The sequence below is a fragment of the Diceros bicornis genome, chromosome 19 (genome assembly GCF_020826845.1).
Source record: "Diceros bicornis minor isolate mBicDic1 chromosome 19, mDicBic1.mat.cur, whole genome shotgun sequence".
Classification (NCBI taxonomy): domain Eukaryota; kingdom Metazoa; phylum Chordata; class Mammalia; order Perissodactyla; family Rhinocerotidae; genus Diceros; species Diceros bicornis.
Window position 1 is genome coordinate 48,577,716 of NC_080758.1, and position 72,089 is coordinate 48,649,804.

Here is a 72,089-nt window from a genome sequence, read left to right on the forward strand (position 1 = left end):
ACTGCACCTGTGTTCCATGAGGTAGGTTTCTTCCCATACCCATGAGTGATTGAGCCATGTCCAGAGGCTTGACAGCCAAAACAGGGCAAAGTGTTTCCAAATATAACCTTCCACTGAACAAATCAGTTCTATTCTGTCTACACAGTGGTGTCACTGGCAGCCAGTCTCTCCAGACCTCAGCTAATATACTGCTGTGGTGGGCAGTCAGGTCAGGTTCAGCCAACTCAAAAGCCTGGCCGAGGTTTCTGTGCTTCTTGAACACCAGCAGGAAGGAGCTGTTCATTTGGGATTTGCTCATTAGTTGAGAAAACAAATGTTTTGTTTTCTAGCGTGAGTTGGGTGCCAATTCCAGGCTACTGATTTATATTTAAGACTCACATGACACTTGCATCTTCTTTTATAAATGATTTGAACAGTGGTCAGAAGAGCTGTTTGGAACTCCAGTCCCCAGAAAATAGAGGCCCAGTGGTCGATCTGGGGAGATAAAAAACTGAACAGCAAATTATTTAAGCAGAATATTCGTCCCAATACACAAAGTATTTTAAGCACTTTTATCCTTCATAAATCCTTTTAGCACACCTGCGAAATTGATAGAAAGTATAAGCCATTTTGCTTTCCATGGAAAATTTAGGAAAAATAAAAAGGGGAGATACACAATCATTGACTTTGGCACAGCTGAAAATAGCTATTTTCTCCTAGGGTGGTTTTCACAAACTTTTCTGTGCATTAGGGATATGGGGGGCTTTTAAATATCTCCAGGCCAAGGCCACACCCAAGACCAATTAAGTCACAATCTCAATAATTTGAACCTCCGCAGGCAGATGCAATGGGTGGCCACGTCTGAGAACCAGGGTTCTGTTAACCTTTCAGGTGAACGTATGTGAGTGAGTGGAGAGGATGTCACTACAAGTGGCATCTGACTTGGGGCTTGGATGAAGAGCGGGAAGCTGGCGAGTGGAGAAGGGCATGATTCCATTCCAGCCCAGCAAGGCACAGCAGCATGGGCACAGGAACCCGAGTTCCACTTGGCCACAGCCATCCTGTGCTCCAGCAACTCCAAAATATTTGAAGACCATTCTAGGAGCCCCTCATGATTCTGCTCATGCCATGTTATGGCGGAAGTCTCTAGACTGCTCCAGGTGCCAATGGACATGCCCTATATTTGGTCACGTCTCTCTCTTCCAACCACTCCCACTCCCTAGAGATTTCTATAGGGGCAAGGACTATATCTTTTATTTTCATGTTCTTCTATAACTCCTGGATTAGATATGTATTAGGATCTGCTAAATATTTTTAAGAAAGTGGGTAGATGAATTAATCAATCAATATAAATATTCATTTGGCTTTTTATCAATTCATTTCAATTCAACAAATATTTATTAAGTGCCTCCTATGGATTAGAAGGTGTAGGTGTAGGTCTGGGGCTATAATTCTAAATTAGAGAGAGCCCTAGAAATCAATGATACCCCACAGTTTTCCCTGAGGACCCCTCCACGGTGGGGCTCCTCATCTGTCCTGTAACACACATGTTAATTTCCCATTCTTTCTTCACTTTTTCTCACACACACTCACTTTGTCTCTGACTCGCTTCTCCATTGAAGGCTTTGGATACAGAAAAGTCTGTTTAAGAATGAACCGGCTCCTGTGAATGAGCGCTGAAAGGTCTGCTTATTTTAGCACGGATTTTACACCAGGGCTGCCTTTAGGAGTCTCTCTCCAACTGGCTGAGAGGGAAGTACTCATTCAGAGAGGAATAGAATTTAACATAAACATTCTTTGCCCTTACTCCCCACTCACCCCAAAAAATTAACTGACACTGAAGGCAAAAGCCTGGTCTCAGATTGTCTATAAAACTAGCTGTTCCAATATCTTAACTCACAGAATTGCCCTCCAGTTAATTTGGAGAACAGATTGAATACATGTTCAAAGTCTTGCCCTAAATCAGTCAGCCAGCAGGTATTTCTGTGCCCCTCATATAGGCCTGGCACAGTACATTTAGGTTTTCTTTCTCTGGAGCTAAAAAAATAAGGTGAAATCCACAAAAATTGATCCATGGGTTACAACAAAATGCACAGACTGGTGTGGTTTCTTCCCAGTGTAGACATGGTGCACCTTCTCCTGCAGGATACATGTATTCTCTTTCCTTAACAGAACTTTGCCTCAGTTCTGCACGTGCTTTCTTTGGCAATAGAGGGATTCTTATTTGAGGGAGAATTTCCAAAAGGTCTTGACACAGAGCTGCTATGCGAAGCCCAGTGCAAGTCAAAGATTCTCCTGACCATGACTTTGAAGGAAATACCTGTGTCTGAAGTCTTCGAGTATTATTTATGAGCTGACCTAATCTCAGCAGAGATTCCAAAAAGTTAAATGTCACCAACTCTAAGATATAGGAAGGAGAATCCTGTAGCAAAGACTCGTGTTTAATTCTGTCTTATTTCCCATAATGAGAAGAAAGTCACCTAACGTTACGTAAAAACTCCTCTATGTTATTACAGATCTTAGAGCCTGTTTTATTTGTGTGTATGTGAGGAAGACCAGCCCTCAACTAACATCCGATGCCAATCCTCCTCTTTTTTGCTGAGGAAGACTGGCCCTGGGCTAACATCCATGCCCATCTTTCTCTACTTTATATGGGGCGCTGCCACAGCATGGCTTAACAAGCGGTGCGTTGGTGCACACCCGGGATCCGAACTGCTGGACCCCGGGCTGCCGCAGCAGAGCGCGCACACTTAACCGCTTGCGCCACTGGGCCGGCCCCCCTTAGAGCCTGTTTTAAAACAGCCCCATCCAGGAAATTCTAAGCTAGGGATAAAGGAGTGGGAAGTAGCCTGAAGTGTGATGAGGTGCTATATAATAGACATTTAACTTCCAAGAAAATCTACCAATTCAAACTTTAATTAGGTCATTTCAAAAATAATGATATAACTTGAAGATTAAATGACCAGTGTTGACATTTTGATTATATATATATGTACAACATGTGTATAATTTATAATATGAGTCATTACGGCTCATAATATCTGTGATTTCTACAAATTTTACATGGAAAACCTCCGAATGCTTGGCGCTTCCTGATCCACGATGAAGGGCCTTTGAGAAGGTGTGTGGGCCATATAACAAGTGCCCAGGTGCAGGTGAAACAAAGACAGTCAGGGCGTCAATAATGTTGTCTTGTAATAACTGTCTTGTAATGATTTTTACTTACCTAACAATAGTGGAAGTCTATGTCAAAGTTTAGGCATAGTGTTTTTTAAATGCATGGTTTGTTTCAATGCTTATGAACCATAATTAGAAATAATATATGGTATGATATTTTACTTTTGTTAGTAATCTCTTTTATTTCCTGAAATTAAGCTGTGCCCATATGAAAAAAATGGGTCAAATTTCTTGGCAAGACATCATGGTGACAGAACCATCACAACAAAAAAGGACTCCCAGGATAGTATTTGGATAATTAGCTGAATTCTAATCTAAATGATGCTACCTCTCTGCAACCTTCTTCTATTCCAGTATCAGGAGCCCCTCCTCTCTATGCAGAAAATAGGCAGTACTCTAGCATATTCCTAACACTGGTAAAGCAGACTTTGCCCCTAAAATGGCATACATATTTCATAGTACATATTTTTTAGGTTTTAACTATTCAGTCGAATAGAGTTTTAAAAATACTATAATACCCTCCAAATTACAAAGAAAATAATTTTTATTTGAGAAAAACAAACAAAGCAATCTTTTCCTTAATCTCTTTAAAATTTCTCTAGTAATTTGTATTTTTGAGAATCCATTTCCTTCTAGATTTTTAAATAATATAAACATTTATGCAGCTATCAAAATATATTAAGCTTGAATATATATTATATTTATATTTCTTTTTTTATGGTTCTGAGCTTACTTTATGGGGAACATAATTTTGGGAGACTCATACATGCTATATGAAAAAGACTTTTAAAATGTATCCTATTTTTATCTAATTAATAAGAGAATTTTTCAGTGTAAACTGAAAAAAGAAGATATGAAATATCTTCTATACACATATAATCTAGGGTTAATGTAATTTTTGTAAGCCTGGCGATTCTGTGGGTTTGGCTCCCAAAGCCGTGTTTTAAATTCTGCTTTTTCCCAAGCCCCAAAGTTCTACCTTCGACTGCTGGCTGTAAACACGTCCCAACGAAGTGAGGCACTGTATGCCTTAGAGTGAAAGTTAAAAAGCCAACAGAAAGTTCTTTAGAAGCATTTAGTAATCTTGAAAACAAAGAAATTCACATTTATATTCTCTAGTAAAAGAAGGTTAGAAAGTAAAAGTGGAACTGTGATTTTGAATAATAACCAGTTTGATTAAAGTTCAGATTTCTTAGTGTTTGAGAATTTTTTTCCTCCTAAGAGTCTTGAAAGGATGCCTGATATAAAATCCATTCTTGTCAAGGTGACGCTTTACATTGTGGTTTTGCAATATCGTGAACAGGAAGAATAATGCTGTAGAAAGAGGTGGATACAAAATGTGTCACTTTCCTCGTAGAAGAGGTCAGTAATTACACCTATCATGCTAGCAATGACTGTTTTGAAGCAATATTTTAAAACTAAAAGGAGCCTTTGAGTTTGGAGCTGTGTGTGTAGATCTGGGGCTGTGCTATCCAGTTTTCCACTCTTCCTGTGTGAATAGACTCAAGCAGGTTCACCCATGCAGGGACTGGGCCCTCTCTCTCGTCCCCACGCCAGCGTCACCCAGGGACACGGGTGTCAGAGAAACAGAAGGGCAGCCTGGGCTGGTTAGTGCTCAAGCGCCTGAGGGGCAGCTGGGGCACATCCAGTCTTTTTTTCTTTATTATGTTTTCTACATTTCCAAGTGGATGAAGATCCAGCCCAACCTCTCCTTTACTTCAACAGGGAGGTATCAGAACCACAAACAGAAAGAAGCTGCCCCCTCCACCTGCCTGGCACGAAGACGTATTTCATGGCGGAATTGCCTGTGTTTCATTCTGTTTTGTCCAAGAGCTGTACCCCCACCCCATGAATGTACCAAGTGAACTAATTGTTGCATTATTTTTCTTGCAGCGATTTTAATGTTTTATTAGTTTCTCCACTTCACACCACTAGTGACTTAACTTCACTCCTGAAATTTTACAGTTCAACAAAATAAGTAAATTAATAAAGTCTAAAGTGCTTCCAAGCCAGGCAGACACCTTTCTGTACGCTGGGCTTTTACTGCTCTTCCCAGCTGATATTTATAACTCGGCCATATGTGGTTATAAAGATTTATTATGAGCCTGTGGAATAAGGTCTGTTAATGTGTACAGTAAACGTCCAAGTTTTGACTCTATAAGCCTCGGCAATTTCTAATAAGATGAAGCCATTTTGAGTGTGAGCCAGGCCGTGTGCAGCTGGAGCGAGGCCTCGTATTGACAAAGGGCTCAACTATGTGCCAAGACTATACTCGCCCTGTGTGCAGGTTTGCTAAAAATGTCTCAAAGCTCAGGTAGGTATTTTTCTGCTTCACCACCATCCTCATCTGAGAAGACCTGAAGTTGGATAATCTTGAAAAAGAATCTTGGAAAAGGTTGAAATGGAATTTTTTTGTGTGTGTGTGAGGAAGACCAGCCCTGAGCCAACATCCAAGGCCAATCCTCCTCTTTTTTGCTGAGGAAGACTGGCCCTGGGCTAACATCCGTGCCCATCGTCTTCTACTTTATATGGGACGCCGCCACAGCATGGCTTAACAAGCAGTGTGTCCGGTGCGCGCCCGGGATCTGAACCCGGGAACCCCGGGCCGCCCCAGCGGAGCACGTGCACTTAACCGCTTGCGCCACCTGGCCGGTCCCTCAAATGGAAATTTTTAAGATGACAAATAAAGGTCAGACTGATAAGGCCGGGCAGAGCCATCCCGGGAGTTCAGTGAAGGGGACATGTACCCGCCCCCTGGCCTTGTCCAGCTGCTGGGCAGTTACTCCAAGTTCACCAGGAGAGAGAAAGTACGAGCACCCGCCGGTATTGATCCCCACCTTCTCCCTGCCCACGGTCACTGGAAATAGAGTAGGACAGTGGCCCCTCCTTGTACACACTTCATTCATTGTGAGAAACTTCTCTTGCCCTTAATATATGTGTATATTTTTCAAGTGAAAAGAAAGTTCTCAAAATAAAACAATAGAGTGAGGCAGCCTCCAAACATTTGCAGCACTTTTCTCACCCTCGAACGCGTTAGAATCGCCTGAGGACTCTAAAAATACTCAACAGGCCCTGTTTGATTTTCCCCCTGAGTGCTGCTTGGGCATGAGGTTTTTCTTAGAAGATCCCCCAATGATTCTAATGTGTAGCCCAGGTCACAAACCACTGGTCTAAGCCCCAATTCTAGTTCTGACCCAAGAATTAGAGAATGGTCAAAAAGTGACTTTTCAGGGCGCGTCCGGTGGCTTAGCAGTTAAGTGCGCGCGCTCCACTGCTGGCGGCCCAGGTTCGATCCCAGGCGCACACCGACGCACTGCTTCTCCGGCCATGCTGAGGCCGTGTCCCACATACAGCAACTAGAAGGATGTGCAGCTGTGACATACGACTATCTACTGGGGCTTTGGGGGGAAAAAATAAATAAATAAAATCTTTAAAAAAAAAAAAGTGACTTTTCATAAAAGTCTTGAAAGTAAGTAACATTTGTCTACTCCCCAGAACTGGAAAATATTTGAAGATAGCTCTAGAGGCCTAATTAACTAATTCTAAAATATTTTTATATGATGATTTAACATGTGATTCTTTCTATTATCAACATTACAAGAGGATTTTGATATTTATCCCAAATGAACAATTAATATATAATTTCATATATTCAATAATCCTAGACTGACACTAGAAAAATTCTAAGGGCCTCTCCAAGCACACCTTTTGACTGAACAACATTCTTCTCAGATGGCTATCCATCCTTTAAGTAGGCAGAAAGCTCTGCATTTTAAAGCGTCCTGTTCATGGTTGGACAACATAATCTTTCCTGTCAATTTCCTTTCCAAAGCATGTCTGAAACTCATTCATCCTCCCCTTTTCCACTGCTGCCGCCACCTATCCAGGCCACTGTCATCTCCAGAGTAAATTACCACAAGCTTCTGTCACATCCTCCTCCAAATCCAGACTCTATGTGAGCTATGTCACCTAACTCACATCAGCCTCCGCTTTAAGCCCTCAATGCCTCAATGCACTAAAAATAAAATCCAAATGCCTCACCATGTCATAGGCATGGTGAGATCTTCTCAACCCCACTTACATGCTCTCTAACCTCATTCACCGTGTATATTCTTCTCTGAGCTTCCTGAATAGCCCAAGCTCTTTCCCGTTAGGAGGCTTTCCCCATGCTGTTACTTCCACCAGGCATGCTTTCTGCCCATGTTTCAGCCTTCATGTCTCTGATGAATTGTAATCTCTTCAAAAAGCCTTCTCTGACTTCTCTAATGCAGTCCATCCCTTTCTCACCTTCTATCGTATCCTGCCGTTTTCACCTTCATAACACCTAAAATTTGCAATTATCCTATTCATTTTGTCTATTTAGCTGGTCTACGCCTGTCTTCTCCATCAGAATGGAAGTCCCTTGAGGGCATGGGCTAGTACATTTACCATTTTCTACAGTGTCTCGAATGCACCTGGCATGTTTCGAGCACTCAAGAAATATTTGTTAGATGATGGAAGAAATAAAAGAAAATAATCTTTCTTCTTTCTTGTCCATTAACTACCAGTCTTTTCTCCTTAGTGCTATCAAGATCCAGGTGGCAACCTTCACTTACCTTCTTCTGGAGGCAACTCAGGGCCATTCTTAATTCTTAATATACGGACTTGGGAACTAGGAAAGAAACTCCGGATGAGATAACGGCAACAGCAAATGCATATCGAGTGCCATGTGCCACGCATTGTGGTAAACATTTAACTCTTTAGTCCTTACAACAATACAGTGTATTAGGAACTACGACTCTTCCCATTCTATAGATTAGTAAACTGGGGCTCAGACAGGAGAAATACTTGCCCCAGATCACCTAACTAACACATGTTGGAAACAAGTGTTTGGACAGCAGATCTTCTATACGAACTTCTCTATATGAACTCCTAAGGGGAGAGTATGTATTATGAACATGCCTCTCAGAATTGATAGGATGACAATACTAATTTTTAAGTGGTGATTGTGACACATTGCAGGCTTATATTGGGAATGTTGTCTGCTCCAAATCTGCCCCCTTTTGCGTTTATACAGTTGTGTATCATTAAGCCAAAATAAAGGATTTTACATTTATTTCCTTTGAATAGCACCACATATTTTTCAGTGGCTCTTTCCTCAAGTCTTTTAAATATAACTGTATGTTTAGAGTGAAAAGAACATGAATTTCAGAGCAAGACAGGCCTGCGTTCAAACTTTAACTCCACGAGTTAAGGGATGTGTAATCTTGGGCAAGTTATTTAACCTTTCTGAACTTGAGTGTTTCCTCCTTGGTAAAATGAGAGTGCCAACATATAGCTCTGTGTGAAGGCTAAAAAGATGGTACCTAGAAAACACATTCTCATGCACTGTAGCTGCTAGGCCTGCACCACTGTCGGCTGCTGTCGCTCATGCCGTGCATTAACTAGCTCTTCCAGCTGTGCTATCTGAGCTTCGCACAGGAGACTCTTGTTCTATAGGTTTTGAGTCATCCATCAAGTAAGCAGTTCCCAGAGGCAACAGGCTTTTAGGGGAAGCTGTCTCTTCCACTATACATTTCCCTTCATCCTAGGGATCAACTCACACAAACTTATGATCAGATCTGTAAGGAATATGAGCAACATTGCCCTACTGCAGCTGAGATTTTTTTCTTTTGGTGGTGTTAATGGCATTAAACTCTGTCTTAAGCCTCTTGGACATCTGAATAAATTCTGGCATGAAGCATGGTAAAATGAAGCATGAACATGAATGTGTCAGTCAATGTGAACAGGAAATTCAGAGCTGAGAGAAATGAAAAATCTATGACCTCACCTTTCACGCCCAGAAGACAGTCAGCTGCTTGTTACTTTGAGAAGCACAGAAATGTCTCTCGCATGGGAGAGCTCCTCATCGGACTACCCAAAATTTCAAAACTTTAACTGGATGTGATGATTACCCAAGGACGAGGCCATAAACACCTTGCAAGTTTGCACTGAATAGTTTGTCTGATTAATTCATAATTACTATTTGTCATCTAGCCGAAGTCAGGATAGTAAGCTTTGATGAAAGGGAGCAAGTCATCCTAAGATGAAGGCAATCATCAATCAAAAAAGAAGGGAGAAAAAGTCTGGACTTATAAAACCAGAACAAGTCTGAGTAAGGTAAGACGGCACAGAGGGGTACACAGGAGCACCCAGGGGTGAGGAGGAAGTCAGCACAACGGACAAAGATCTAGGCTGCAGGTGGAGGGGAGACTCAAGGCTAAGCAGTTGGTTGGAAGGACCTAGGAGAACTCTCACACATTGCTGGTGCGAGTGTAAATTAATATAACCACTTCAGAAACCTCTTTGACCATGTCTACTTACACTGAATATATGCATACTCCAGGACATAGCAATTCAACTCCTGGGTATACTTCTAGCAGAAATTTGTACAAATATTCACTAAAAGATATATACAAAATGCTCACAGCAGCACTATTTGTAATAGTTCTGTATCAGTTTGCTAGGGCTGCCGTAACAAAGTACCACAGACTGCGTCGCTTAAACACCAGCAATGTATTTTGTCATAATTCTGGAGGCTACAAGTCTGAGATCAAGGATCAGTTTCTTATGAGGCCTATCTCCTTGGCTTGTAGGTTGCCGTCTTCTTCCTGTGTCTCACATGGTCTTCTCTCTGTCCCTGTCTGTGTCCTAATCTCCTCTTCCTGTGAAGAGGTCAGTCATACTGGATTAGAGCCCACCCTAATGACCTTTTTTTACCTTAATTACCTTTTTAAAGGTCCTATGTCAAAATATAGTCACATTCTGAGGTACTGGGGGTTAGAGCTTTATTTGGGGGGGGACACAATTCAGCCTATAACAAGTTCCAAACTGAAGCATCTCATATCCAACAACAGTAGAATGAAGATATACACTCATACAATAGAACACCATATGACATTGAGAATGAATGGATTACAATAACAAACAACATGGATGACTCTCACAAAAGTAATGTTGAATGAAGGAAATCAGACACAAAAAGTGTATACCGTATGCTTCTGTTTGCGTTAAGTTCTACACAGGTAAAACTAATCTACGGTGCTTAGACGTGAGAACAGCAGTTGCTTGGGGGATGGGGAGCGACTGGGAAGGAAAATAGGGCAGCTTCAGGTGTGCTCATGTCTCTGTCTTGAGCCAGGTGTAGCTTACACAGGTGTGTTTACCTTGGGAAGAAGTTTCAAGCTGCATACTTACAATTTGAGCCTTTTTCAGTGTGAATGCTACACCTCAGCAGAATGGGTAGAAGAAAGAAAGAGAACTAAGCAGTGGCAAACCAGGACAAAACAACTCAAAATGTGTCTACCAGGGTGGCCGAGGAAATGGAATCACGGTTTTTGTTGTACTCTTCCTGTTTCCAAATTGGGGAATTACAAAAGGGCAAGTGTCTGTCCTAACATAAAGACCCTTTGAAAGAGTCTTCCTAAATCTAAGACACTTCCTCAAGACGTTCCAGAACACCAAGAATAAGGAGGGAAAAACGTCACTGGCAGCGAATACACACAAGATTGAAATGACTTCTCATTAGCAGTATTGGACTTGAGACCACAGTGGAGCAATGCACTCAATATTGTGAAGGAAAATCATTTTGGATGTGGAATTCTATGTTCAGAAAAAGGATGAGGTGAGGTAAGTAGACAGGCAAAATTAAAATACTTACCCATGAGACTCTCCAAAATTCATTTTATACACAACCTTTCTTAGGAAGTTACCAACGTAGCCCATGGAAATAAAGGGGAAACGTGCGGAATAGTGGCAAGAGTGGAGTCTAGCAGAGGAAACCAAAGGAAAGTCCTGGGATGACAACTGGGATGTAAACCTGGGGGGATCGTCCAGGTGGGGTCTGAAGGCGAGAGGCTCTGGGAGGGAGCATCGCAGTTAAAAAAGGTGTTAGGGGAAGAACTCCATATAATGGATCCCTTGACCGAGAAGACGGAGTGACTTGAAAATGTGATGGAGACACATTATTCTTTTGCCAACAAGAATCAGGAACAGCAATTAAAGACTCCAGGAAAAAAACCCCACAAACTAAATAATAAAGTCATGCTCCAAATAGAAAGCAAATTAAAAAGTGGCATGATTTTAAACAACCAATGGAATGTAAGAAAAGAGAAAAAAACATTTCAAATGTATTTTAGGATAAATTTCACTTCATTGGCACCGGACCTGTGATGAAAAAATTGTAATATTAGAACACTACTTGGTCTAGCAGTAAATAGTATTTTTATAATCACAAAATGCAAAGTATACTTATTGGCTTTCAAATTACAGATCCAAACTACAAGCAAATCGTGGAAAATTTATTGTTAGTACAAAATAGAAGGCAAATGCTAATAACTTTGATGATGTGAAATAAGAGTTAGAGCTGACAGAAATTCTAGAGTGGATGGGGAAAGTCAGGAAATAGCCTTTTCTTGCATAGAAGCAGTATGTGTCAAGTTACTGATGGAAAATGATGGCTTAACTGACTAAAACTAAGGATAAAAGCATAGGATGTTTTTTAAAGTTGTAATGGTAAACAAAAGGAAAAAAACTTAAAAAATAACACTCCATCAAGAATTATGAGGAAGAAGCAAGGAGAAAGAAGGTACTGCGATATCTCTCGTAGTGAAGAATCAGTGGATTTTTGTCTAACTTCGTTAAATATTCAGGAATTAAAGACCCAGTTGTTAAACCACTGGAAGCTTGAAACCTGGCAAGGTGGAGACATTTTCATCACAGGAAGTAGCAGAAGCTGCAAGTTAGGAAGCAACCATGATAAGAACTGCAAACAGTGTTGGTCAAAAGATGTACCCTTTGGAAAGCAAGTCTAGGGGAGGGGACGGTTAGCAGAAGGTGACTGCCTACTCATTTGTTGCTACGAGTATAAACTTTTATATGTGTGTGTAAGCATTTATTATATATTATTTATTTTTATTATGTATTATGTTACTTATATTTATTTATTATATATTTATTTATAATATATATTTAAAACAAATACTTTTTAAAATCACCAAAGATGTTTAAAAGTCATTAATAAATACTTTTGAGAGCCTACTACACACATGCCATCATGTAGGCAATGTGTGATGGTGAACATGCCAGGAGACCTTCTCCCACAGAGCCTGCATGACTAAGGTTGGACGCAGACAAATCATTTGGCAACTATACTGCAGTGGGGTTGGGGGATGGGAGCACTTGGGAAGGCACCTACACCAGGCATTGGGGACAAGGTGACACTCAAGAGGAAGACAACCAGAGTTAGGGATGAATGAGTATTGAAGAACTAACAGAAGTGTCTGTGAGTCAGGGGCCAGGGAAGGGAGGGACACTAGCCTAGCTAGATAGCATGTGCAAAGGTCCAGAGGCAGGAAAAAGAAGGCTAATTGAAAGGGCAGTCAATAGATCAGGATGATGATAGTTTACAGTATGAGAGGTGAGGTTAAAGGATTGACTTTTAGAGGAAACCAGGGGCTCTGGACATTTTTAGGGTAATTAATGGTGCCAAATTGTTATTTAGAAAGGCCCTGCCGATTTATTTATGCTAGTACCTGCTGTAAGAGTATAATTTATACTCTGGCACATTTATTTATTTATACTCTTACCTGTGAGTGTTCTTTGTTTTCCTACCATTCTGGTCCTCCAGGCAGCACTAATGATATAGTAGTAATGATATAATCATCATTTCCTGAACATGCTCCTCAAAGTTTGTAGAATGAATGTCATCAGCTCGGAAGAAAATATTGAAGACAATAGTGGGACATCCTTTTAAGAAATGCTGTATCCTCAATATTCTCAACGGCCTAGGGGATGATACTGTGTGGAAAAACCAACCAACAAACAAATAAACCAACCCCACAAGAACATGAATATTTCTGAGTTGAAAAGTGATTGAAAAGAGCCAAACTCAGAACATGAACAGGTTTTAGAAAAGCATTAACCCATTTATTTAACTTATTTTGTTTGTTTTTCATACATAAAAGAATGATACATGATACAATCTAAGTGTATAAAAGTCTTTAAAAGTTCATTAATTATAAAATGAAAATGCTGATGGATAAGATATAATTGTATCAAATTTAACTGGTAATATTTTTCCTTTGGTGGCACATACAATCATAACGCTTCTAATAATTGATGACATTTTATAGTCAATAAAATGAAGTGTATATATATACATTCTTCTTTTTAAAAATGGAATAACATTTCTCATAACCTGCTTTTCTTTTTTGTACTAAATAAGTACTTTTTGAATTGAATCAAATTAACAGCAGGTGTTAAAACAACAGCAAAAATGTTTCTGGCTCAAGTCATTCACCAGAACGCTTGGCCCTCCAGGACGACTTGATCCTCCACTTGATCCTTTCTCTGCGGCCAGCTACTGTAAGCCCTTCTCCAACGGTGAGTCAGAGGAAAATTGACAGAACGGATGCCTGATACAATCCTACTAATCTCTAAGGGGGTGTCTTGGGGAGTGGATATTCTGCCCCTGCCACGTATTTCTGCTTGCGAGACGATTCTAGGTCTTTGCTTTCCCTCTGCCTACTTCCCCAACTGAACAAACCCCGAGTACCCCGAGTCCCGCCGACCTCGTAGTCCGCTGAGCGTCCGGAGCTGCTCCCTTGGGGAAGGGCTGTGGTCGTGCGATTTGCGCTCCGCGCATGTGAACTTGCTGGAAGAATTCCCCACAGGCGGGGGCCTCTCCCAGGGAGTTCACTCTAAACCCCAAGTACATTAGTTGCCCGAGGCACGTTAGGAAAATAAACGATCCTGGGTCGCTGGCCTTGGAATATCTTTCCTCTCTGCTATTTGTTTTTGAAAGGCAATGGGTGGCAGCAACGCAGAGTGGGTACGAACACGGAGCCTAGGCTTCAGCTCTGTCCGCCCTTCTCCCTCACGGGCTTTACGATTTGGGGCGCACGGCGTCATCTCCTGGAGCCTGTTTCCCGGTTTAGAGCGGCGGTGGGGAGGAGAACAACGCCCCCCGCAGGCTGACGGGCTGGAGCGAGTCCCTGCACGGCGCTCCCGTCGAGCGCGCCGGGGATGCTTCCCGCTGGCGCTCAGCCCGAGGCGCGCCGCCGAGAACGGCGCAGGGCTACCCGCTTCTAGAGGCTAAAAGACCTGTACGGATAATCTAGTCCAACCCCTCGTTCTACAAACAAGAAAAGTGAAATTCTGACCCAGGCGGTGACTTTCATAAGAGCAGAGGAAGAGTTTGCAGGCAAAGCCGGGTTGAGCACAGCCCGCCGCCTGTTGGTCTGAGGCGTCCTCCGTGTACACTTTGTAGAGATTTCCTACAGATTACGGAGCAAACACAAATGGACTTGGACTAGCTCGGTTTTTCTTTAATCACAGCCCGAAGGAGTGTGGCTCAATGTTTATGTTGTGGGCCATTTTGGCCAAAAACAGTTAAAATAGGAAACTTAAGCTTTCTTCTTCTTTTAAATTAGAATTTTAAATATAAAGCTTAGGTGAAGACGGGAATTCAAATTTAAAAGGCCAAAAGAAGGACTACCAAAGAGTTAGAAGATGGACATTTTGTCTTTCATAGGAGAACAATTCTTTATTCTATTTTACAGCCACCGTAACACGTAAGATGAGCGACGCGCTCTGCTGGTGTCACGCTTTCCAAGTTCCCTGAAGACCTGGTTTCGCATGAGCGGCTCTGGTGAAGCAGCCGTTGTCGGCGTCTGTGCCCGATTCTGCAGCACCTCGTGTCCCGGACGTTCTCAGCGTCCTCTGGAACCGAAGCTGGGTGCCCAGAGCGCCCCGAGGTTGATAAGGAGTCTGGCTCTGAAGCATTCAACTCCCACCACCCAGAGAATGACACGGCTCCTCCCCGTACCCACCCAGACCACCTCCAGCACAGACCAAATCATTTCATCTCAGACACGGTGGAGAGAACAACATTTCCAAGGGTTCAGCGGTTCCTCTCCCACCCCCATAACTTTTGCCCTATCCAATAAACCCTTACACTTCACTTATTATTTTTTATATCAACTTATTTTTATCAGTTACGTACCAACTTCATCTGGTTCCTAAGTGATAAGATCAGGAAAAACACAGATTCATTATAGATATTTTCTTAAGATATAATAAAAATAAATAAAGAGGAAAAGAATAAGTGTCTATCTGAGATAGAGGAAGAGTTATAAAATGGTTATCCTGCATCCCGATTGTGTGCTGGGGGTTACAGGATCTGTACATGTGTTAACACTCATAGAACAGTACACCAAAAAAAAGGTCTATTTTACTATATGTTAATTTAAAAAGGAAAGCTCTCACATCTTCATCATGTCCTACAAAAATACAAGAAAAAACACTATTTTTTCCAAAAATTGTTGCAGGGAGTTAAGGAAAGTCATTTGGCCTTATTTCATATAAGATTTAGAAAGGTTACTAGTAGGAAACTGCAAACCGAAAGATAGCCCATGGGGGTGTGAGTTGCAGAGTCTTTGTGACAGCCAGGCCAGCCAGGGATCTGAGTGTAGCCCTTGGGGGGTCACAGGGCCCTGGGAGGCCTCAGGGTGGCTGCCCTGCTGCAGCAGCCTCTGGAGAAGCCCACAGGGGCCTGGGGCAGGCATCCCTCTTGTCTCCTCCCTTTGCCCTACTGATGGCTGATGTTTCTTTACAAAGACCTTGATTTTGAGGTCCTGGTTTCAGAAACAAACAAACACACGAAAACTAGATAGTATTCAGCACAAAGTCAGGCCCTTCCCCAATGTAACGTTGAACTGGCTTTGTTTTCTTTTAGCTACAAAACCAGAGTCACATATTTGATGGGCCCGTGAGTACAGGAAAGGCTGGATTAAGAAGAATGAAGAATGGATTACGATGCAGGAGAGGCCTAGGGAACCTCATCTGACTGTTCCATTTGTAGGAACAAAGGCTGTACCTGTGTTGTTTCTGTTTCTGCGTGTGCTAGGGAGCCTCTGGGCCACGCTCACTGCGCAAAGCATCCACCTTTACTTTGCAGCAGACGTTCTTTCCCAGGAGCACTCACTCTACTTGCTGCAGGTGAGGGGCTGCTGTCCCCCGAGAGTCTCCTCCTCAAGGTTTTTTCGGGCCACGTGGCAGGCCACAAACAACGACAGCCAGCAAGTGTGTGGATAGATAGCACTGTCAAGTGTGTTCTACAGCAGCTCCCGCAGCTCCTGGAGGGACTGAGAGGCATTGCCTGCCAGTGCTGGATAGCAGACCTTCTGTGGCTCCTTCCCTGCCTCACATCCCCTTGCCCCACCAGGGATTCCTGGGGTCACCTCCCAACTAAACTCCTTGCACTTGAATCCTGGCCTCAGGGTGTCCTTCTGGGGGAACCCAGCCCAAGGTGTAGCTATGCACTTACATGCACACACATGAACACTTTCACACAGGCGTGGTCTCCTGCACACAATCTTCATGCTCTCTCATGTCCACGTGCCATTCTCCTAGCACTCGCCATGGAAAAGGTGTCACAGGTGCTATGATCCGTCCCTCAAGATCTTATCTATCTGGGATTTGGCCTCTTTTCTCCCTGCTTAAATGGAATAGTGCAGATGACAACTGCACAAATAGACCTTTGTGGTTAGAAAGAGTCTCAATGTTGATGTCTGTAAGCATAATATGTAAATAGGTCTGATTTTTCTTCTAAAACACTTGATTTTTGACTTTAAATGTCATGTTAGCTAGCTTTGAATCCGGAATATTTGCATCTTACAGACTCTGTCCACAGCCTCTGAAACAACTGACGGGGAACATTCCTCACTCCAGGCCTGATGAAAGGTGGGGGGCAGAGGGAAAGGACATGAGAGGGAAGGGAACAAAGAGGAATCGGTGGTCTCTACCGCTGCAGCGACATCCCTTTTCACTACTCTGACTGCTCCAGAGTGGGATCCCTGGAAAGAAGGATGGCAGGCTGCAGACCACATCCCGCAGATGGCTCTCCTTTGAACTGTGATAGCAGAAGGCCGTTCTTAATCAGAAACATTACCAGGCAACATTGGCTCCTACCACCCTGCCATACTTGCCTGCTGGCATTATCACCCATATCAGGATTCAAAAAAGCTGCTACCTGTCACGTTGACTTTTCCCTATCTGAAACTGCTGAGCATTTATCCCAACCGCAGGATGAAGTCATCTGGGAGGGCTGACTTAAATAATCCTCCTAAGAGCTCTCTGGGGGTTCTGCCAAGATGATCCAATCTATGGAAGAGAAAGCTGAGGCTTAAGGAGACGAAGTAACTTGGCCAAAGCCAACAGGAAGTGCCTAATGGAGACAAAATTTGAACCCAGGTCTTTCTGAGACTAGAGATTCCAATTTAAATCATAATGCCAGCTACTCCTTGAAAAGCAGCCGCTTCCTCTCTCCCCATCTGCCTTAATGACCATGTGGCATGTACATTCTCTAAAGGGCATCATGCCTCTCAAAACGGGTACATGAGTGATACAGGGTTGTGAAGCTGCAGTTATAGACAAGGCAGTTTTCTGTGAAAGTCACTTTTACTTGATAGTTGAAATATCATTTTCACATTAAAGCAAATGCTCTGGGGTTGCTGATATTGGGACTCGAGACTCTGACTGCATGTTTAGCTTCTTTTCAGTGCACATCTCATTAGCAGGTGCTTTGGCCTCCACCTTCTACTTGCCTGAGCTCTTCTCCCCTTCACGTTTGTCTCCTCACCCCCACTCCAATTTCACAAAGTGCCTGCACAGGGTCATACAGCCAGAAGCCCACGACCGTCTATTGTTTACTTGGAAAGACGCGCCACAACAAGTCCACCGAGTGAATCTGCATCCTCTGATACCCGGCATCGAACTGCATCTTGCTTCTGTCATTCCCTCAGTCAGTTCCCATTGAAATGCCTACCACAGGTTGGGCACTTAGCAAGGTGGATGTGGTCCCTGACACGTGGGCCCAATGACAGACAGATATTGAACAAGAAAATGACATTTCTAGATATTTAATTGCACATTGTGAGTAGGCTCATGAAGGAAAAGATTGCATTGAGAGACTAAAACTTGGAAATGGATTTGGTTTGGAGGACTTGGAAGGCTTCTTGGAAGAGGTGACATTGTACAAGACCCTAAAGGCTTGGTTGGTGAAGGATATGCCAACTGCAGACTAGGACATGTGGTTTTCAACCCTGGATGTACATTCCAATCACAGGGAGGACTTGTAAAAAAACATACTCCTTCCCAGGCTGCACCTGAGACCAATTATATCAGAATCACTGGGATGGCCTTGGGAATCCTTATTTTTAAGCTCCCCATGTGATCTTGATGTTCAGCCAAGTTCGAGAAACCATAGGCTGGAGCAGAGGCAGGTGCAGGGGCCTGAAGCTGGCAAGGCAAGTGTGCCTAGAGGATGTGCATGAGGAGGGGGTGGACAGGTGGGCAGGGGGCATCAAATGAGCACAAACACACCAGGCAGGAGACTGTTCCAGTATCCAGCCTCGACATACTGGTAGGACAGGAGTGGCAGTGATGAGAGAGCTAGGGAGGAGTCAACAATATGGGGAAATAGTTAGGAGGTGACAACTTAGGACTTGGCATGGATTAGGTGAGGAGTTGAGGGAAGGATGGATCAGTAGGACTCCTGCTGGACCTTTAGTGTGAGTAACAGGCAAGATTTGTGTTCTGTTTGCTAATTGATTTAGCGTCATCCCTGACGAAAACCAAGAGGGCCGTCAGCAGGGAGCTCACCTGAAGTAGCAATAAATAACACTGCTCAAGTTGGACCAGCTCTCCACAGGGCTGGCTGGGCAGCCGGGAACAGGGCCCGCCTGTAATGACCTCCAATATGGAAAGAAAAAGAACTCTCACATCCTGACTCTAAAATTCTCTCTTCGCCCCGTGAGTCAGTACATAAACTTTAATTCAGACATTGGCAGTACTGTCAACAGCTCGTATGTCATTAGCAGAGTGCTGCTGAGGTTCCATGTGCCAGGTTGCAGGCTGCTTCTGCTGCTTTCCCTGGAGGTCGGAATCTCCTTTATTTGTGAAAACCTCAAAGGCAAGGGCTTTCTCAACTATGGGAAAAGAACCTGAAATACAGAGCTTTGCTTCTGGTCTCTGTTCAGTGGCTGAGCAGTCCAGGCCAGGTCTCTTGCTCTCATCCTCTCGCTCAGCGTGGCATAGATGTTTCTCTGCACACCTAGTGAAGTGTGTAACCATGGCCACTTGAGGCCCAGGACTGCATCTCACAGGGTCCATGCTGACAGCCCGGGGGCTCAGCGGGCCAAGCGGGGAGAAACCAGAGGATTGGCCTTGATCTGCGTGGATACAGGTGCTAACAATAAATAAAAGTGCAGGGAGGAAGCTTAACTGCCCCTCCTCCTCAGGGGGCAATAGCCTCTCCTAACCTAGTTCTCCTAGTAAACTTGCCTGCCGATTCCTCCTTATGATGGCTGTAAGTAGAATTCCCCAGGATTGGCAAATGCCCTTGTGAAGAGCACGGCCTTTCTCCTTGTGGGGGCTGAGCTCCGGAGCCTGATTTCTCTTCTGTCTCCCACCCTCCTTTTAGGTGTGGTTCTTCCTGACTGAGAAATTCAAATGGAATATTCGATGCCCATGACACTAAAATAAAACTCAGCACAAGCTGTTAATAAGTTGAAGTCACTGCACACAATATTACCTTTGTAAACTAAAACCAGAGCTGGCATGTGCTGACCTGTCAGTGGGCGATGGAATGGGAAGCATGCCCTGCACTTGGAAATGCACACTACATATACCAGCTGAAGAAATCACCCAACGAAACCACCCTACAAAGCCTTTCAATACAAGATGGTAGAGCGATTGTAAAATAACGCTGAAGAAAACCAGAAGCATTTTTAAGGTTTTGAGAAGTCTCACTGTATTTGAAACAGCCTAAGTTTGGTGCTATATAGTTTATGAGCCTGAAAATGAAATTACAGGACATAAAATATAAAAAACCTAATCAATATCATATAACCAGGAAGCTTGGAAATTTAAAAAACTTCTCATGTGCTGCATTTGAGGCCCCAAATGCTGGAATATAGCACCAGGAGAGGAAGTTGGGGTTCGCATTACCCCCAGGTTACCTTGTCCAAGTGTAACAGTTCCTCCATCAGCTCATTGTGAGCCCAATGTCCAAGGCGTGGATTAATTCCTGTTCCTGCTCCTTCTCATTCAAATTCTTCTTCTCTTTAATGGCAGGTAGACTCAGTGTGAAATGATCAATTCTTTTATCATTTGGAACTTGTAAATGCTTCTTGATCTTATTTAAACATGAGTAGTTCATTATTAAGAGACATTATGTTCTCTGAAGACACAGCGAGGAGAAAATTTTCCCTTTCCTTCGTCATGAGAGATAACTTGAACTTCTACATACCTGTCTCTCTCCACTCTCCAAGGGCTCAGGACAGCTTTTGCAAGTTGGGCCATTGGTGACCAGGCCTGGCAGCAAATGCCAACTGTCGCAACTTTTAGACATGTGACCTTGGACGAGTCACTCCTTAAACTTCACTTTTCTCAACTAACAATGGGGAGAGGTCTCTACCCAAATGTTATGGCCTTGGAGACACCTGACGTAGCCACCAGATCAATAATGGCCCCATACCCCTCCCTTTTCTTTATTTTTTAATCTCCTTAACCTGTTTTAGTTTTAATTACTGACGTTATACTGTATTTCTCTTAGTTGATTTGTCAACAATAGAAGACAAACCCCATGAGTGCTGTTCCCACCTCTGGAACAAGGCCCAGCCTTGTAAAGGGCCAGTTTAATGGATGAATAATAATGATAATAGGTCAATCAATAGCAACACTTAGAGGAAGAAAAGAGGCTAAGAAAAATGCAGGGAATGGCAACATGTATGGTAGAGAAAAGGAATAAAAGTTTGCAATGAAAAAATAAAAAGGTTGCTCAGAGGGTTAGGAGGTGAGTCAGCAGAAGGTGGTGTCACGGGAGCTGGGAGTGGAGAGACTGAACAAGGAAGGATAGCAATAACGTGGCAGAGTCAACAGACCACTGACTGGAGAGGACTATTTCAGCCCCCAGATATTCATTTGAGAAATAATAGAAAAAAAAAATATATATATGGGTCTCTGCCCCCAATTCCTGGCACAGAGCTCCTCAAGCCTTGTAATTTCCTAGTGATAAGAGCACTAGGAACATCTTTTGTTCTAATATTTGGTCCTTGACCCCAGTTCCTGATGTAGTGCTCCTAACACCCGTGGAATTTCCTGGGTGATAAGTGTCTTTTGTTCTAATGAGGAGAGTCTTGGTGGCTCCTGGATGGGGGCTGGTCATCACGAAGACCAAGCTATGATTAGAAGTTTGGAACTTTCAGTCACAACCCCCATCCTCTGGGAAAAGGAGAGGGGCTGGAAGTGGAGTTAGTAATCTATCATGCCTATATGATGAAGTCTCCATAAAAATCCCAACTTCAGGGATTGGTAAACACATGCTGGGAAGATGGCACACCCCAACTCCATGGGGACAGAAGCTTCTGTCTTCAGGATCCTACTGGACCTTGCCCTACGTACCTCTTCACCTGCCTGTTCATCTGTATCCTTCATTATATCCTTTATAATAAAATGGTAAGCGTAAGTGTTTCCCTGAGTTCAGTGAGCCACTCTAGCAAATTATTGAATCCAAGGAGCAGGTCATGGGAACTCCAATTTATAGCCCATCAGTGAGAAATAACCTGGGCTTGTGTTTGGCATCCAAAGTAGAGGCAGTCTTGTGGGACTGAGCCCTTAATCTCTGGGGTCTGTGCTAACTCTGGTTAGCATCAGAACTGAATTGAATTGTAGGACACCTAGCTGATGTGGCAGAATTGCTTGGTGTGGGATAAACCTTCACACATCTGGTCATGGGAGTCCTCAGTGTGCATATGTAAAGGATAACAGAGGAGTGTTCTTCCTAGACACTATTCAACAGCAATGAGTGTTTGCTGAGTGCCCTTTATGTGTAAACTGAGTGCTGTGGGAAACAGAGAAAGAATGCATTTGTTGTCTATTGTCTAGATGGGGAGCGGAGTGGATACTCTGATGCCCTGCCGTGTACCCCTCTGGCCCTTCTGTATCCACCTGCTATGCGGTCCACAATTCCCAGCACACTGATGGCTTCCTACTACAAGCACCTTCTTTTGTTCTCTGCCTGAGAGTTCTCCCTGACTTGCTCCCTCACAGGCAAGTGCAACTTGGCAGTTCATGGGAGCCCATACTTCCAAGAGCCCCCATGGCAGATGGTAATCACTGGATCAAGGCTCCAGGCTCCCTGTCCTCCAGTGGACAACCCTAAGATGGTTCTATGTGGTTCCTCAGAGGTTTCTGGGTGGGACCGAGCTCCAGGTGCCCACGCAGTAACTTGCTGGCTAACACTCACATCACAGGGTTTTCTTCCTTTTCTGTCTCATTCTCCTCACTCCCTCCCCGCTGCTCACTGGGATCCCTTCCAAGTAGACCACCTGCCCCCAAATCCTGGTCTCAGGGCTTGCTTTTAGGGAGATCTAAATTAAGAATGTACGCAGTAATTGATAACCTAGAATATATGGCATTAAATCAGGAACATAGAATTAATATTGCCCAAAATAAGAATTTAACATTTCTGGGGAAGACAAGATTACTCTGGCCTATGATCATCAAAGGAGGAAAGATTTTTATGGCAGGACCTTGAAGGATTGGTAGGATTTTCATAGACAATATGATGGAGGAGGATGAGAAGGGGTGGAAAAATGTCAGGGAGGAGAGAAGATGAGGAAAAGTGGGCTTAGAGAACAGAAACTTGATATTGTGATGAAGACGGTTGATGTATAAAGTAGAAGACAATCCCAGAAATATTGATTGGGGGCGGATTGTAAAGGATCTCAGAGCTTAGCTAAGATTTAGGAACTTGAACCCATTGGAAATTGGGAGTCATAAAGAGTTTTTGAACAGTGATTTGACGTGATAACAGAAGAGATGTTTGGCAGGGAAGGAAGGAGCCCAGGAGGGAAGCGAGTGAAAAATCAGAGCATAAAGTGGTCTTTGTGGGAAGGGACAGGAGGCATAAATGTAAGGGAGTGTGGTGGAGACTGCAATGCATCATTCAGATCCCCAGTTAGGGGAGGTCTTGTGGCTCCAGCTGCCGGGAGCGCTGTGGGTTGCTTCCTGATAAGAAACACCTTGTGTGCCAAACACCACCTCAAAATCTGTGACCTCAACTTGCAACAGAAAGCACGCAAAGTGGTGGGGGCAGTGATAAAGTTGGTGAGGGCAAAGAAGAAAGGAGTTGGCTTCCAGGATAACTGCGAGAATTTGGTAATGAATGGTTCCATCAAGCAAACTCTGGGATCAACTGTAGGGAGTGGATTTTGAGGGGATTTGATGTGTTTGGTTTCAGACATGTTGAGTTTAACTCTAAAAGATCTAAAGAATCTGTGTGATTCGGTGTCCCCTAATGTCTGTGTGATTCGGCATCCCCAAATGTCTGTGTGATTCGGTGTCCCTTAATGCAGAGACTATTGGTTTGATCCCGTTTCTTGAAACGGTTCTGCCCCCATGGCTACAGACAGTCCCAGCCCTGGCCTGGTGATCTAAGCCAGTCAGAATCCTTCAGCAGGATTCCCTAATTGTAGAGGAAGAGTCATTATTTCCTCTGGTCCTGAAGCTGCTGATAAAAGCCCCCAACTTCCAGGGGCCATGTCACTTGTCACCAGGGCAAGCCCTCGTGTAGGAGGGAGAATAAAGACTACACACAGAGAGATCATAGGGGAAGCCCAGGTGAGTACAAGCCCTGCTGTGTCCACCTGGCTCTCAGGCCATCCTTGTCATTGTCTGTAGTAGATAGAATTCTAAGGTGACACCCAAGAATCCCAGCCTCTGGTGTAGAAACACTGTATGATCCCCCTGTCCCTCGAGTGTGAGTGGGACCTGTGAATATGATGGGATATTACTCCTGTGATAGATTACGTTACATGGTAAAGGCGGCGGGATGGTCACACCTGTGATCACATCATGTTATATAAGACTCCATAATAGCATACTACACAGAGTCTTATGTTAGCCTTGAAGAAACAAACTGCCATGTTGTGGAGAGGGATATTCCAGAGGGCTGTTTCCCTAGTTGCTGAAAATGGTCCCAGTATATAGCCAGCAAGAAAACGTGGACCACGGTCCTACAAACACGTGGAACTGGATTTTGTCAATAACGTGAATGAGCCTGAAGAGGACCTGGAGCTCTAAACGAGAATGCAGCCCCAGCTGACACCTTGACTTCAGTCTTGTGGGGCCCTGAGCAGCAGACCCAGCTCAATTATACCTGGACTCCTGTCCCATGGACATTGTGAGTTAATAAAAGTGGGTTTCCCTAAGCCACTAAATTTGTGGTAATTTGTTAAACAGCAATAGAAAGCTAATATATTGCCTCTCCCATATCTATAACTGGGAAATCCTGCTTTTTCTCTTAAATTTATACAAGTTAATTTTCTTCCTTTTTTAACGATGAGAGTTTGGGAGATGAACTGATCGTAGGCACATAGAAAACTAAGCCACCTAACAAGGAAGGGAATTATAAACTCCAGGAAAACAAAATATTTGAGGTGCATTATGTAATTGTTCAAAAATATTTGATGACCCACCTCTGGAGGAGGATAATCAAATCCCTACTGTAAGACAGCCCTAATACTTAGAATAGCTAGGCCAAAACAAACAAAAATAATCTTGTGGGGCCGCCCCGGTGGCGCAAGCAGTTAAGTGCGCGCGTTCCGCTGCGGTGGCCCGGGGTTTGCAGGTTCAGATCCCCGGCGCGCACCAACGCACCGCTTGGCAAGCCATGCTGTGGTGGCGTCTCACATAAAGTAGAGGAAGATGGGCATAGTTGTTAGCCCAGGGCCAGTCTTCCTCAGCAAAGAGGAGGATTGGCAGATGTTAGCTCAGGGCTGGTCTTCCTCACACACACACACACACACACACACACACACACACAATAATAATAATATTCATCTTGTGATGTCAAGCCATGAAACAATGTGTATTTGTACTAATTGAGTGCAGATGGGGGATAACTCCATTCTACTGTTATTTATCAGACATGGCCAGTGACAGATACCATCTGGGGTGCTGGTGTGAGGAGGCATTGGTGGGCGGGCTAAATTTCTGTCTTGCTCAGTTTATGGATTGAGCCCCTGCTGTCACTGTGTTAGTTGCCTCCTGTTAAAAAGAAACAAAACTCTGGATTCATAGAATGTTTGAACTACAAGAAACAGTAAGAGAGTCGAGCCCCTACAATCCACTAATAGGGAAATGAGAGTCTGAGAGGTAAAACGGCAGACTGAACTTGAACTCAGATCTCCGGGCAGGGCCCTTGGCCAGCACTCTTTGCCCCCAGTACCATGTGCCTCTCAGGGGACAAATGGCATGTGTTTCTCAGAGAGCTTGGGCCTTGTGCTTCGACAGCTGTTTTACAGAGCTATGTTTTATTATACTAATTTTTAATTTGATTCAAAAGTCCCAATACACAATAGACGTTAGCTCAGGGCCAGTCTTCTTCAGCAAAAAGAGGAGGATTAGCACGGATGTTAGCTCAGGGCTGATCTTCCTCACACAAAAAAAAGTCCCAATACAAAATATGAAGAGAAGAGAATCATAAATGATCTTTGGCGAAAACGTTAGTAAGAAAAGCACGGCAGTCGTGAAATCCTTTCTGGTACTGTCGGATCCCAAGGTGAAGGGAAGCGGGGGAGTAGGAGCTTTTCCTCAGCTATCACCTCCCTTCTGGAGGTTTTTCTAAGAAGGAAGGTACAAACTTTGGAGCGTCTCTAGGGTGGCTCTCTCCCATGACCATACACCAGAACCTCTTGTGGATATATTTAAAAATATGATTATTATTCAGTGAGTTTGGAGTAGCATCTTGGTAACAATCTTTCTGAATATCTCCATATAACAACACCTCTAAGCTTGCCGAAGGGAGCCGGCACGAGTCTGATCAGACGTTTGGATCCAGCTGCCGACTTGCTGGAAATACAGAGGAATGGCCCTGCAGGCCTCACAAGGGTGCAGTCTGCAAAGCCCAAACTGGACACTCTGCAGGTCAACAGCCTGGCTCTTCAGTGGATAAAGGGAAAGCAAAAGAAAGGGATGGGGATGGAACTTATAAGTTAAAAGAGACGTAAACAAGATTTCAAGTTTAAAATATTGTAAGGAAAGAAGTGCCATCCAGGTAGGATGATGTGGACCTTTAGAGGGAAAGAGGGGCTGGGACTGGGGTGGGCTCATGGAGGGCGCTGGCAAAGTTCTGTTTCTTCACCTGAGTAGCAGTTACAAGAGAGTTCCTTTAGCTCCCTAAGTTGTATATTTGTTTTGTGTAATTTTCTGTATTTGTGTTTTATTTTACCATAACAAGGTAAAAATAGAAAAATCACTCCACAGGTGATTTTGATTTATAGGTAGGGCAACTTCGACTTGCTGTGGTCCTAGGAATCCTGGCATCCCCTAGGATTAATCTGAATAGATTTGGGGAGGTACTGAATTATTTTTATTTTATAATTTAGGAAAGTGAAACTCAGCAAAGTTTTGCTGATGTGTTATAATATAGCTAAATATTCTTGAAAATTCCAGTTTTCTTGAAGGGCTACTGGGAGTGGGGGCCACATGAAGAAGCCCAGGGTAAGCCCCCTCCTCTAGCCTCACTGAAGTCTAGGATGTAGGACCCAGAGGGCACCTGGGAGGCAGTCTATCATAAACACCCATCTACTTTTCAATGAACACACTCAAGTCTAGAGAGAAAAAACCCAGCACACCTCTAGTTATTGACAGGGCATACACCCAGGTTTTCTTTTTTTTTTTATTATTTTTTATTTATTTATTTTTTTCCTCCAAAACCCCAGTAGATAGTTGTATGACATAGTTGCACATCCTTCTAGTTGCTGTATGTGGGACGCGGCCTCAGCATGGCCGGAGAAGCGGTGCGTCGGTGCGCGCCCGGGGTTCCGAACCCGGGCCACCAGTAGCGGAGCGCACGCACTTAACCGCTAAGCCACGGGGGCCAGCCCACACCCAGGTTTTCTGACTCTCCACTCTGGGGTTAGGAAAAAGAATGCATGGTTCATGACCCCTGAGAATGGGCCTCACCTTTTACCTACATTAATCCGTTTAATCCTCCACCACTTTGTAGATGAATAATGGGAGCTCTGAGAGGTTGAAGAACTCAAGTCATGGCCTGAAAGCGACAGAGCTAGAACTCCATCCTTGTTGGGATTCCCAGGACCAAGCTCAGGATTCTCAACCGTATTCCAAGAGGACTTGTTCTGCCAATGACAACTTAGAAACCATCTTGATAAATGTGTTGGACTGTGCTGTGCTAGTTAGTCTTGCCTCCCTGCTCCCCTGAATCCCTTGTCCGCCCTTCTCTGCTCTACCCTGTGCCAAGGGTCTGACCCCCCCAGACGTCATGGTAGGTGTTCTTTTGCCCTCTGGCCTCTGGATGGATTCCAATCCAATCTGGATGGAACCAATGAGAGGTTCTAGCAAGAGACCAGAGACAGGGAAGAGAGAGAGGATGGGGTATTTCTCCACATGCTGATTCTCTGCTTCCACAGTTTGTGTGGCCATGGCCGAGTCCTCTGTCACTACTGTTGCCTCCACCACTCCAGCTCTCACAGGCTCCAGCAAACCCCACGCCTCTCCTTGCCCCTCCAGGCCACAGCTAGTAAGGGCTTCCCTATGCTGCTTGTCTCTGGAGGCCTGAACCTTCCTTCTTGGTTCCCTTAAGTCTGAATGAACTTCGGTAGAAAGTCACGTCATTAAATTCTTTCACTTAAAACTTTTTATTTTTTTTATTTTTTATTTTTATTTTTTTATTTTTATTGATATTTTAATGGTTTCTAACATTGTGAAATTTTGGGTTGTACATTTTTGTTTGTCCATCACCCCATATATGACTCCCTTCACCCCTTGTGCCCACCCCCCACCCCCACTTCCCGGGTAACCACAGTCCAGTTTTCTCTGTCCATGTGTTGGTTTATATTCCACATATGAGTGAGATCATACAGTGTTTGTCTTTCTCTTTCTGGCTTATTTCACTTAACATAATATGCTCCAGTCCCATCCATGTTGTTGCAAATGGGACGATTTTGTCTTTTTTTATGGCTGAGTAGTATTCCATTGTATATATATACCACATTTTCTTAATCCAATCGTCAGTCGAGGGACACTTAGGTTGCTTCCACTTCTTGGCTATGGTGAATAATGCTGCAATGAACATAGGGGTGCATAAGCCTCTTTGGATTGTTGATTTCAGGTGCGTTGGATAGATTCCCAGTAGTGGGATGGCTGGATCATAGGGCATCTCTATTTTTAATTCTTTGAGGAATCTCCATACCGTTTTCCATAGAGGCTGCACCAATTTGCATTCCCACCAGCTGTGTATGAGGGTTCCTGTTTCTCCACATCCTCTCCAACATTTGTTGTTTTTTGTCTTGGTGATTATAGCCATTCTAACGGGCGTGAGGTGGTATCTTAGTGTTGTTTTGATTTGCATTTCCCTGATAATTATTTCACTTAAAACTTTTTGAGTGGAAGTCAGTTTCCTACCAAGACCCAGACTGATACACGTAGAAGCGAGGTGAGCATGAATCTCTGTTCACACACTAGGGAATGTAAACCACGGCATGCTACTTAATTTTCTTTTTCAGTTAAATTAAATCTGACTCCAAGATACCTGAGATTGGCTGGCAGGACACCCAAAAGAAGTCATTATGGGGCTCTCCACCCCCAGTTCTGTACAAAGACTGCAGGGATCCCATGCTCAGCAAAATATTCTGTAAAACCTCTCCATCTTCAGGAAATGCTGTTCATCTCTGTGATTCCGCTGTCCAGTGCACACGGTCCCTTGAAGTCCGGAGGTCCTGCCATGCTGGGAGCCCTGAGCCATCAAGCCCAAAGCCTCCTCCGGTGCCCCCCACTATCGTGCTCTGGCCTCCAAAGGTCCTGTCACCCCCTCAGGGGCCTGCAAGGAAGTTGATAACAAGTCTTCACCATTCCTGAAACCCTGGTGTCTTTCTATTCTCAGTCTCAACCTCTTTGTTAGTTCTGTCTAGTTGATTTCAGTTCCCAGTGACTCTGTGTACAGGAAAGCAGAATCCTACCCAGTCTTTTTACACCATCCTCTCATCTTGCATACCCAATTTTAGCCCTGCATCCGCACCTCCTCTTGAGTCAGGAAAGATCAAGAGGTTGGGCTGTTTCTTTGACCAGGAGAAGAGGGGAAAATACACAAAGAACAAAACGCAAAGGTAATTGGTTCTAGGGCTTGCAGGCACGACAAAGCCTAGACCGCGTGAAGTGGCTCCGTTACCTCCTTGTAAGCACCGTGGAACCAGACTCTTCTCATTTTCCTGGAAACAGTGTTGAAGGAGAGCAATAGCTAATTGACCCTATAAACTTTCCAGGTGGCAGGGCACTGTGGGAATTCCCCCAGCCTGCTTGAAGGAAGGAAACCCAGGCGAATTCATTGGTAAGCCAAAAATGTGTTCCTCCCCATCTTCAAGAAAGAGTCAATTCAAGATTTGATTTCAGGATCATTTAGCGGCACCGACTAAAGATATGCTTATTTTACCTAATTCCATTTTTTTTTTTTTTTGGCAATACAGTTTATTTAGTGTTCTCTCAAGTGGAAAAAATAAGAAATGAATGATATTTCAAAAGTAGATTTTCACTTTTTAAAGTTACATTTTAAAGATTTTCACATTTTAAATGGTAAAAGTTTCTCCTCTCAGTTCTAGAGAAGGCAAAGAGCAATCCAATTATAATAAAAATCTTTCTTAAGTTCCATAATAAAGGAATTTGATGGGACATTTCTATTAGGCTACCATTACTTAGAATTTTAATATGATATGAATAAAGCTATGGGCATAGTAGGTGTTGCATACACGCATGTCCAAAGACTTTGTCATTCCATGTCGTATGTTGACTAGACCAGCATAATTATGTGACTTGGTCTCCAAAGCTAAAAAATAAGTGCAGCTTAAAAACAAGTTCTTGAAGTTAGATAATAATCAGATAGGAGTTATATTGTTTTTAATGCCTGACATATTATATTAATGTGTTTATTTTTATTTGTTCCTCTGATGACACCTATATATAATTTTCTAGTGTCTGAAGAGTTTCTCAAGAGAGCAGGTAACAAACTCACAAGGGCAATGACTAACCAGAGAAGTTCCACACTGAATTTTCCTTTCCTGCTCTTAGCCCCTTGGCTGGGGCAAGTCCCTTCTTTGCCTTCTTAGACAGCCAAGTGGGAAGGCACCGGGCAAGCATGGCGCTTCCTGCCTGGCCTCTGCAGAGGAGGGGCAGCAGCACGCAGAGCCACGGTTTTTTGATGTGATTTACTCTAGTTTTTCAGTATGTGAAAGAAAATTAACTTTAGAAGATCCAACAATGTGACTCTGCACAAGTCACTACACTCTCTGAGACTTCATGTTCGTTAACTTCAGCTCTAGTGCTCTGGTAACTTTTATGATTCTGCCTTTCAAAGAATATAGAGCACCGTGGTTAATGATCAAAGGCTTCGAATTCAGATAATCTGGTTCAAATCCTAAAGGCAGCCCTTGAATGCTCTGTGACCTTGGGTAATTTATAGAACCCCTCTGTGCCTCAGTCTCTTCACCTTTTAAATGAGGACGAGTGCATAATGATGATGGAGACAGGACGTGTAGAGACGTAACACAGTGTCTGGCACTTAGTAAGAGCACATTAAGTGAGTTCTTGTTCTTCCCGTCATTATTAGAGGTTGCAGCAATAACATTGTCAGTTTCAGTGTATTGTTGATGGCCAAGTGAATGATGACACATGAACACTGAAGATGAGATGGGAGGAAAGCCATGGCCAGAAATTCTCATGTCAGCTGTGCATCTTGCCCCTGGGAGGGGGAAGATTCATGGCAATCCTAAAAAAGATCCCCCACCTGAATGGCCCAGTGTCTGAAACTATGCCCCCAAGGTCCTTGAGTCAGAGTTGTCCCCTTCCGTAACTTTAGAACTCTGCGTGTTTAGCCAGTTGTGTCAGCCCCCAGTGGAATGAGATCACGCATCTTCAGTGACCTTAAAAAGCCAGCCTGACTCTCTAGCCAGACTCAGAGGACTGGAGCCAAATCAGAATTATTAAGATAGAAAAAAGAATGTGTGAGCAGAAAGCTGCTGTTGCAGCTGTCAGAGACACAAGGTAGAGATGCCATGTGCGAGGGCATGCGAATCTGGGGGCATGGCCCCCTCAGACCTCCACCTGCTGTTGTCACCAAGGAAGCTTTGGGGCACATCCCACTCTACTCGGCCACTGGAGAGGTGGAAGGTGGGAGGGTTGTGGTCATTTGACAGGCATCTGTTAAGGAATGAATGGACAATATTACCAACATGCGGGCTTCTCATGGCCTGGGTAAGAGTGAGGTGATCCCTGAGTGCCACCCCTGAACATGACAATCCTCTGCCCTTGAGACAGGTGGCGGGTGGCCTTCCCTGGCGACAGGATACCCTGAGGGTATTCCTTCTAACTTTGTTTGTTTCCGCCTTTACTGAGACATAATTAACATCTGAGATGGTGCAAGCGTATGTATGTATTGCAAAATCTGCATCGACCTGTCAGTGGCGCCATGAACAGAGAAGGTGATTGCATCTTGGTGTGAACTGTTTTGTCGTATTTCCCCAGGCTCTGAGGAAGGGCTTCAAGAAGCACACAGGTGAAGGAAGGGCAGGAATACTGGCTCTCCTGGTGACAGCTATGCTTGGGGTCCACCCTGTGGGTGGCAGCCAGCTTCCCCCAACTGTCCTGCTCCTCTCAATCCTCTGACCCGATTCAAGCCTTTCACAGAAACCGACCTGGTCTCTGGCTTGTTGCTCCAGTTGGCTCCAGACTGCAGTGTACTGCATGTTCTAGCAGCCTTGGTGGCTTTACCTGGTGCAGGTAAGCTGCTCTGCCTTCTTAGAAAAACTGAGCAAAAAACTGGAATGAAAGCAAACTGCAGGATATTTGATAAGACGGCAGGGAAAAGACCGCAGTGATTCTCTTTTCATATCAAAGTACAGAATGACTAATATCTTACAGTAATGTCCAAATAAGGCAAAAACATGAATAGATGCTCTATGGATGATCAATCTCTGCACTGTTTACAATGCACACAGATTTTGACAGGACGTTAGCTTTGATTTCTGGACCAATGAGTTAACATTTTTGGAAAGTTTACCCAAAGTTAACTACAAATCATCATCATCATCATCATCATCTATTTCATCACGCAGATTTCAATGTGGCAGATGTGATGGATTTCTTGCGGCAGTATTGGTGATCTCAAAGTCAGGTGGCCATGCTCATGGGTTTCCTCCCGACGTCCACACTTTCTGGCACTGCTGTGGAGTCTTCTCCAGCTTCCACACTAAGGCCGAACCCCCTCCTTCACGTCCATGGACCTGCCACACCTTCTACGAGTGCCACATTCTGGATCAACCCCGTCATCCAGCCCTATTTCTTCCTCCTCTCCAACCAGACACCTTCCTTGAAGTCACCCTGGCTGTTCTGCATCCCTGTCCTTTTTCGGTCTGTTTCGTGGACAATAACACACAATTGCATCGAGATCCCACAATAACATAGAATGCAACTTCTCTCTCCTCTGACCTTTTCTGGCAACCAAAGGTACTTTGATATGAAGAGAAAATCACCGCAGGAACCAGTGTAGCTCTTAATCATGGCCTGGACTTCCTGCCGTTGCTTTGTGTATTTAGCATCTCTCAGCCCCAGCACTTAAATCCACTGAAGAGAACACTGGAACTTTCTGCACAGCATCCAGGGCACGATGCTGGGGACACTCTTAGGATTTATTGACTTGTTCCCATGTGCCCAGCACTCCACCAGACAGTAAGATGCATATCCAGGCAGGCCAGTTCTCTGGGTAATCAAGAATGATATGTTTTTCCCTCAATTCTTCCCTCTACCAAGCTTTAAGGAGCCCCAGGAGAGACCCCCATGGAAGTACTTTCTTTCCTTTCCTTTTTCCTTTTCCTTTTTCGAGGCTGAGAAAGGGGATGTGTGGAGAGCAGAAGCCTTAACTTTGGAAGCCCCTCAGACAAGATACACAGGAGGAGCTGGAATGAAAACAAGGCGGGTGAGGCCGGTGTTGAGGATGTAGCCTCCTGGCTGGTGAAAAGCGTGTGGCAGTGACGTTGGTGTATACGGAGTCGGCTGAACGGAGCATTGAGACCCGCAAACGTGCTGCTGAGGGGAACTTTGGCACAGCAGAGTTTTGTCCCTGTTGGGGGCAGGGCCCGACCCAGAGGACAAAGAGTGGACAGTCACTGAGTTCCCGCTCAGATCAGATCCTGTGCAGAGCTTCACATCATCCCGTCTCATTCTGATAAACAGCCTTCCACTTGTCATAGCTGTCCTTGTGTACAGAGGGAAACCAGGGTCAGAAAGGTTGTGGTCACTTCTGTTCCCATGTCACTCAGACGAAACTGAGACTGGAATTCACATTTGATTTGGTTTCCAAAGTCCACTTTCTTTCTATCGTACTAGTGGTTCTCAGATTGTTCAGATGTCAGAGAACCTGGAAAGTATGCATTTTTTTGCACTGTTTGGGTCACTTGGAAATACTGACAGGTCAAACTTACAATAGTAAATACATAATTCCACATTAAATCCGATGCAGTACCACCTTATATAGATTCCATTTAGCAAGTGTTAAATGATTGTTTAAAATTTACTGGAGAAAAAACTATTAATTTGATTTTTATGTATCTCAGGAAATAGGTACACCTCTAAAACTAAAGAATAACAGAAGCCCCATGTCCAGCATGGGGATCCCTATGTTCTCAGGAAGAGGAATCCGGGAGACCAGCCCCGTGGCCTGGCCCTGCTCACCGCTGGAGAGAAGTGAGGAGGCAGAGAGCCCCAGGCCCCTCCTGCCACCACCCCCCGCCCCACCACGTCACTGCTCAGTCTCACTGGCCGTGCCACAAATGTCCACCAGAGAAACAAGACAGTGATTTTTGTTTTAGATTTTATCATTCCTTTTTACACAAGTCACCCAAACTTCTTGTTAGAAGTTTAGAAAGCACAGGTAAACAAAAAATAATTGTAAATGAATTAGTTGTAACATTCTCCACTAATACCCCATCGCAATAGACATTTGGATGTGTAATCTTTCAGACAATTTTCTGTGTGTTTACATTCTATGCATTTTTGTTTTTGCATGCTGCCTTTCTGTGCCAATTAATGCACAGCTGCATTAATGTTTCTCAGAGATAGGTCCCCACCACACGTGCAATGAATTACATGAGGTGCATTTTAAAAATGCAAATTCCTGGACTTTTCATTCTACTGAATCAAAATCTTGCACAGTATGGGAGGTGAGAATCTGTTTTTAACAAACTTCCAAAGTGATCATTACCTGCACTACATGTTGACAGCCATCATCTTTGTCATGCCCCAGAGGATTCCTGAAAATGTATATATATAGGAATTTTTGTGCCTTTTTGCACCTGTTGCCCATTGCCCTCTGAAGTGGGAGCGCTGATGTGCAATGCCCCTCCCCCACTCCACCCCTAGCTGGCGCTGTCGTTTCCAACTCCCGTCACACCCAGAGAACTCCAAGGATGACTTGCGGAAAGCTGGAGGCTGCTGAGGTGGGGGCACCAGTCCACAGCTACAGAGCCCAGAGACGAAGACACCCCACCTTGCCTCGGACTCTGTCCTGCCCACCCAGACTGTCACCCCACCTCTCCTGGTGGCTTCTGCACTTGCTGTGCCCAGAGATGGTCCCCGGCTGACTACTCCCACAGGTCATCTGGTGGCGGCCTATGAATGAATACCCAATGGGGGGACTTGGGAGGAGGGTCACGTGGGGAGGGAGAGCTGCCCCCACTGAGAGCTCCATGGTTGGCACACACTCCAGACCTGGCGTTGGCAGCTGAACTTCTGCACACCCTGCCTTCCATTCCTTCATTCAGGAGACACTGTCAGAACGCCCGCTGTGTCGGCAACTTCGGTGGGCGCTGGGACCGCAGCTCTGGACAGGACTCAGCCCCTGGCCTTGACTTGCTAGCACTGCAGCTGGGGGGAGAAGTTAGAGATTAGCCAGAATGCCACATGAGGGGAGGCATAGCAGAAGCCTACTTATTACCCAGGAAAACAGGGAGGGAGCCAGGAACCGGGGGTCATGGGAAGTCATCAGAAAGGTGACTTTCCTTGTTATCTGAAAGGGAAACTTTCTTAATTATGAAAGGAATATGGAATTACGAAAAATCTAAACCATACAGAAGCATAGAGCAATCTCAGAAACTCATCACAACCTCACTCCCCTAACATCACTCCTATTACATTCTGGACTCTAAAGGGTCATATTAAAAAGATATGTGTGTTTGTATATAAACAATGAGATCATACTTTACAGACTTTTCATTACACTGGTTTTCTCACTCAGCAATATAGCATGGGCGTCTTCTCATGTCGATATATTTATGGCCTCTGTTTAAAATTATTTTCATGGCCGTATAGTCATCTACATTACTTGTGATCCATGAGGTATTCAAGCTACTGCCCACACCCTTGTTTCAGATCAGTATGGTGCTATGAGTTTTATGGCCAGGCACGCCTCCCGTCCTGTTAGATAGCTCACCTTGAACTGCCCTCTTGGTTCCCTTATCAGCACTGATCTGTCTCTTGATGAAAACCTGCATGTTAATAGATTGTTGGATTCCTGAACATATTGTCTTAGAAGCAAGCCTGGAATGTGAATACCAGGAAACTTTAAGTTACTGATAGCTTTACTAGTGCTATAGGTGAGGATACTAAAACCAAAGATACATTTTCCTGAAGAATGTTCTAGACTTCAAAATGTTGGCCGGGAGGCTTCTCTGGGAATTGACTACTGCTGCCCTCTGCTGGAAGTCTGTGGTACTGCACCAAAAAAGACCCTTGGAAAACTGCCAACTAATTCTGTTATTTGTGGCTAATTCAACTGCACTTGTGAATTCCCCAGGGCTTTGAAAAGGTGCTAAATTTTCTCACGATTAGAGGGGACTTACAGTGGCATGGCATAGATCCAGTGAGTGATACTTCAAGTTAGACTGCTGATTTTTTGGCAAATGGTGATCATTTTCATTTCCATAATGCTGTACATAGTATAAAGATATGCAGCATTGAAATACTCACGGTAACTCACCCACTAGTCATATATCAGGGGCATATCCATCCTCTGGCTTTAAAGCCCCCACTGTTTTCTAACACATTACCAGGTGCAGTCCAGAAACGCCTCGAACCATTCATTGCCTGTCCAAGTAATTTCCCGTCTGGAGGGTAGGTCTGGCAAAGGGCTTTAGCCCCCAGTAAACACCAAACTGACACCTGAGGTCTGACATCCTAGGTGCCATAACCCAGGTTCAAAAGCCCAAGAAACCCTCCTTCCGGTCAGGCGGTGTCCCTCCACTTGGAAGGAAGTCAGCAACAAGGAGCATATGATTGTCAAATGACTGCTGAAGTCACTACCCGAACTGGGATGAGCCGGAAGAGGCAGCTGCAGAGTCCTCGGCTGTCTATTTTCGTAGCAAAAAGATGAGTCCTAGAAAAGAGCCAAACGCCTGTCCTTTGGTTGCGTTTATTTCCCATCCAGTACAGCGTGGGTGATTTGCGGGGTTGCATCTGCACATGTCTCAAGATGCTGGGCAAGTGGAGACAAGCAAACCTCGGAACTGCTTGGTCCTCACCGGCGGCGCGAGCACAGGAACCAGGGAAAGAGGGAGAAACCAGACCGAGGCCATCGCGAAAGCGCAGCCAAGGGAAACTGCTTCGGTGGGAAAAAGCAGGCGAACTGCGGTGCATTTTCATAAGACGTGATGACATGTTAGTGGCGTGAGAACTCATCTAAGTTTTCTGCTCCAGAACTTCAGGGTGCGACTCCCTGATTAGTTTTCTGAGTTTCTGTATTTTTTATCGTTAGCAGAGGGAAAAGCGGATGGATTTTCACCACTTCAGCAGCATTGCCGCATTCGGCCTTGAGAAAGACGAAGTTCTGGTCTTGAACGAGCACCGCTTGATGTGGCTGAAGAAGGCGCTGAGCCTGGCGAGGACTTCTCCTCCAGCTCCAGTGGGCTCACTTAGCCCGTCGGCACCTTTTCCTGCCCCGGCGGAGGGGGCCACAGCTGTGAGGGAACCGACTGCTGGAGGTTGATGTTGAAAGTGAACAAGACAAATCCTTAACTGCTCAGGACTGCCATCTTTTCTATGTATTTTTACATGACATATATGTGAGCCGGAATGTATAGTCACTGTAGAAAATTTAGGGAACACGTAAAAATCTAAGGGAACGATTAATTCTACATGTCAATGAAAACATCCACTATTTTGATGTGTATTCTTACAATTCTTTTTAAAATTATTTATATTTATTTTCCATATCTCTATTGATTTCTTTATATCTACAGAGTTGGGAATCAAATCATCCGTAGTGTTTTGTAAAACTGTTTTGTTTTGGTTAAAAATGGTAAAAATGCTTATTACCTGTTCTTATAAAATATGACTTTAAGGAATGTACAATATTCTATCACGAATCTATCACAATTTACTATCATTTAAATTATGTTCATTATTTTGTTATTGAAAATAATGCTGTAAAGAACATCCAATAAGATTTCCTTTGTTTACTTATTGGTTTTACAGTTTACTAATAATTCAGAATCACTAAATAAGCAAAGATCAAGGGAGCTGCTGATCCCTTCAGTCAATGGAGGAAGACATTTAGGTTGAAAGGCGATGAGTGATTTTCCTAAGGCTAACAGAACAAGTCAGTAAGTCTTTACAGAAAACCATTTTAAACATGACCATATAAGATAATCAAGAGGGAACTGAGAAAGAACTCTTCCACAGGCCCTTTGCCTGGACCTGGACAAATGTCCTGTCTCCCTGCTGATTCTGAAGCTGGGAGGTCAGGTTCCATCTGAGGTTGTGATGAAGGCCTGGGTGAAAGGGAGGAGCCCACATTATGGTGGGAGGCTTTTCCACACTTCCTTTCATCTTCACACCATGCCAGGGAGGCTGCTGTTGATTTTTTTATTTGACACATAAGGAACCTGAGGACCAGTGGCAGAGAAAGAGTTCTCAGCAGCAGAACAGAGAGGAGGTCTCATCTGCAGGCTGTTAATGGAGCACCCTTGGGATCAATGCCTTTGGGAGGAGGGGAGTGGGGAGCAGGAGTAGAGGAGGAGGAGCAGAGTTGAGGAGGGGGAGGAGGCGTGGAGGAGGGGGAGTAGAGTGCATTAACCAGCAAGTAACTGCGTAGGAGGAAATGTATTCTTGAAATTCTAATGTTCTCTCAGTTACTGGGGTGGGGGAAGGGAATTGAAGGCAGAAGCAGTACGAATAAGGTACCCACCACATTTCTACACCTTTCCAATTTCACAACTGTGTATGGTGGCAGGATCTGGAAAGAGAGATTAGAATCAGGGAAACGAATGATCTGTAACTAACATGGAAATGTACAAACCAGACCTTCAGAGTCCACTAAGATGCCTGGAGAAGATTCTGGAGCTGTCAGTTTAAATGAATGACTTTATGTACCTCACCTTTTGGTGTCACCACCATTTCCTGATTTTCCTCCTATTTCTGGCCACTGCCTCTCCACCTCCTAAGTGAGCAGCTCTTTCCCTGCCCACCATGAGTGGTGGTTTTACTCAAGGGTATGTGCTTGTCCCCCTATCTTTCTTTCTGTTCTTCCCATACACTCCCAAGTCTTTACTTCCAGCTGAGCTCTCTCTTATGCACTGTAGACCCACTTACCAACTGCCCAGAGGACTCTTGGCTTGAATGTCCCCTGGAATCTCAGCCTCAATGTTTCCAGAACTGGTCTTCTGATATTTGCCTCCACTTGACTCCAACTGCCATCAACACACATGGGTCTCTTCCTGGGCATTCCCTGATTTGTGGGTAGTCTTCTATCCACGTGTACAATTCAGGTGCTTTAAGTTGAGTTCTCCCAGAAGAAGACCCTTAACCAAGGGTGTGGGTGCAAGTAGTTTGTTTAGGATGTGATTCTAGAGAATACCAGTAGGAGAGAACAGAAGTGGGACAGGAGAGGGAAAGCAGTCAACGAAAGGCGCATGAGTGAGCCAGTCTCCTTTGTGGCAACTGGAACTGTGCCCAGCTGGGGACCTCCCTACAGAACATGCCCCAGAGCTGTCCTCCACACCTTCCAGCCATTTCAGTCAACCACCCAGTCTGACCTCCCTATAGAACACGCCCCAGAGCTGTCCTCCATGCCTTCCGGCCATTGTAATCAACCACCCAGTCTGATAGATTCCATTCCCTATATAGTAGATATCTGTCAAATTCTCTCCATATCTATGGCCAACTCGCTGGTTCAGGCCACAATCACTCATCTATAACTTACCGCAGCAGGCTCTTATCTTGTCCCTCTGCCTCCAGTCTCCAATTATTATCCAGATGGCAGCCAAATGCAAATCTGATCATCTCATTTGCATATAATTTTCTATGGCTCCCTAGTTCCCTTAGAATAAATTCCAGTACCCTTAACAAAGTTTATGGGCATTTTAATGATCTGTCCCTAGGTTCCATTTCCAGTATCATTTCTTGCCATCATACCCCTGGTGATCTTTGGTCATACCAAACTTTCTTCGGTTCAGCAAATGTACAGGCCTGCATAGATATGTTCCCTTCTCCTCAGAGTACTGTTCAGCTGTCCCTAGGATTTCTTTGCTACACTAACTCATTCTTCAGATCTTAGCTTGGGCATTAGTTCTCCAGGAACCTCTTCTTGTCTCCTCAAATCTAGTTAAGTGGCTTCTTCTCTGGACTCCAATAACATCTTGTATTTCACTACCAAAGCTTCTATTACACTCCATTGCAGTTTTCTGTTTACTTGACTACATCTCTTTCTAGACTCAAAGCTCTGAGGGAACAGGGACTCTAGAGCTCTCTTTCTGGCATTAATCTCTAGCATCCAGCACAGTGCCGTGGTGAGCATTTATAATATTGATTGAATTAATGCAGGAATTATTGAACTGAATTACTGCTAAACAAGTAATAAATCATGCATTATTACCCTCCTAATAAAATTTAATTTTTCTATTTATTATTTTGGATGAAGATATTCTTGATGATAGAGAGTCAGATTCAGATCACTTCAACAAAATAGTGTCAAAATTGCAACGCAATTTGGCAACTTCCAAATCATTGTTGATAAGCTAATTTCAGATTTGTTTACATATTTCAAGATTTTTTTCTCAATTAGGGAAAAATAAGAAGTAGTACATGCACATACATGTCTGCCACTCAAAAACATGGCATTATGAGAGGGCAGGACATATAGGAGGGCAGGGAGCCTTTTTATTCCTTCTTTTTATGGCCTATGATTATAATGGAGCTGAAAAATTTCTATTACTTAGTGGTGTTGTAGCCATTGTAACATTATAGCACATCACTCATGTGTTTGTGGTGACGGTGTAAACAAACCTACTGCACTGCTAGTCGTGTAAAAGTATAGCACATACAATTACGTACAGTACATAATATTTGATAATGATAAATGACTATGTTACTAGTTTATGTATTTACTATACTATACTTTTTATTGTTAGTTTAGAGTGTACTCTTTCTACTTATAAAAAAAGTTTACTATAAAAAAGTCAGCGTTATACATCTCATGTTTACTGTCTCTTCGCAGTAATGCAGTGATCACAGTGATTCGATTACATCATTTTCTCATTCCTGATTTAATCTTGTGTTGTTTTGTTCATCAAGGCCCCTAAGCATACAAAATCCACTGCTAATTTGGCCAGTAAGAGGCCACATCAACCGATTGAGCTGGAACAAAATTACAAGGATTAAGGACTACGAGGGTAGAAAATCAGTGATGGTTATTGCTTGCCAGTCAGGCGTGTCCCATTCCACCATAGCTAGGATCTTGAAGAACAAGAACAAAGTGACTGAAGCTGTTAAAGGATCTGCTTCCTTGAAGGTAATGAGACTAACAAAAATGCGAGAAGGGCCTATATCAGACATGGAGAGACTTCTGATGACCTGAATTGAAGACCAGACACAGAAGTGTATTCGTCTCAGCACCATGACAACACAGCCAAAGCAAAAAGTTTATTTGTGATAGTGAAAGAAAAGACTGGATCTAGCTGTGATGTTGAATTTACTGCTAGCTCTGGGTGGTTTAAATGATTCAAGAATCGTATTCATTACATAATGTGAAAGTGAGTGATGAGTCTGTGAGTGCTGATGTGAAGGCAGCTGAAGAATTTTTGGAAACTCTAGATAAGCTGATTGGGGAGGAAAATTACTTGCTAGATCAAATATTCAATATGGATGAAAGCTCCCTATTCTGGAAACGGATGCCTGAAAGTACTTTCATCCATAAGGAGATGAAGTCAGTGCCAGATTCAAGGCTTGTAAGAACAGGATAATAGTCTTGCTTGGGGGCAGTGTTGCTGGCTACAAATTGAAACCCTTTGTGATCTAGCACAGTGAGAACCCCAGCGCCTTCATGCATATCAGTAAGCACACACTGCCAGTATACTAGAGGAGCAGTAAGAAGTCATGAATGACCCAGCTCCTCTTCCAAGATGCCCTCCTGAATTGCTATGCCAGGAAAATGGAGAAACACTTTTTGGAGAATAAAGTACCTTTCAAGATTTTGCCTATTGGTGATAATGCTCCCAGACATCTTCCTTTTATTGGTGATCTTCATGCCAATATCACAGCAATGTTTCTCCCTCCAAACACCACCTCTTTGATCCAACCAATGGATTAAAGAGTTACAGCCGCTTTTAAGGCCTCCTACCTGAGGAGGACCTTTGCCCAGGCTATTGCTGCAATTGGGGAAGACACTGATGCAATTCTGGAAGGATTACAACATCTGTGACTGCATCAAGAACCTTGCTTGGGCTTGGGGTGATGTCACCAAGGAGTGTATGAATGGCATCTGGGAGAAGACACTCAAGAGGTTTGTCCATGACTTCAAAGGATTTTCCAAGGGTGAGGAAGTTGCAAAAATCAACGAGGCTGTGGTTGAGATGGCATACAACTTTAACCTGGGTGTGGATGAGGATGACATTGAGGAGCTCCTAATGAAGAGTTGTTGGATGGGAAGAGGAATGGACAACTGATGAAGAGGCAAAAGAAAGGAAAATACAGAGAAGAAAAGGAAGAAGAACACTCAAGACAATTCACAGTGAAAAGCTTAGCAGAAGCTTTTGCAGACCTCAATAAGCTCCTTAAAAAGTTTGAAAACATGAACCCCAACACCAAAAGGTTTTCACTAATAGAGAGGAATCTTCACGGTGCATTATCTGCCTACAAGCAAATCTATGATGAAAAAAAGAAACAAACCAAGCAAACCACCATGTACATATTTCTGAAAAGAGTGACATCTCAAGAAGTGCCTCAGGCAGGTCCTTCAGGAGGTGTTCCAGAAGGCATTGTTATCATAGGAGATGACAGCTCCCTGTGTGTTATTGCCCCAGAACACCTTCCAGTGGGACAAGATGTGGAGGAGGAAGACAGTGATATTGATGATCCTGACCTTGTGTAGGCCTAGGCTAATGTGTATATTTGTGTCTTAGTTTTTAACAAAAAAGTTTTAAGGGTAAAAAAAAAAATCTAAAAATAGAAAAAATCTTATGGAATAAGGATATAAAGAAAGAAAATATTTTTGTACAGCTATACAATGTGCTCATGTTTTAAGCTAAGTGTTATTACAGAAGAGTCAAAAAGTTAAAAAAAATTAAAAGTTTATGAAGCTAAAAAGTTACAATAAACTAAGGATAATTCATTATTGAAACAAGAAATTCTTTTTTTGTAAATTTACAAAATTTACACTCAGTGTAGCCTGAGTGTACAGTGTTTATCAAGTCTACAGCAGTGTCCTGTAATGTCCTAGGCCTTCACATTCCCTCACCACTCACTCGCTGACTCACCCAGAGCAGCTGCCAGTCCTGCAAGCTCCACTCATGCTCAGTGCCCTGTACAGGAGTACCATTTTTTATCTTTTACACCATATTTTTGCTGTATCTTTTCTATGTTTAGATACACAAATACATTTGTGTTACAATTACATACAGTATTAAGCACAGTAACATGCTGTACAGGTTTGTAGCCTAAGAGCAATGGGCTATACCACATAGCCTAGGTGTGTAATAGGCTGTACTATCTAGTTTGTGTAAGTGCACTCTATGATGTTCACACAACAATGAAATTACCTAACGATGCATTTCTAAGAATGTATCCCCATCATTGAGATGCATGACTGTATATATATAATTACAGTCAGCCCTCTGTATCCAAAGGTTCAGCATTCACAGATTCAACCGATTGCAGATTGAAAGGCCTAGGATGGTTGCATCTGTACTGAACACGTACAGACTTTTTTCCTGTCATTAGTCAAACTTGTCATTTTAACAGCTATTTACATAGCATTTACAATGTATAACATATTATAAGTAATCTAGAGATGATTTAAGGTATACTGGAGGATATGCATATGTTATATGCAAATACTGTGCCATTTGATATAAGGGACTCGAGCACTTGTGGATTTTGGTATTAGCGGGGGTCCTGGAACCAGTGTCTTGTGGGTATCAAGCGAGGACTGTATATATACATAATATAGCATAGTGAGAAAAACACAAACTTTGAATTTAGATGGATTTGGGTTCATTCCTAACTCTACTATTTCCTAGCTAGCACCATTAGCAAAGTATTTAACTTCCATGAGCTTGAGTTTCATATTCTGCAATGTGAAAATGATCACACCTTCTTTGTAGGGCTATTGTAAAAGTAATTGGTAAGGTGTGTGGGCAGTATTACACAGCACATCATGTGTAATTATTATCATTATTAATATTGATAACTTTATAGTTACAATATTATGACTGAAAGGAGACAACTGCATTTTCCCTCATTGGAACTGCAGGGATTTGGAAGGAGAACACACTCTGGTACTCGCTGCAAGGATTGAGAGTGCCCACATGGATAACTCAAAATAGAACGGGTGAAGATGCCTAGCACTGGTAATCCAGGTAGCCATGGGGCAGCAATGGTCAGCTACGGGGTTTGCACACAAGCCCCCAACTCTTGAGGAATGGGGGAAAATGTCAACATTTCTGGCTAGCCCCAGTAGATTCTGGATACTACCACAGTGTTTCATTCCTCATTTGGTAGGCTGATGGGATTAATCAAGTTGTGGCTCTTTGGCCATTGGTTCAAACATAGATGTGTCTGAACTGATCTACCATTCCCCCAGCAATGGAGAGGTGTACCCTTCCTACTCCAAGGGTGCCCTTCAAGTTGCCTGAAGTTACTCAAGATTAAGAAACAATTTGGAACTGAAGACATCAAACTTTGTGAGATTTTTATTTTATTTTATTTTATTTTAGAGAGGAAGATTCACTCTGAGCTAACATCTGTTGCCAATATTCCTCTTTTTTTTTGCTTGAGGAAGATCAACCCTGAGCTAGCATCTATGCCAATCTTCCTCTATTTTGTATGCAGGTCACCACCACAGTGTGGCTTGATGAGTGGTGTAGGTCCATGCCTGGGATCCAAACCCACAAACCTGGGCCACTGAAGCAAAGTGCGCTGGACTTAACCACTACACCACGGGGCCAGCCCTGTGAGATTTTATTCTTTAATGGAGAATGAAAGTGAACATACAAATGAGTAACATTCTGTCAGAAAATGAATCCAAACCCTTGGCCAATTCCGTCATTGAAAGAAGTGAATCAGCAGCAGTTAACAGCAAAACTCATCCTCATAGATAATTTTCTGTTTTATTTCTGATAGTGAACTTGTAAAGAATTTCCATAGCAATAGGGGGGTCCCCTAAAGGTAAATGTGTTTTTCTTGAAGCATCTCTGAGAATGAGGTACCAAGTTTACAGACTGCCACCTCATCATCTATATGGGGATATAAAATCAGAAAAAAATATATGTCCACATTCACACCTGGGTCAGAGGATTCACTTTTCCTTTGATTTGAACAAAGAACTAGAAAACATTCATCAGGATTTAACCAAAATACTATACAGTTGACTTAATTCAGTCAATGAAAACTGGGCAAAGTGTCATAATTGCTCCAAAAGTAGCCTTAATACACTCCTGAAAATACATATTATCTTCAGCAAATAATTATTCAATTTTACTGTACATTTGGGCTTGCTTGCTTTTTGAATATTGCAAGGATAGCATGGAGCTTAATTTTCTGCTTACTATGTACCAGTTTCTCTAATATGCGTGTCATTTTTAAATACATGATTTTATCTTTTATGCTATTTCTTCTTATCCAAATTTATACATTTTAGTTCTCCTTATTCAAAATTATCATTTTCTATTGAGTTCTAGCATGCAGTCTACTGTATATGTATGAATACAATTGCCTTTTTTCCTCAATAATGAAAAGAACTTTCACTCTCTTTCACAAAAATAACACACCTACACGGCAAAACTGAGTTTTTTTGTGTATATTACACTGTTTACAGTTTGTACAATCCTTTTAAATTTGGGTTATTTAACAAAAATATTTTCTTCATTAGAAATGTCAAATTGTGCTTTCTTGTGTCATTTGAAGCAGTGTATTGTATTGTATTGCTTTGGGACACCAAATAAACTTTGATATAAAAAATACACAGGGTAGTGAGCCACAAAACTTAAACTTCCGCGTCTCAGCACTGAATGTGGAACTCTGCTTTGTAATGACAAATTACAAGAATTACAGGTCTTTCTCTTTTTTCTTTTTTATCTTTTCACAGCCATAACATGCATGGCACGTTTCTCCTCCAAGTGGGGAGAGCAAAGTAAAACCCCAAAACCCAGGTCTTCAATCACACGGTTACTGCGGGAGCAGCCACGTTTATAAAATGAGAACCCCCCCCCACCCTCGGCCACACCGATTGGACCAGACAGAAGCACCTGACCAAAGCTGGACCAATGAGCTTCTTCCATTTGAAACCTGCTAGAACTGGGACTAGGAGAGGACAATCTTGGACTGGCCGCGTCTTTGACTATAGGGCCATGTAATCTAGAAAGAAGTTGCCGGGAGCTGTTTTGCTCATTGCAAAATGGGAAAGCAAAGTCTTATCTGCAATAGAAGAATGAGCAATGAGAAGCATGGCTGAAAGACACACAGAGAGAAGGTCTTGGGCCGCCATCAAAGCTCCAGACTGTGGTTTATTCCAGTCGACAGGCCCACAGGCACCCCTGTCTGCGGGTTCCAGGAGCTCCCCCATCTCTTGATGACCGCCCGCCATTATTCCCAAAGCTCCCCACCGGGTTTTCTGCTATTTGTAATCAGAAGAGCCCTGATAACAAACAACAATACTAAATTTTTTGTATTTCTTGAAATCCAAAGAGATAAAAAGAGGGTGTAAGTTTTAATAATTATTAACAGCTGGCCTGGAATTTGAGGGGTAGAGATTGTGAGAGTAATAAACTCATGAGAGAGTTTTCCTTGAAGCATTTCTGCTCTAGTCCATCCACACTGTCATCCATTTTTTGACGTCACCCTGTAAGGATGTCACTTGAGAGATGAGGCCATCAGAAAAATATATTTGGAATAAACCTGAAATCACCTTCAATTTCAACAACTCTTATTCTCCATGTTATGGGGAGTAATGGCACAACTCTTATCTCAGCCCTTACAGCAATTCCAGGATATGGATATGTTTTCTCTTATTTTGCAGTAAAGGAAAAGTGACTGGGAGAATTAATTTGCCTCAAATCACACAGCTAGTCCAGGGCAAAGAAAATTCTTGAACTCAATACTTCTGTTTTTAATTTTTATTTTATTTATTATTTTTTGTGTGTGTGAGGAAGATTAGCCCTGAGCTAACATCTGTTGCCAATCCTCCTCTTTTTGCTGAGGAAGATTGGCCCTGGGCTAATATCCATGCCCATCTTCCTCTACTTTATATGAGACGCCAGCACAGCAAGCGGTGTGTCCATCAGTGTACAGGATCTGAACCCTCGAACCCTGGGCCGCCGAAGCAGAGCGCGCAAGCTTAACTTATGCCACTAGGCCAGCCCCAATACTTCTGTTTTTTAAGCAGAGCATTTTCCTCTATGACACATTACCCTTACTTCAGTTTTTGCTAGACAAGAATATCAAGACTCATTCCATTAAATGTTGTCAAAGTGTTTAATGAGTAATTTTACCATTTTAGAGAGGAAGTGTTGAAGAAGACTTTATTTAACTGATTTTTATTCATATTTTTATGTTGCATAAAAATTGCCAGAAGACATAGAAACAAAATATTCTGCCTTAATATTGTTTCAAGAATTTCTAACTGGCAGCCCCCAAAAATAAGTTTGCATTGAGATCTGGTTTTTCCCATCACTTGGAAATATGCATATCCTAATACAGGAATGAAAACTCTGTTTATAACAACAATAATTAGGTAACAGTTCTTAACTTTAGCTATCACTTCTTAGTATTTTCACTGTCACACTGGGCTAAATGTTAATATGGATCATCTCATTCAATCCATGAAACAACGTATAAGGTAGGCAAGGTAACCTTTCCAAGGTTATACAGGGCCAAAGCTAGGACCAAAACCCAGGATTCCCTGACAACCTGCATGCTTGTAATGTTTTCTTTTTTTCTCCACCATTCCATGGACCATGATCTTCCTAACAACACAGCTATAATATGTGGTGTTAATCATTATGCACACACACACGCACATACACATATACAAAGGAGATTTGCTATTAACTTGGATTGTATAATTAAAAATAAAAGCCTCTACCATGTGACAAACTGGAGTCTATGTTTCTTCTGCTATGAGGTCAATATGCCATTACTGAGCCAATATTGTAATGGAAAAAAAATAGGTTTGATGGTGAAGCAATGCTACATGTTGGAAACATATATTTATCATAGTGAATGCTTGAAATGGATGCCAGAGCTGCGATCAGGGGCTAACAGTTACACATCTTGATTTGTGGAATGTTTTCTTCTCAAAATGTGTAACATCCAAAGCAATAGAATGATTCAAAAATACGGTAAATTTCCAGAACCTACACCTATGCAAAAAGTGTGACCAATTCAGTCACACAATTGAGTAACATGTTGAACAAACGTACTGAAACCAATCATATGTTACCACAGAGCATCCAGAAATATGGGCCATTACCGACTTTTCCAGTTTGAATATTGTGATTTTGCAGACAGAGGAAAGGATGAGAGGAATCTCCTGGGAACCTGTTCTGCACCCTGCCCAGGACCTGTACACAGACAACCTTGTGAAGCAAGGACACCCAGCAGGCTGCTCTTGGCATGAAGATGAGCACGTTGGCTGCTGCCCTGTAGATGAAGCGGCAGGGCACTGTGCTGCTTTCTTATACATGGCAGGGCGCAGTGAGAGGCGCGGATGGGTCACGGAATCACAGCATCATTACAGAATGAATAGAAACCGTTAGAAGCATGGAGCCTGTCAGAGAATCCTGGAATTTGATCCTAGAGGCAAAGGTAACAGAGAGCTTCATAAAAAAATGGCTTTGAGGAAGCCTTCATAAAAAAAAAAAAAATCAGAAAAACAGTTCTTGTTGAGCACAAACATAAATATTCACTTGTGAGATGTTGCCTTCAAACTTGATTTCTGATGCTTTCATTCCAGTGCAGATCGAGATTCTGCTGCAAAATAGGGCAGTTGAAGCGCAGTGCTGGCAATCCGGGGTCAGGTTGGAGCTGGCCTGCCTTGAAGGGCTATTGGGCCATCTTCCCAGGAAGGCAAACACCACCTGCACTTACTTTTTGATGAAAGCACATCTTGCCAATAAAATAAATTACTAATCAAACAAAGAGGAAAGTATTTGGAGACTACTTAGTCTAAAAAACAAATGAAAAATCAAAAGCCTGATGTATATCAATGCTAACTTGATATCATGGTTAACCTACTAGGGAATTCTTCTCTTGCCTAAAGAATATACTTTGCTTTTTCTCACAAAATTCTTAAATTGCTGGTGTATATGAGTGCTTGTAAAGGATATTACGTTTAGCTGTTTTGATTGTTGAGTTGGTTGACATTTGTTCTGCTTATTGGTATCTTTGTCTCCCTGTTAATGCGTAGCCAGGCTAACAGTAAATAAATAAATAAATAAACTTTAATAATGGAAAAGAGTTTTACCCCAGATTGATATTCAAATCCATCTGACCATGAGTTTTTGGAGGCATAATATACGATGCAGTGTGACAATTTTGTTCTTGCAATCAAGAAGCATAGTGGCACCGGCTCACTCAAACCTGTGTGGATGTCTGTGTCATCTGTGTTTTATTCGGTTTACATGAAATGCTTGCTCACTGTGTCACCTTAATTTGAGCTTTCCAGTTTCAGCAGGATGGTGACACTGATGCTGTCTTAGTCACTTAGAAAAGCAGGTCGCTGGATCATCACGTGAAAGCCTGTGTGTGAAGACTCGCTCTCTCTCGCTTCCTCCCCCCTTTCACTGTTGGCGACCACCCATGCTTGAGCAGTGTTTTGGCTACTTTCCCACTGATGACTTTTCCAAACCCTGTCAGTGGCTGGCAGTTAAATGTTCTGTTGCCAGTTACAGCAAATGCAAGTTGGATTGCCTTTTTTTTTTTCAAACTTGCATGTTTATCCTTCTTCACCTTGATTCCTGGAAGAGTCAAACATGTGATACTCAGGTCAAGCCTGAAGGAAATGGTTGTCCCAGCTGAAAATAGGCTAGATCCCAATTTGCTTTTAATGTTTAATATTTTCTTTGTGTGTTGCAGTGTCTCTTAATAAAAGCAAAAAGAGGTGTTTGACCTGAACTTTAAAAGGTCCAGGCCACAGCAATGTTCAGTGGAGAGAATATTATTCCATTTGCATGTGTCTGATGAAAGAAATAATTCTGTAACGTTGACCATCTAAACACAACTGAGATGGGAGGAAAAGGGGAGAAATGAAGGGATGATTCACTGCAGTGAAGCAACTCATCACAAGGCATTGAATTCTAGATTTTATCTTGCTTTTATTTCCTTCTCTCAAGAAAGATGCTTTAAATTAGTTAATGGAGAAAGGTGGTAATTTGAACTCCAGGAAAATCAAACTGTTACAGCTTTGAGGTTTTGTGTTTTTTATTTTGTTTTTTAGTCTCACAGTATCTAGTGAATAAAACCAGCTTCTTTTTTTTAAACTAAAAAGCAAGTTGTCTCATCTCTTAAGAAAGCAAGTTCAAACATTTGGTACAGATGAAGGCTGGTCAAGCATTTAAGCAAATAATTTCAGTGTCTGATGCTTATATAATAAAAGGCATTTGATTCAAAACAGTATGTCATGTTGGTCAGCAATATACGCTCCCACTAAATAACCAAAATACACAAATTGAAATAAAGTGAAATTCTTTGTCCAGAGTTAATGAAAGGTTCCTGTTTGTGAATTTTAGTCTTTGAAGTCCAAACCTTCCCAGCAGCACCAGGAATTTACTGGTGATTTATTACTATTTAGACAAGTGGCGAACAGAGTGTTACTCTATGGAAAGTTGACATTCCCTACCTGTCAGGGCAACTTTCCTAAAACCCCGGACACCAGCTCCCTTGGCCACAACTCCTCCTCCAGCTGTGTGCCGGGTGGGGTCCGAATGGGCAAAGTATGGTTTGGCCTGGTGTCGTCTCTCCTCCAGGCGCCCCCACCTCTCTCTCTCCAGTGCTCCCACCCCCACCCAAGCTGCTCACCTTCTTGTCACTCTGCCCACTTGCCCCAGGCCCAGACAAGTCTCACTTCCTCTCTGTGCCATCTCCTGTGATCCTCTTGTGACACTTAGTTGATACAGTGAACTAATTCCAAGGCCCTTTTTGCCTGCATGACTCGGGGGTAATAGTCGGATCCAGAGAGGTTTTTTCAGACCTTTTTAGAATTTTCCTAGATGGGCTGTGCTCTATTCCATGTATACAAATAGTGACTGAAGTTGCCTCCCATCTCTAAGCCCATGCTGCCCATCCTGAGACAGAACCATGCCCTGGGACTGTTCAGACTGGCAGAACCTATGGGGACTGAAGGGCTTTCCTGGGACAGGTGGGTTCTAGAAAAAGAGCATCCATGTCCTCAGGTGTTGAGACATTCACACCGTTGGGTGGGATCCAAGGCAGAAACTTAGGGTGGAGTCAAGGCTATGTTTTGACACTACTTGTGTTGGGGTGTCTGGACAGCCCCCCCATATCCCACTGCGGTGTAGTCATGAGTAAAACTGATCCCAATACATTCATCAAAGCTAATGTGTGTTACCGGCTTGTTTTCTTTTCTTAGGTTGATACTTGCTTAGAAGCAACACCATTTTCACAACCATTAACATAAACTAGAAGCAACAAGACAAAGACTGATTACCTTTATCTTAAAGGTTACTTTCCTCTTGAGTCTCTGGTTTGATATATCCCCGTATAACCATTAATCTCAATGAGCTGGCATTTCGGATACATTCCTGCACATATCCTTTTGTGATGTAGCATCCTGGATGTAAAGAAAGCCTAAGACAAGAACTGTCATCAAGGGCTTTGTGGTCTACTTGGACATTAAAGGAATCATGAGTGAGTTTACCGTGGCAGACAGAGGTACCAGAGAGAGTGAAGAGCTGACCTCCCTGTCACAGGCTTCAGACTCTGGCTTTGTCACTTACTAACTGTAAGGCCTTAACACAATGGGCAACTCTGGAGCCTCTGAGCTTTGGTTTGCACATCTGAAAAGTGAAGACAATGTGGTACCTGCCTCCTGGGTTACAGTGAGCATTAAATGCCGTGACTGCACTGTGCGTGGCACTCTGTAACATGTGATAGATATCCATACTCACCGTAACTAGAGTGTCCTGGAGTCATGACGAAAAGTTTCACTCATGGGAAAGGTGCAGTTTCAGTTAGGCGTTATGTGGTGGGTAGGATCTGGATCAGGGAGGATCTGAATGGGAGGAACTGCCCATTTCGTGAAGTGGAGAAGAAGAGAGGAATGGATAACACGTCTTCATCTGACTTTGTGTCCCAAATTTGTGTCTTGTTTTCCAGAACTTATGGAAACATCTCACTCATGGAAGAGAAAAAAAAAAAAGAACACACTCATATTTTTGGTGAAATATTTAAAATCAGAGACACCATGCACAACTTTGCTGCATACAAAAAGCCTACAGGAGAAGGAGGGACAGAAAAATGTTGTTTGTTTAATTTGAATGGAGGATGAAGGAAAGAATGATCTTCAAATAGTTCAGAGTCTTGTTATTTGGCTGAAATTCGTCTCCAAATAAAACTCTCCACAGCACCATCCGAGCCCTCCCTTCCTGCCTAACTTACTCTTCCCCAGAACAGCCATCACCTTTCCCAAGGCAGCACTGAGAAAAACTTCATTTCTGTATTTCTAGGTGACTTCCTAACTAAAAATATATGAAACTCTTAGAACTTAACTCTGGGTGAGGATTCCAAGCTCTAAGATATGTTCTGAAGAAATCAAGCTCTTAATGACTTATGAATGTGTTGATTATAATCCTCTCCATAGAATGAGGTCAGGACATTTGGGTATGAAATTTATGTTTTCATGATGCCAAATATCTGGAAAGAAAGGTTTTTCCAGAACAAAAGGATGCTTTTTCATTTGTAGTAGACAAGTTGAAAAATTGCTGATGATTCCTTGAGATGTTGGTTAAGAAACAGTAGAGCAGACATTTGATCCTACATGGAAATTTGGGAGAGGCAGAATGCATCTAGAACACTGCACTAGACTCCTGCTTTTTACAAATGATATATCTGGCTTCATTTGCAGTACAAAAGATGAATGCTTTCAAAACTCTCACTGATGTCCAAATGAGGTGTGCTAATGCCTCAGAATCACTGCTTCCCCAGCTGTTTCCACACAAGGTACCTGAAACTCTGGCCAGAATTTGTTTCTTTTTATGCATCTATGCTCTCACTTTTGTTGCCATTTCTGTGGATTATGCCAGAGATAAAAGAAATGTGGAGATTTTGAGCAGGAGGTGCCTCATGATATTCTAGTATTTCCACAGGCACCAAAACCCAGCTTGACTGAAGGATGAAAGTTAACTCTGGGGTGGCATATCCGTGATCGGAGCATCCATCATCAGTAACATTCCCATCCACAATTTTTCTCCCAAGATTCTGTTATTCTTCACTAGGACAAAGACTACCCAGGGATGTTGCTGGAACATCTGGTGTGGCTATGAACCACAACTTCTCTGCAGAAAAATCAACAGCCATCCTTGTAAAAAGACATGTTAATTTAAGAAGACTAGAAAAGTGGAAATGTTAGGTTGGCAGTTAGGATAGAATTCTAGAAAGATTTGCATAGCTGGCAATTGAAGCCATGAGCATGGATGAGGTCACCTAGAAAGAGAACACAGAAAGAGAGAAGGTAGCACAGGACTGAGTCACAGTGGTCTCCAACATTTAGAGTGCAAGAAAGTGGTTTATCCAGGTGTGAAATACGATAATTCAAAAATCTCTAAAATGTCAGATATTGCACTGTATCTGTAATGGATTAGTGGAATAAGAACTCCAGTGAGCCTCCAGCAAGTCTGGGATCAGACGGGAGGAAGGAGTGGGTGCAATGAGGAGAAAATGTGAACTTGGAATGCCCAGTGCCCCCCGCATAGGTGTTGAGGTTGGTAATGTTCTGCCACCCAGCGTAAAGATTACAATTCATGTTTGGTCACCTCCAGAAGGAAAATTGAGAGCTTCAAGCCACGTTTCACTTTCAGAAGCAGCACACATTTTTAGTCATCCTTACAACCTCCCCAGAAAAGGTATTCAGAGGCTATGGAGGTTAATAGCAGGAGGTTCATATTCCAGAAATGCCAGCAGGTACATTCTCAGCTTGAGTCAGTGTGTTACCAAGAGCACAGACCACGGTTTCTTTACCATGGCAATTTCACATTCTGGAGCTGTGCTTGTCTATTAAATGCCCGCTGCCTCTGAGTCACAGTAGCTTTTTATTATGGAACCACATATTTAAAAAAAGGGAGTTTGCACACGTTGACGGAGAAACTACTGTAATATCCATGGCTCGTGATGTTCCAAAGACGTCTTTGCCTCTATTTATTCACAGTTTGCACCCTATCCCTTCTAAGGCACTGGCCTCTCAGTACTGCTACAGATAACTCAGTGTTGGCCTCTTATGGTTACAGTTTATGACTCACACTGGTCTACAAGCCTGGAGAATTACACTGAAGCTAATGCCCACCATCTCCTCATCTGGAGATTCTATATCATGCTCTGCCACTACCATTAGAGACTTCTATATAGACATAATGTTTATCTACCTCCTTCTGACAAATAAATTGCAAAATAAACCACACCTCATTGCATGTGTGCCTCTGTCTTAACTTGAGGTGGAAGGGGTCGCTAGTGGAGGAGATGCTGGATGACTTCGAGTCATCACCCAGGATGAATCACTTGCTTGTAAAAGATGAGACAATTGCATTTGTGTTTCCAAAGCCAGCTGCTATGTTTTCTAAATCATACCTCAAGCAGAACATCTGGGGAAGGTATTCCTGCAGGAACTGTCTTCATCATTGGTGCCTAGGCCTGGCTGCCTATTAGAATCACATGATAGCTCTTGTTTAAAAATACAGAGCTTCCAGAGTTTCCAATTCAAAATATCAGGCCTAGAGCCCAGGAATCTGTATTTTTAACCAACATTGCTGTCCATTGCTGTGGAATCCTCATTGAATATACAGGATCTTCTAGTACATAGGATCAAACCAGAGGAAGAACATCTGTGGTGTGAGACTTCTGTAAATGAGGCAGAGTTCCATCACCTGGTGAGAGTCGAAACGATTGTTGCACTTATGACCATCTTGGGCAAAGTCACTGGTCACACAGAGTTTACAGATTTGGTCATTACTGCACTTATCTCAGTTGATATAGATTTCATAAAAAGGGTCTTATTAGAGCTGTTTTCATTATTCCCCACAACTTTCATATAAATGCTGACAAGAAAAGCTAGAGTAGGCTCCCTAAGAGACCCTGAAGGATATTCCTAATGTGTGTCATCAACAAGCCTTTCAAGGTTGTCATTTCTTACCCTGTCACTGTGGACTCAACAACGGAGTCCATCCCATGGTCGGGTGATAATGGGGTGATGTCTCCAGGCTTGCTTCAAGTAACCCTTCAAACTTAGATGAGGCTTGGAAGGATGTGTCCAAGATATTGGCCCTGTTTGCATCGACTTATTTTCTTCTCACATAGGATCTCATCGCCTATGCTAGTGGGTTTTGAGTGATCTGGGCCGAGAACATGGGATCTTTGTCATGGTGATTCAGGAGAGATGGGCTGGCTGATGTCACCACTGTCAACTTACAAGAAATGTATTCTCCCCAGATGGTTTTTGACGTCAGCAAAACCATCAAGTGCCTCTTCTCTAGAATAGAGATTTTCAGAGTGTGGCCCATGGAGTCCCTGGATCAGCTCCCCCTGGGTCGTTGCTAAAAAAACACTCCATTTTCGGATCTCTCTCCCATTCTACCGAATCAGGATTTCTGCTGCTGTCTAGAGTCCATGTTTTTAACAACTTCTCCAGATGAGTCAAATATGCAATAACGTTTTGGAACTAGGGCTCTAATTACAGAGTCACAGAGTGAAGGAAGCAGTCGTCTGCCACATTTTACCATGTCCAGCTTTGGAATAGCACAAGGAAAGTCTTGGAAAAGAGTGTTCCACTCAAGTGTGTAACTGTTAGCTTAAGAGTGTTATTGCCAAGTTCTAAACCTGCCACACCCTTGGGCTTACTCATCTCAGTAAAAGATGCTTCAACTCCTACAGTCATCCTTAACGCTCACTCATGCTTTACAGTCAAAATTCAGCAGAAAATTCTGCCTGTTTTACCTGAATCCATCACTTCTCGCCACCTCTGTTCCCACCACCTTCTCGTGTCTGGAGCATCACGAGCTCCTTCGTTGGCCTTGCAGCAGCCGAAGTGCTCCTTTTCAAACCCAAGTCAGGATATGTGACGTTGCTGCCCAAATTCTTCAATGACTCCCAATCTCACTAAAGAATAAAATGCAATGTCCTCACTGTGGCCTCCAAGACCCTACGTATTCTGGGCCATATCGCCCTCTCAGCCCTCTCCCCTTCCACTTCCTCAAGGCCCTGCCCTTCCTTCCACTCCTAGATTACATCAACCACACTTCCCTCAAGGCCTTTGCACCTGTTGTTCCCTCTGCCCCACTGCTCTGTCCCCAGACATGTTCCTGACTCCATCCCTCACTTCGTTCAGGTCTCTGCTCAAATGGCGGCGTGGTGTGGCCTCCTCCCCGATGACTCATCCTGCAGAGCATCCTCTCTCCTTCCCCCTCACCTTGCTTTACTCTCATTCATAGCACTTTTTACTTCCCAACACGTTTATTTTATTTGTTGTCTTTTTCCTCTCACTGGGATGTAAAATCCATGGGAGCAGGTGCTTTTCTATTTCTGTCACTGCTAATTCTTCTGTGTCCAGTGACCGGGCACATATTTGTTGAGTAAATAAGTGAAGGAATGGATAATTGGACACTGTGCTTTGGAACTCCTGGAGGATCTCATGAAGGAGGCTCTGAGTTTGGAATTGTGCCTTGATCGTCTCGCTGATGTGTGGTTATTATTGTCTCGACAGCGACAAGTCATCGTGACCAAATGCTGCTCTTGAGGCCTTTCATCTCACTCTGTCGACACTCCTGCAGTGGTGTTAACAGAGATTAGAGCTGGATTTCCCCAGAATACATTTCACAACTCTGACCAGGGCCTCCTCCAGTTGAAGGCTTGTCCTTCACCAGCCTTATTTCCACCAACACCACAGATGGCATTTTTCAGAAGCTTGCTCCACTCCTATGCCCATTTGCATGACTCCCTTTGTCACATGACTCACACCTTCTGCTTCCCACTCTGCATTCCTGACACTTTAACCCACACTATGAGCTCCTTGGTCAAGGGTTTATATTCCCTCTTCCTATCTGCTGGTCTCCTCTATCACTGGTGCTACTTCCCCACCTGTAGGGCCATTCACTGAAGTGATTCTCCCAGGAACACTCCAGGATCTGTTCTTTGCCAGGTGGGAGATGCTCTGTGTTGACCTGCAGGGTCACCAGTCATGAGCTGTGCGCAGGAGCGCTGGCTGCCAAGTGCAGAGCTTTTCCAAAGGTTCACTTCTGGGAGTGCATTTTCAATCCACTAATTTCAAGTGGGATTAGGGTGGTCTGGGACATATTTTCCCATTTCTAACTCAATTCAAGACACTTTCCAGCACAGATTTCTCTGCAGCTTTTTCTGACATGCTTTAGGAGGTTTAAATGGAATGCTTTATTCAGTTATGTAATTTGAAAAAAAAAGAAATGAAGCAGGAGTGTAAAGTGTCTGCCCATAGTTCCATCTGCTCTGACTTGCTTGGAAGAAGATAAGATCTGTTTCTTGTTCTCGTCTGTTCCTGGTGTTCACCCATGTTCGACATCCCCAACGTGTAATGCACTCCATTCTGCCCAGAACCATGCCAAACGAGAAACACGAACACTGCCATGGGCCCTGAGGGCTGGTCTGTGATCTTTCCCCACAGCTGCTACGTTCCCTCAGAGGCTCTGAGACGCCCCCATTAGCTCAGCAACAGGGACTGAAAGGCATATCCAATGAAAGAGAGAGATAAAAGGCCCTTGTTCCTCAAACTCAGTGCCATGATTTCAAGGAAGAACCATCGCACAGGGTGGGACAGGAGTTCACTGCAGGAGTGGACCCCAGGTCTCTCCCAGGGCAGTGCCTGCTGAGGCAGTGTGGCCAGCCCCACCGCTCCCTCATCCCCTCAGCATCCAGGTGGGGCTACCCAGCAGAGTGAGAGAAAGAAAGCTGGAGCCAGAAGCACAGGCGAGCAGATGGATCTAGGAGGGGCTGGGGGGCTGGCAGCCACCCCCCACCCACATACCTGCTGTGCCGTGGGTGCAGGGATGAATCTGCTGCCATGTGGCTGTGAACATGGCTGGTGATGGTTAGGGGTGGCAAGAGTGGAAGTGCCACCACCATAATTTCAATCTGTGTCTTCTCGCTCAGACTGGCAGTGCAATGTTTAACTTCTGAGTGAGAGAGGGTTGTAAAAATGCCCAACATCAAGACTATCTGCCCTTCGAGAGTGAGGACTGTACTGGTTCTCCTCACCTCTTGGTCAACCATTGATCCAGTGTGTGTATGTATGCATGTATGCATGCATATGTGCATGTGTGTGTGTGCTTGTGTGCATCATCTACTGTGTACCAGGCCATGTTGCTGGGATCAACCTCAGTTCCTCTTCTCCTGTCTCTGAATACCCATAACACACAGATTTAATACCCGTATACATAATACCCATAGCACACAGATTTCTCCTATCTATAAATCCCCATAATAGAGATTGTTTCTAGCCCGTCTGGTGTTCAAATTGTCTTTTTTTTTTTTAATTTATAGTACATTTGTAGTCTTTTATTTTTATTTATATATTTAAAATTTACACTAAGTGTCCCAGCAGACCCTGATCTAGGCTCTCTTGTGTTCAAATGTTGGCACAGCCCCAACACACAGAAGCAGGTATCTTGTGTGATAACACCCATTCATAGCTTGAGCCAGCCACAGGGAAAAGCAGTCGGCAACATTTTAGGTTTATGTACTGCTTTGAAATGCACAAACATGAAGTCTGACTCTCTCCATTATCCAAGTCTGAGGGCCCTGTCTAGGACTCTGGAGAGGATGAGGAAGGAGGTAAACTTCCTTATGATTGTCCTTCATTAATTCATTCATTGAAAAAATACTTACTGACTACCTACTACATGTCAGCTCTGTGCTAGGCATTGGGCATCCAGTAGGAAGAAGCAGCGAGTAAGTCCTTCTCCCATGGTGCCTACATACTCCTGCCTCCAGGAGCACTAAGTGTTGTATACTCATTGTCATTAACAGCCAAATGAAATGGGAAATGCAACCTGAGGATACGGTTTCCACAATACCAAATAGTTAAATGTTGAGTAACACTTTAGTTGGTTTTTTTTTACATCTTATATTGAAGCCTTTTCATTTCTTGTCTGTCTTTCATTCAGGAAATATTTATTGTGCATTCACTATATGCTGAATCTGCAGCAGTGAACAAGTCGTACATATCTTGTATCCTTTGGAGTTGTCCAAACCAATTTTTAAACGTCAGTACACCACACAAGTAAAATCCAAGCAAGTACAAAAGCAAATATTGCTTTTGTTGTTGTATCTAGTGTTTTAATTCCAGATTAGATGATCTAGGGGTGGTGCAGCGTGGAGAAGACTAGGAAATACATGAGTACGATATAATAGCAGCCCTCAGAAAGACTGAGTCTAAAAATATGCAGGGACAGAAAAATTAAGAGAGGGCAAAGCAGAGGAAAGAAGTCAGGATAGAAGGAATTCTGCTTTACTTCAAGGGGCATCATCTTTTATGGTCAAGGAGAAGGATCCAAGGAAAAATGGAGATTGAAGAATGAATGCTGATAATGAATGGATCATTGTCCTGAGGAGGAAAGAAAGTTGAGTTCACGGGTAAAGGAGTCTCTTTGACAAGGAAAGAGGGAATTATTCCTTGAATATGGTACAGAAAGAAGGGATCAGTAATGATAGAAAGAATTAGAACTGGAAATAAGGAAAGTTGAGAAAGTTCACAATAAAAAAATAAATTTCAAGCTTCCCAGAAATAATGAGCTCATCCTTTGAGAGAAAGGGCTTAGAAATGGGGACTTAAGGAGATTGGAAAATGTGATCCATGACAAACTTGTTAATTGATCTTGTTAATGATCTCACAAAATAATAGGCATTTACAAATTTAATAAATTAAAATGTCCATGCCTCTGAGAGGCATTCAACTGGGTTAGCCTTGGGATGAGCTCCCATGATTTAAAGACCAAGAGACACAGCTAGCACAATCTAAAGGAATAAATGCACATCACAGCAATATGTACATCATGGCCAACATCCACAAGTGATTCTGAAGAGCTGGATCAGAAGAGTGGATGTCTCCTTATTTGCAAGGAACCAGAAGCTCAATGTAGTAGAGTAGAAAGACCATGGGCTTGGGGTCACTCAGACCAGGTTAGAATCCAGCTCAGCCATTCACCAACTGGATGATATCAGGCAGAGTGCTTAGTATCTGCCCATCTCCTTGGTGGACATCGCAGCACTTACCACATGGGCTTGTGGGGAGGACTAAGGTGGTGGTGGAGATGAAGCATTTAGTGCAGAACAAGCACTCACCATGTTACTTCTTCATCTGTGCTTTTTCAGATTTTGCTATAGGGCAGATGGAGGACCAGGAGATGGCTATAGATTCAGATTTGCCATTGTTCACAATAGCCCTGTGAAGATGATGCCTTACTAATAGTCTATGCTGTGCACCTCTTAGAAATAACCACTACAAACCACTGTGCCTAGGACCTAAATTTACTCAACAGGATCTATCTGTCTGTCTATCTATCTATCTATCTATCTATCTATCTATCTATCTATCTATCATCTATCTGTGTGTGTGTCTCGGGGGGGGGGGTCTTAATGGTTATTTCCTTGGATTTGATTACCATTATGCTCTACCTTAAGTGGAAGTCTCACTTCCACTTAAAAATTACCATTTCCCCCAAATTCTCAGTAATTTTGTGAATGAATTGTTAAAAACATAGATAGTAAGCATGTATTTATGTGCTTCCTTGATTGACATATCACCTGTAATTTCCTCTGAAATGCTCAAGCATAGACAGTGTGAGATCATGTTCCTGTTTCTTGGGTTGAACCACAACTCAAGTACTCGTGGTGTTCTAGCCAGGCAGCCACACTTGCCTTCTGTCAGAGGCAGTCCTTCCTCCCAGACAGTGATTGAAAGGGTTTCTGCTATTCATATTGCAACCACTATCTGAGGCCTGGCTAATTAGCATATGTATTTAGAGTAAAGTTTGTGGCCTGTTAATAAGCTGATATATATTGAAAATGTGTTCTTATTTGGTGAAATTGAAAGTAATTCAGGTATATGAATTGGCTAAAGTATCGTGGAGACATTCTCCTGCATGAACAGGGATAAGCAACCAGAAGCTCCATGATTCTGAGTGATTTTACTTGAGGCTTGATCTTTTTCTGGTTCTGTATCCAGCCAAGAATCCAGAGGGTTCTGTCTGGCTGCAGCTGGCCACAGTGTTAGCAGAGGCCTACCTGTGGAATCATGGACGGCCACCTCAAGCAAAGCTCCCGAGCAAGGTGGCGCTCGGATCACCTGTGTCCCTCTAGGGACAGAGAGTGAGGCCTTCGTTGAGCTCGCAGAACGAGTTGAATGAGCTACTTCGGGCTTGCTTGAGAATAACTATTTAATTTCAAAAGTCTGCATGTGTGTCAGAATTTTATTTGAAACTGGCTTTTCCTGTGGCCTAGGAGCCAGGTTGTAGAGGGAGAAGTCAATATTCACCCACTTTAACTTCTTTGAAAGCTACCATTTTCTACCAAATAAACTTGAGTTTTGTGTGGTCAAATCACCTAAAGTCAGCTGGTAATACTGATAAAGTTAAGTAATAATAAAACAAAATCACAAAAGTGCTACTAACTATTCAGGTAAAAGTTCCCCTTGAATTCCAGACAGGAGTTTCTCCGGTAAGATTGACACTTGGGCCAACGTGCTAGGTCCTTTCACTTTCAGGTCTCCCTGCCCATCAGATGATTTGAAGTTGTTACATTTCTGAGCTATATACATGCTCACTCAATGTGCTTTTGCCTTTCTGCCCTGATCAGCTTCCAATCTGGGTGATAACTGCTAGCTAAATGAGAGCCCTGATTGTTCTTGACATTCTCTATCCAAGTCTCTGCTGGAGAGATGTTGATTTGAGTCCTCTGAGGGAAAGACGATGACTGTCTCGTTCACCCTCAGATTCTCAATGCCCAACACGATCTGATGCATAAGAGGAGCTCAGAAACTATTGGTTAAATGAATGAAAGAAACAGTGAATGAGGGAGCCTTTCTCCCCTCTTTTCATGTTCTTGAGTGGTTTGCTATCTGTTCCATGGGAGTCTGCATGGATGGGGACTGGCAGCTGGTGGGTGCTGAATGGACCCCCACCTTGGGTAAATCACTGCTGATGAATCTTCTCATCTCCAATATGGTCTCCATAGGTTCTTGGACAGAATTTTCCTGAGACTTATCCAAGTCTCAGATTTAAGGACTGAAAAGAAAGTTTGAAATTATGATGTACTTGCCTTAAAGGGGAAAATTGAAATTATACAGATGAAGAGCTGCTTAAAATAAAAACAAATACAAGAAAAGTCAAAGCTTTTGTCCACATGAAGCAAAGAACTAAGGTATGATTTATCTTATGCCTTCCTTGAAGAAGCCATTCACTTGAGACTACAACCTGAAATACTCCTCAGGATGGCCTATAAAATCCCTCAGAGAGTCCTGTATGCTAGATCAGAGGTGGCAAATTTATGGTTTTTGGCCAAATCCAGTCTGCTGCTTGCTTTTGTAAATAAAGTTTTATTAGCACACAACCACACCTATTCATTTACGTTTTGCCTATGGCTGCTTTCCTACTAGGATGCAGTATCAAGTAGTTGTAACAGAGACCATCTGACTATCAAAGCCTAAAGTATTTATTATTTGGATCTTTAGAGAAAACGTTTGCTGACCTCATCCTAAATGTCTGGAAAGGTTTATCCATTAATCAGGATAATGACCCTTTCCATATAATTAAAGCAACCAAAATGATAGTAGAAGGTATATAGCATGCTTTTAAATTCTTGGGATCAGTGTCAGATTTGTTTTAATTACTCAATCATGAAAAGGGCTGGATGTCGTATTTGTTTGTTTATATTTTGCCTCGTTCTACAAGGGATTTGAGGTGGTATATAAAAACACATACAGTACAATAAAAAATTAAGTGTTAATAAAATCCTAGCCAGAGAAGACATAAATTAAAATAAGAGATAAAAAATAAAACAAAAATTTTACTCCATTTAGAATTTTACCCTTTAATTCTACACTATTTCTTTGTTTCTATACTATCTCATATTAATATAGCACCCACTGCTTTTTTCTATTTATTGTTATATCAAATCTACTTAGTTCTTTTAAAACTTTTAAAAATTATCAAATATTTCAGAGAGTTTATTGATGAATATTACAGACACCAATGTACACACCACTCACATTTTCCAAACTAATATTAAAAAAATATGGTGCTATATCTGCTTAGGACCTTCTTTAAAAAGGAAATATAATGTTGGCCGATAAAGTAATTCTCTCCACCCTCTTGGCTTCTTCTCTCACCAAGACAACCTCTAATCTGAACTCTCTATATCTTAAAATTTATAAAACACATGTATGGACCCATAAATAATACATGGTGTTATTTTTTTTATTTACATGAGTGAAGTATTATATTATACATACTATTTTGCAACTCACTTTATTTCTCAACATTAAATTTAGAAAATCATCTATGTTGAAATAAGTAGATCTAATTTATTCCTTTTAACAACTGTGTAGTAATTAAAATACACTCTTAAGTTAGTCATTATGTCACTGACTAATTACTCTGAGAAACTCAAGGGAGGTTACTCAAGGGCAGTTACGGAAGCATTTAACTGTTTCTCCTAATTGTTTTCTTTTGTTATATTAAGAGGTGCAATCACCAAACATCCTGAACCAGACCTACCACAACATCTGTGCAGATGAGCCAAGAGGTGCCAACTGAGCCTGCACAAGCGAACGCCCACCTCTCCCTTTTGAATATTTGTTCCCACTCGAAACAAAAGGCCCCTGATTTCTGGTGCTTGGGAGCCACAACTTTGGAATTGATTCTGCGTGGCCCCCTATTTGTTGCAAATAAGCTCTACTTTGCAGGACAACTACTTGTGGTGGAGAGTCTGATAACACGCCAGGAGGCAAACCTACTTTGGGTAGGTAACAATAACCAGTGAATGAATATTTAGATTGTTTTAACTGTAGACTATTTGAAAACAAAAAGTGCTTCAGTCAGCGTTTCTCCTTGTGCTGGGAGACGATTGGGCAGGTCATAGGATCTGAGTAAAGGCCAGCTTCATTAGCAAATTGCCCAATTGCCTCTGAAGTGCTTATCTCATCTTACACTTCAACCATAAGCAGAGAAATTCCTCATTTCTCTGTATCCTAATGAGCGAATCCTCAAAAGGAGGCAGGGAATGAACAGGAAACAAAAAGGAAAAAAGGAAAATGCAGGTGGAGATGTGTAAGACACCCCACAGTGGAAGCCTTTCAGGTCCCCCTGGAGAGTTCTGGCTTTAGCCTGTAAGCAATGGAAAGCCTTCAAAATGCCTAATATGCACTCTGGCTAACAGGTGAATATTCTCTCTGCGTCTTTCTTGGACCTTAAATGAATTGCTTAAGCAAGAACTCAGAAAACTGGCCACAGTCTCAAGTACTTATTGATTCAGATCTTGGGAACATCAAGAGTCAGGTGTCTGTGGACTCTCTCCTGCCCTTGGTTTCTTGGAGATAATTTGCTGAATATTCTCTCCCTCCAGCATCTGTCAGTCAAAATCTTATAAGAAATAGTTCATAGCCAATGAAAAGGACTATGTCCAGCACCTTCTAGGTCCACGGAGAAGCCACCAAAGTAGACTGAAATTAGTTTAAAATGATAAATGATTGTTCCACTAAGTTCTGATGCTGCTGGGTGAAGGGGAGGAAGACTATCCTCTACCCACTCTGGGTCCTTTCTGGCTGGGCTACAAATAAAATTGACATGAGACTGAATAGCAGGAGAAAATCAAACAAAGCTTTATAACACGTATACGGGGAGAGACCTGGAAAAACTGCGTAACTCGACAAAATGGCAGAGGTTCTCATCTTAAATACTATGTTCAGCTAAAGACAAAGGAGGATGTTGGGGGTGGGGGGAGTCAGTCAGTTCTGGGAGATTACCAAAAAAGCACAGTAAACAAGAAGGAGTAAGGTTATTATGCAGATTTAAGGCCTCACCTTCTGCATTTATGAGTTTCTAGAGATGAAGTCATCTTCCCCTTTTCCCAGTACAGAGAGGGAGATACCTTTACAAGATACCTTTCCCAGTACAGAGAGGGAGATTTCCCTTACAAAGGTAAATGTTTGGTAAACAGAACTTTGATAAGAATGGGCTTAGTAAGGACCCTCCCAGTCTATCGATACCCAGAGTTATCTATGGTGATGGCCTGTCCTGGGGCAGGCCTTCTATTTTAAATTCTTTTAGGCAGTCAGCTGGGGGGAGGTCAACGTTTGTTTCAGAGTCTTCTGAACCTTTACTGTCTTCAGCTCAAAATAATCCACATACCAGAGTGGCACATCTTGGGGCAGCCTGCCCTGAACCCCATCATGGATTTGGCTAATCCAATACAATTCATAGAACATTTTTGTGGTCTCTCTTGTCATCACTTCTTCCCTTTCATCCCAAAGGTCACTCACTGTTCTGGGGAAAGGCAGGTCCAACCTTCTTCTGAAGTTGTACCTCTGCTCTTATCTTCTGACAGCCACCTAGAAGGGTGGCTATTTGAACAGGAATGAAATCACAACTCCTGGATGCCTGGACTGATTCACCTTCCTTAGAAGACTCTAGAAGACAGTTCTTTGTTCCATTAGAAGGAGTGCTCAGCACCCTTCTCTCAGTGGGAAAACTCACTTACTTGTTTCTTCCAGCCTTCCTAGGTCAGCGCCCCAGGTCTTGTCAGAAGCAGAGTAGTCCAGACCCTCAGGGTAGCAACAAAGGGCAAGTCATTGCTCCAGCACCTCTAAGGAAGTATAAGCCTACACACTGACCAGGGGTTCTTTCGTTTGCAAATTCTTTCATTCCAGATTCTTACATTTACAAATGAAAGAAAGATACTTTAAAATAGGAGAGGGAAAAAAGAAACCAAAACCTCAGGAAAGCAGTTGTGGGGTAGAGGCTGGAGCTGGCCTTAGGGATGACCAGGGACTAGAAGTCTACCTCCCGTACTTATTCGGTCTGTGTGCTTGCCTCTTCATCCCTGGCTGGCTATCAGAGTGAAGCTGGACTCAGGCTTCTGCTGGAACCCTGACTCTTGCCTCCTTACAATGCTGGGACCACAGGGGAAACAGGACCCTCCACATCAATTCCAGTTAAAAAAATCGTCATAGAGAGCTCTGATTGGTTCAGCCTTTCTTGTGGTCAGTGAAATTAACTTTGAAGTGCTTCCTTGCCTTGTAGTAGTGGGGGCCATGCTGCATGACTCCTATCCAAACAGGATGGAGGAAAACACTGAAAGAGACTCTTAGATAGGCTAACAAGGGGACATGCTTTTCCCCCATAACAAATCCAACTCTACAGCCACATTCACAGCTCCCTCCTGTCAGTGGAGTTCAGCCACTACTGCTTTCCTAGCACAGATGTGGATTTAATGTGTATTTCAGGGAGGGAAAAGGGAAGACTTCACCTCAGGGAAGTCTCTCACTTTACAGATGAGGAAATCATGAGCTATCCTATGACGCGGACAGAGTCGTGCAGCCCATAGCGGTGGACCGGAGATCCCTAAGGAACTACACTACAGACAATCTCTATTAGATACCTACTGTGTGCATCACTGGGGACTTTGGGTGGGAGAGGAGTATAAGGAAGTCTAAAGCGTGGTCCCCTCCTTCTGTGGGTTTCCAGTCTAGTCTACCCAACCACACATGAAAACTCTGAGAACATAAGGGCGATTTGACATTTTTTCTCCCTAATAGAGAAACTTGCAATTAGTTAAATGAATTTCAACATGCAGGTTATTATTGTCTTTCCTGTATATAGATCCTACTGCCCTGACTAAATACACTTTTTACAACTTAGAGCCACCCGGTGCTACTTCTCATGTATAATCTGCTGTGCCTTGGGCACAGCTCTGCCTGTAGCCACACTGGACAAATGTTGCTGACTGCCTGACTTATGACCACCAGCCCTTCTTGACTATAGATATCTCAGGGTTGGCAGCTGTGGTCTCCTAAGGGTTAACTGGAGAAAGGAGTGTGGGATTCCAGGGCCTGCAGTTGATTTCCAAGAGTCACTCCTTGCAGGGCCAATGCCAACACAACATCTGGTGTGCACCTGAATAAATCCACAAAGTTTCCGTTTCAAGATTGTATAAATTCTGCACCTTGACTCATGGCTATTAAACCCACTGTGGTAAGATCTCCAGCAAGCATGGCAGTATTTCCTTCATGAGGGAGGACCACTCCAAGAAGAACAGCATGAAGCCATCTCCACCCACCCTGCACCCCAAAGCCTCCAGAGAAAGCTGTCATCTAGGCCCCTTCTGCTAATAATTCCATTTAGCTCACTCATTTTTTAAGCCAAGTTTTCCATTTGGAGATGGGCTTTCTCTTATTCTCTCCTGCCCCCAGGTTCCTTCTCTCCCTGTTCCAGACTCAGTTTCCCCCCAAAAGACATAGCCCTGCCCACCCCGTCTACCCCTCCTTGTGCATTCCAGTCAACCAAGACTTGTCACTCAATGTGGCTTAAATTAAAAGCAGGTCCTTTGGAGGGAAGCCAACTGCCTGCCCTCCCTCTTTTTCCTTTGCTCCCACCTTGTGCTGCTAAACAGAATTTTTTGAAGGCTCTTGGCAGAGTCTATTGTCGACAATCCTGGCCTCTAGTTACTTCTCCTGAATGAGAATTAAAGCTGGAATTGCAGAATATTGGAGGTGAACAGGTTCTATAAGGCTATTTGGACCCACACTCCCATTGTACAGATGAAATAAACTAAGCCCCAAAAGGATCTTGTTGCTCCCTAGGTCAACTGACGGTTCTCATGCTTTACAGCCTCACGTGTCCTCTCTCCTCTACTTTTGTGTACCCCTTCTCATCACTACAACCTTCTGGGGAACTCCAACTCACCAAGTTTCACTAAGCTTTAATGGCACCACCTCTGAGAAATTTTCTTCTTTCCCCCACTCCCACCCCCACCCCATCCCTGTGCCCTGGAATTCATTATTTTCTTTGAGCTTCTCAGCTTTGCATAGCACTTCCATTACAGCTTCTCACAGTGTATGACATAGATGGTGTATTAGTTTACCCCCCGACACACACACACCAAAAAAAAAAAGCAGTCCTTGAGACAAAGATTCTAATGCCAACACTGGACTTGGGAGTCAACCCTGGGAGCCACCAGTGGGAGAAGGGGAAGGGAGGAAAACCTACAAAGGGTGAGGTATTGAGCAGTTTCTGCCTGTGGACAGTGGGGGCTCATCATGAAGAACACACCTCAGAGAACTGTCCCACTTAAAAGCAAGGAAGCTGATGCATTGATCCATCAACTTTGGTGCCTCATTTTTGAGGAGTTGCTCCTGGAACATGACCTCCCTGGCATTTCTAGCCCCCCTCAAACTCTGGGCAAAGTACCCCTCAGCTAGAGGAAGCTCTCAGGCAGACAGACCTGGAATTGTCTGTTGGGGACCTCTAGCATGGAGAGGGCTGAGGGACACATGGTGTCTTCTAAGGCTCTTACTTGTCTCTGTCCCTCGAAAAGCAAGGCCTCGGTTATATTTATCTCAGCATCCCCAAGAAATGCCCATAACTGTTATACTGCTTATTTTAACTGAACTTGAAAAGTAATAACCTCACACAGCTAAGGGACAGGTGGAGACCCTGAAGCTGGCTCTTGACTCAATGTTTTTCCAAAGCACATTTTAGAATTTTCAGCCAAATCATCCCTCTTCTAACATCAGGGGATTTGGATATATATTCCCTGGAATCTTGGGGCACTTAGTCCAAAGTAGCCTGTCATCAGCAAAGTGTTTCTTTACATTTCTTACATTTCTATGAATTACATTCATAGTGCATTTACATTTCTTTTAGTATTTTTTAAACATTTAAATTACCAGTTAAAATTATTAACTATTGTTTGTAAATTTTTTTGTGTCAGAACTTAATATTCCAGGATAATTTTCTATGGCTTTAATGAGGCTTCATGAATCTCCTAGCTCATGCCATGCCCCAGGGTGAGGTCACAGGACCTCTTTCCATGTAGGAACTACACGTGGCGGAGATTTGGTTCCCATGAACTCTGCCATCCAGGACATTAGGAGCCTCCTGCCCTCAGCCTTGGGCTCCATGTTGATAAGAGGAGCGTTGCCTGAGGTATTGGGCCGTTCCCCTGCTCCCCACTTCACTTTGTGTAAGAGCCTGACCCTATAAACATAGAATTACTGCCCAAGCAAGTGAGAATCTAGGTAGCAGCAAAGTGGGGAGAGGGAGGAACAGGTGCGTAAGGGGTAAGATCTGAAACTGTCTTCTCAGACAGGCTGGTTCATATTTGGTGGTCCCCCGAGCCCCCTTCCCACACTCAGGGATTGTTCTTGACTACTCCACATGCAGTCTTTGCCCTGCCCTGCACCACCCTTCCCATTCACCAGGCAGAACACTCTTACCCCAGAGCAGTGGTGAGTGATGTAGAGTCTACTGAAGATTCGTTAGAAGTGAAGGCACTGAAGTTGGTGTATTCTCCCTAAAATGACCTTTCCCAGGTATCCGTTCTTGGCCACGCAGAAGCTAGATCACTTTTTAAACCTTTCTTCTCCATCAACCCAGAGCCAAGCCTTCAGGCTTCCAACTTCCCTGTCCCCAGTTCCCCGTCTGCTCCATCTCCCCCTCCACGGGCTTGGTTTTCCCCACAGCCCTAGTCATATGGCAGCCCTCAAGCCATGAATTCCTGCCCCATTAAACCATAAGGGACCCTGGGATTACAAGTATCCAACATCTTCAGAAAAGAATTAGGGGATTATAAATACAAATACTTCTTTTTCCTCTTGTACTCCCTGAGACCAAAAGCAGAACCAGGAGAAGAAAACTCCAAATCCACTTTCATTTGCCACGTAACATCTGAAACTCCATCTTTAGTGTGAATGTTTAATATCGGTTAAAATGCAAACATTAACAGAAGAAGTCAATAGTTTAAATATCATCAGATATACACAAACATACCCCCCCACATATATATGCATACATCATATATATATACACATGCACACATATATACATGCATATTATATTTATGTAGATATATATATATACACACATATATTTTCTGCATATAATATTTGAAAAGAAGAAGATTACGGAGCTCCTTCTCTGCTTTATGTGCTGCCTTTTCTCATCCCCACAACCTCCAGAAACCATTCTTCTCTCAGCTCTAATGTCAATGCCTTTGAAAGTTTTCCTTGGAACCCCTCCAGGTGGGATTCACCATCACCTCTTTGCTCTCTCAGTCTTTGTTTGGTGCCTACATTATGGAGTATTAGAGATAGGTGCTATCTCAGATTGGGCTCCCCAAAAAAGAGATCATGAGACAAAGATTCTAGTGCAAGTAGCTTATTTGAGAGGTGAGTGATCCTAGCCAAGTTTACTCAATACTTGAATACATATGACGCCAGTACCTCAGTCCCTCTGAGAAGAAGTCCCTCTAAGTACAGCTGTTCTACCCTGCAGTGCTTCACTGCCCACGGTCCACTCCACCCAGCCCCACTGTCTCTGACCTCAAGGTTGCTCTGGGGTGTTGCAGGGAAAATCACGTTGGAAGTGCGCTCCTTTCCTGGTACAGAGCTACAGATCACCTGGTTCTGTGAATTTCTCTCTCAATATATTTCCACTTGTGCTTCATCTTTCAGAGCTTTCCCACAGTTTTGGTCTGCCCAAAGCCCCTCTCCTAGCTCTCCAGAGCCACAGTGGGTTTTGTTGAGTGGACACCCAGTATGAGTCATTGTGTTGGGAGAAAGAAAGGTATCAAGGAGAGTTGGTAGAAAAAAATGTGCTAGGTTAGTAAATGTAGACGAGACCGTAGAGGGAAAGCAGACATTGGGAATGACAGTCCCTACCTGGTAAAGAAGCCAGTAGCCTTGTGAAACATTTTGCCTTCCCACAACCTTTAGTGTTAAGAGAGGCAAGTGCCCAATGTTTTGTTGAGTATAATGAAGTATAACGAGTATAATGAAGTATAACGAGTATAATGACTGCACCTCTGGTTACCCTGATACTCTGTCCCAATGTGATAACTAGAAAAACCATGTAGGTAAACTAAAGAGTCCCTGGGGGCAGGGCAAACATTGCTCTTGCCTTGAGGGAAAGTCTAAAGATTTGTGCAAGGAGGAAATCAGAGTAAAGGCAAGATAATGAAGAACAATCATTTGAATTTCGTGTAAAAAAGAAACAAGGCTCACAGGCTGGAGAGCTTCTGGGTATAGTGTATGTCTCGGATTTCTCCCCCTGAGTGGTGGTTACCAAAGCCAATAAATCAGGTGGTTGAACATCTGCATTCTCTCATCTGTTCCAGCTCACCTTTGCCGAGAGCTTACCTAAGGAGAAAAATCAATGCAGAGGAAGTCAGACCCAAGCCATGGAGGGCACGTTGTCATGGCATCCTCCGAGAACCTGCATCCTGCTGATGATTCATCATTGTCATCTCATTTCCATACTTCAGTACATTTGTCTCTGCTTAAACACATTATGTTTGGGGTTTGGGATCAAAGTTCTTGAAGGATAGTGATGGTTCTCAGCAAATCAAGAGATTTCAGAAGAATGTGATGAGAAAAGCATGAAATTTGATGTAAAATACACGGTTATTTGGTATCAAGAAGTCCATTTTCTGAAAAGTAGAACATCAGATAGCAAGATTAGTTAAGGATTAAATAAGACAATATACATACATATATATTTACATACATATATATTTATATACATATAGGTATACATACGTATATCACACATATTTGGGTGTATGTGTGTACACTTCTAGACGCAAATGAAAATAATCCATAGTCTCATGTGGTCCAGTCTCTACATGAGGTAAACTGCAAAGAACATCAGCCCAGTCACCACGGAGTGGCCAAAGAGGAATTCCAGTTGTTGTTGATGTCTACCATTTTACATTTAGGGGCACCAAATTCATTACCCACAGCCACACTTCTCAACATCTTCATGAATTCCCTCAAAGTACTCTGGAAACTCACATACCACACTTCAACCCTAACCTTTCATCTGTGACTTTTCTCC